Source organism: Acomys russatus, chromosome 5 (genome assembly GCF_903995435.1).
Source record: "Acomys russatus chromosome 5, mAcoRus1.1, whole genome shotgun sequence".
In the NCBI taxonomy this organism is placed as follows: Eukaryota; Metazoa; Chordata; class Mammalia; order Rodentia; family Muridae; genus Acomys; species Acomys russatus.
Genome location: NC_067141.1, coordinates 20208724 through 20280623, shown reverse-complemented (window position 1 = coordinate 20280623; position 71900 = coordinate 20208724). Strand labels below are relative to the sequence as shown.

Sequence of the window (71900 nt, the reverse complement as noted above, 5' to 3'; positions counted from 1 at the left end):
AAGACTCAACCAACCAGCAGTTCCTCAGAGCAGAAGTGGACATGACATTCCATAAAGACTTCCCTCAGGTCCACATCCATAAGACAACACAACCTCAGCTCTGTGCTGGCCCATTTAGATGCACCCCAAAGCTGGTCCCTGTCCTTCACAAGCCAGGCCAGGCAATAATCATCTACACTTTGGTCATGGTGCAGCCATAGAAAGATTGACTTCCCAATGGAGGCAGCCAAAAATCCAGACAAACACACAAAGTTTACAGTTCTTAATGTCAGCTGAGGAGAGCAGGATTTCTGAGAGATAGGCAGAATGAGCGTGGCCCGATGACCACCCAAACCCATAGCCACATGCAGGGCTGACAAGGCACAAGCTGCCAAGGAGGAAAGCAGGAGAGTCATGAGAACAGGCAGAGGTCCTCCAAAGTGCCTCTGAAGCTGGTCAGCACAGGCATAGGAGAAAACCATGGACCACAGTAAATACCTGCTGTTTCTTGGGACTGCCCCACTAGCTGGAAGAAGAAGGCAATTCGAAGTTGTTGGGGAATGCACCCAAGGTCTTGCCTACATCAAGAGGATGAACAGATAGAAATAGTACTCCGCTCATCATGATGGGGTCACAGAACCATGCAGCCACCAGCAGGGTGAGTTACTAAGTGTTTACCATCTAATCAAAGGTGACCAGGTCCACAAAGGGGCAGGAGAATGGGACCCGGGATATCAAAGAGTCCATAAAAGTTGATGGGAGCGATATTCACAGAGATGGCAGTGTGAAGCTTTGAAGGTGCTCTTTATCATAAAAGGAACAGGAAAGGCTGTCAAAATAGCCTTTTCAGAACTCTGAGACTAACCAAAGATTGTTGCTAACAAGGGAGTGTTTATGCAAGAAAAGCAGCTGCATCTCAGAAGAATGATGAGTATTTTAAGGGGGTTAATGTGTCCCTTTCTTATTCTCTGTCTCCCCAGCTTCTCCACTCATTTTGAAAACCAACAGTTCCTGTCTCTGGTGGAGATCAGGAGCCACTGGATGAGATAGGGCCGAACTGGTGCTGGCGCGTTCACCTGACCCACCAATTGGGAGTTGCCTGAAGATGCTTTTTTTTTTTTTATTACAATTCACCCAGAACTAGCACCCTTTCCTGGGTTGGCAATTGTTATCAGAGGCAGTTGTTTAACACACCAGCTGCCCAGGATGACAACAACAGAGGAAGCAAACACAGAGCTGATCAAGGCACTTAGAAAGAGAGGAAGGGAATAGAACATCCACAGGGGACTTTGAAAACTTCCAACATACTCCTGGGAAACAGCAAGGCTGGCCATGTGTGCAGGATGACACCCAGGACAGGCAGGGAACTGAGAAGGTCCTGAAGTCCCACCCTCCCCCGACATTTGTGCTTCTGACATTTGTGCTTCCAACATTCGGAAGCAGCAAGTGAAAACTAAGGCGAGATTTAAACTCCTGGTTGAGTGTTGAAAGCATGCCTAGCACATGTCAACAGCTTCTTACCAGAGACCGGGAAACTTCTCCATTCCAAGACTTAGGGAAAATGGCTGTCCAGTGATCATCTGAACAGAGGCTCAGCAAGCAGAGCCTTCAGTGGGCACACGTGATACACACAATGCACAAAGAATGTAGACTTCTCAGTGCTGAGTCAAGGAAGCCCCTAAACAAACAAGAAGCAGTGGCCACAAGCAGACAAGGCAAAGAGTTTGACTCCCATTTATATGACTTGATGCAACCTTACACTACTTGAAATGTCATAATTTCAGCAAAAGTTATGAACTATGCAAAGGAGAAAAAAGTTGGCCTACACATGGGCAAGGAAGGCCCTGAAGAGGCCTAGGTGTTGGGATTGCTAGATACCATCAAAAGCAGCCAGCTTCAGTAAGCCATAAAATAAAGAACTAAGAAAGCCCAGCAATGTCCTCTCAGTGAGAGCATTCCAGTAAAAACACAGAAATCAAAAGAAAGGATGAGGTAGGAATTATGGAAGCGAGCAATAGAGTAACTAATGCAAGGTTTGTGGAGTTGTTGTTGTTGTTGTTTTTAAACTGGCAGAATAAAGAATCCAAAATCTTGATTATCAGAGAGCTGTGGAGGGAGCGCTGAGCAAGCAGTACAGGCTTCACAAGAGTCCTGGGAGAAGGCAGCAGGGAGGAGGCAGGAGCACAGGGGTGGTAGGAGGAGCTCAAGTTAGAAAAGGAGACTCTCACCACAGCAAGCTCAGCTTTCCCTATTAGAAAGTAGAAGGGGCAAACTAAATCCAGCATAAACAGATGAGAGCAACCAGAGAAAGGACGAACAAAGAAAAACCCGGGGAAAGGGTAGAGAGGAGCGAGGGAGCAAAGCCTGGAGAATGTCAGTAACACCGACAGGCTTCCAGCTAGAATAAGGTGACAGAAAAAGAGAACACAAGAATGAGGAAATTGTTTTTTTTTTTTTTTTTTAAAGAAAATATTGGTCATCTAGAATTTTCTACAAGTAAATGTTTTTGGTTTGAAAGACACTGTTAAGAGAATGGAAAAACAATGATAACAACAACAACAACAAACAAGTTTATAGACATCTGAGCAGGTGGCAAGGTCTCCAGTGTACACACCTGGCAAAAGACTGGTCTCTAGAATATGAAAGAACATGTCACTCAAAAGTAAGAAGACGTGCAACCCACAAGGTACAAAAGTCAATAGTCAGCTCCTTCACGGAGTGTGTGAACATGAGGTCAGTAGGTACACGAACATACTTGGTGGCATTTACCCATAGGAGAACAGCACATTAAGCCACTTTGAACCTAACAAAATGACTAAATTAAGAATAAAACATGGTCCCCGCCAGAGCTGAGGATGCAGAGAAACTGGAGTCTTTCTTCTCACTGGCAGGCACCCAGAATGGTAGCTACTTGGGAAAATAACTTACTAATTTGTTTAAAAAGTCAAATATACACATGATGTTTGCCCAAGACAAACAAGACTGCATTTCTACAGATCCATACAAGGATGCTTAGGAGAGTTTTAGTACACAGGTGAAACTTGGCACAATCCTGTTAGCAGGTGCGTGGGTAAGCTAGTTGTAGGACTTGGGTACCAAGGAAGATGACACAGCTACAGAAGCGACCAACTGCTGACACACAGAGCCAAGTGAGGAATCTTGAGAAGCTAAGTAGAAGAAGCCAGACCAAGAGACCACAGCTCTAAGAACCAGATGGGGAAAGTACTTTACCTAGTCTATGCTAGAGTAGACCAGGGTCTCTTGGGGCTGAGAGAGAAGATTTTCCATGAAGGGCAAGAGCAAGCTTTGTAGGGTGAAAACAGCATTCTATGCCTGCTGGGGAAATAAGCTGCTAAAACAAACTAACAAATGCTCAGAATGTGTGCAGTCCCCTATTTACATTGTACCACAGTAAAGTCAGTGACTGCATGAGTGCTTGCAGTCTTCAAAGCAACCCCATCATCGCACGCTGCTCCCCCCCCACCACACCCTGCCTTTCTGCCCAGGCTGAGAACCTCATTCTTTGGCTCCATGTTCCTTCTTAGCACAACATTGAAAATAGCTGCACCTTGACTCTAGAGACCTCACTGTGAGATGGCACATGGTGCTGAAGAGAGCCCCTCCCCCAACACACACACACACACACCACCACCACCACCATAGGATGCCCTGTATCCTTTATTCACAGCCGACAGAATCAGCAGACCTCCCCTACACACACACACACACACACACACACACACACACACACACACACACACACACACACAATTGTGCCCATGGCCAGGGATGCGGGGAGATGAGGCTGGAGCTCTGGTTGCTTGGCCTCCTGCTGATGGTGTCTCCGCAGCATCCTGTGATGACGCCCAGGCGCTCTCATCTCCCTCAATGAACGGTAATTACTCCACTTGTTTCTTTCTGCATCGCACAATGCCAGCATCGGTCTGTTTCCAAATCTGTTCTTGTGTTCAGTTTCATCTGGTTCTAGTTAAATGTGCGTTTTGTTTACTGCATATAATTTGACTAAATCGTTAAAATATATCTTGATGAAAAATAACCTCTACAGTTGGGTTTGAATTGCTGAATGACGGGCACAGCAGCATCTATCCATATTTTTGAAAACTCTTTTCTGAATTGTTATTTGAGTAGAATGCTGGGAAGAGGAATTCAGCCCAGGCTTCCTGCAGATGACTCAGTGGCCCATGAAGATGAATGACACATACATTCAGATCTTGAGTGCAACGCTCAGTCTCGGCCTTGAACTTCAAGATAATTGTCCCCCAGAAACTTTGCAGGGGGGCTGCACTTTCTCTTACCACTGAGGTCAACCTTTACTCTTCCCTCTCCAGATGACATGAGCTGTGTTCCTGGGACATATGTCTTTGTGTGCTGAGATTCATGTACGCGCTGGAGCTTAGGGGTCACTACACTGCCTTCTGAGATACTGGAGGAAGTGTCGCCTTAAAGCCCTTAGGAGATAAAAAGAGAGAGGCCTACCAGTATGTAGACTTATCTTTGCAGGGTTGGCAGTGAAGGGTCTGCAACAATCCGTGTAATTTGTCACGGCATCGGCTGTTAACATGCGTACGCGAAAATCATGGAAGCCCAGCAACGGCCCTCGAGGAAACCAGACCAGGGAGAGGGTCTCAGATAAAGACTTCAGTAAGGGCAGCCCAGGCCCAGCAGTCCAACCTAACAGGTGCCAATGCCTCTGAGAATAAGACTCTGGAGTGTTGAAGGACTTCAGGGACTATGGTGTCTGTGGTCCAGGATCCTCCAGCAGATGAACCTCTTCACGCTGTACCCTGCCCTTTACCACCTAGGGTACCCAAGCCAGATCATTCTCCACTTAAGAAGAGGACCGCTTGAGATGTTTCCTTCTGTCATTACACCCTGCTGTAGCACCACCTCATCACCTTTCTTCCTTTAACTGCAATACTGTCTATGTTGCATTCAACTTTCCTGGGTACATTGGGCTAGTGACCTGTCCTTCAGGCTACACTTGGGCCCTGGGAGTCCATAGCTTATATCCCCAGTATCATAGGGTAATGAGGTTTGGGATTGGGTCCGCTGCTGAGGTGCCCTGGGGCAGTAATGCCTCAGTGTTACCCACAGGAGTCCAGGGAGTCTACATCTTGCTTGGAGAGTTCACAAGTGGGAGGTAGGGCCCGGTGGATCTCGACACTATCAGGGTTCTGAGGTGCCCATGACAGATGAGAACTCTGTCCCTACCCACAGGTGGCTTTATCACACCCTGAGAACAGAGGCATTACAGTGAGCTTCATGGCCAGGTCTTCAGTAGCTCCTAGCCTGCCTGCGGCCTAGATATCTCATAGTGAACTAGAGGTGCCCTTCTAGCAGCTAACCCTGCCCCTATCAGAAGACTCCAGGACAAACGGAGAACGAAGGTTTAAGGACCTCTGAGCCCACCCACGTAACTCAGCCTCAGATGAGTCAGTGTTTTTCTAGGGACCCTATAGCCAGCCACATAGGGAGGAGCTATTGCCAGGTAGGTGAGAGCCAGGTGTGGGTCAGCCCTGCTTGTCTCTCTGCATCCCCAGTGCTTTCTCCTTTCCAACCCCCCCCCCCAGGCCCCAAATCCTACTAAATAGTGTCTATCATCTCGGCCACCAGTCTCTCTCTAGGCAAGAGCCATCCCACACGACTGATTGCTCAAAGCAAGGCCACAGGGTCATCTCAACCTAGAGATGGCTTCTCTTTAGGTCTCGTCGACGCAACATGCTCTTACAATGCCAAGCCTTCACACGTCCATTACCTGCCTTGAGCCAATAGCATCAGAATAAAGGAGGAATTGCTTTCCTCGCCCTGAGACCAACAAGTGGTGCCAGCAGAGCAACTTCCAAACAGCCTTCATTTTTGGACAAAGGGTTCCTCAGGTTATTGGGTTGTTTTTGTTTTATTTCTTTGATTTCTTTTTCTAACAGCTGGTCAGGATGACCATGGCCTCCGTTTGTCCCGCTCAGCACAGCTGGCCACTATTTGAAGTCCATTTTCCAAAATTGACCAAAGTCACAAATCAGAGGCCTAAGGAGCTCATGGGAAGTAACAGGTAGGCAAAGGCCAGATTCCTGCCTAGTACTGAGTTCACTGTCCGAGTTCTGAGCCAGTCTTAGTGTAGATTTAACCTGTCTCTGGCCAGGACCAAGGTGATCACCAACCTGCAACCATGACCACCAGTCCATGCCTTCCACAGGTCCCACCAGGTCCCCTTGTCAGGTGAATTGCCATTGTGCAAAATAACAGGCCCTTCTGTTATCTGAGTTCCATTCGGTATCAAGGTTGGAGGGAAGAGATCCTCCTGAAATCATCAGCACCCCAAATTCTCCCAGACCTTCGTGTGTGTGTGTGTGTGTGTGTGTGTGTGTGTGTGTGTGTGTGTGAGTGTGCATGTGTGCAAGCGTGCATGAAACAGAGGCAGAGACAGAGAGACAGAGACAGAGACAGAGAGCAAGTGAAGAAGGGGATATGATTCTGTTCAGGGATTTATGAGATTAGCCCTGAATTACAGATAAGTGCTATGCCATAAGAAAGTCTACAACCATAATCCAGGCAAAGCACCCCCACCAGCAGCCTGGGGCTTTATTTCTTTGTTCCTTAGAGTTAGGACAGAAAAGGCTTGCCCAGCCCAAGAGACTGAGGATGGGTTGAGTAGACAGGCTTGAGCCTAAACACTGCGTTTACAGTGTGGAATCAGAGCCTAAACCAAGCTCAGAGGGGACCAGACCCACTGCTTCCTACTGGGACCTGCCAGTATCCTCTGGGACTGTCTGCATTCTGTGACACACACTTGAACACCATGCCTGCAAGTGCCCGAGGCAGGCGTTTTATTTTGAAGATCCCACCTGTTCCTCTCAGGGCTAACATTTGCTAAGGTTTTACTTTTTAAAAATGCAAGTCATTGACTTTATAAATACAAAACCACTCAAGCTCAGGAAGTATTTCATTAAAAAAGAAGCAGCCTCCTTGATCAGCCGCACAAGCAGCACAGCCAAGAACTTTCTCAGATGGTGTGAATTCGCACATGAAAGGACAGTTAAGGAACAGATGCCACCGGCTGCTGCAGGGCTGAGCATTAACTATAAACAGTGCTGGAAGGCAGCATGTCAGCATCCAGGGCTCCTCAAGCAAAGAGGACCCACATACACCTGAGAACAGGCCATCACTGTAGCCGCTGGATCAGAGAGGCTGCCCACAAGGTGAGCGAGCTGCTGTGTGCCTGGCAGCTTGGCTTCAGGCCACACACCAAAGAGCTCTGCTTAGGTGCTCTAAGAAAAGCCTGCACCCTGCAGGCAGACATTCAAGACAGGAGAGGAAGGGACCACCCCTATGTCTATCAATCAGAAAGAATGGGTCCAGGCTGGGGGTGCTGGTCTACAAACAAAGGGAATAGCCATAAACAGGGATCATGCATGGGGGACCTTGAAACCGGAAGATCTTGAAATTGTCCCTATTAGAGAGTACTGGTCACAGAGTCACATGACATCTGATTCCAGGTATGTCCAGTGTTCAGAATGGGAAGGGCCAGATGACAGTGAGTGGAGAGGGGCCTTGAGGTGCTAGGAGCAAGGACAGAAAGTTACTGTTAATGGGTAAGAGGTTGCATGCGTGCCTGCGTGTGTGCGTGCGTGTGACTTGTTTTGGATCTAGACAGTAGTGACAGTGCACAGGATCATACCTGTGCCAAACTCCCAGGACACTTTAGATACCTATAACAAACTTTACCTGAATAAAAATGCTATCAGCTTGCCCCAAAACCAACCCAATTTACTATTAGACAAGATGCCCATTGTGTGTACAGCCAGTTAAAGAATGGCTGGACCATCAAGGCCAGATCTGCATGAGGTCCACAGGAGTGTTGGCAAGCCTCAGTGCTCAGAAGACACAGGCTGGAAGATGAAGTGGGAGGCTGGGGTAGGTCACATCCTTAGTAAGTCCGTGATAAGACACAGCAGTCTGGAAGCCAGCCATAAGCTTGGATGTAGCCTCTTTTCTGATGATAATCAGGGTTAGTCCACTAGACAACGAAATGGCAGCTTTCTGTACATCTTGGATCTCAAGCCCTTCAGCTCAGCTTCCTGCCTCAGTCCAGCTGCATGCTGCATTCTCCAGGGAACCACAAGACAGCGAAGGAAGAATGAAAATACCAGAAGAGTGCAGGGCGAAAAGTCCTACCCCTCCCGCCGCAGCTTTCTGGTTTGCTCAGAAACTCCTTCTGAAAAGCTCTGAAGGAGGGAAGTGCTGGCCTCGAGAGCTTCTCTCTGGCCCTCTGGGAACAAAACGCAACTCAAGAGTAAGGAAAGACAAGGGTTCGCTATAGTAGACTCACAGAACCTCTCCTTCCTATGGGATTCTGGAAATTTCCACCCTCTACCCATTGGCATCCTTTTGTTTACAGAACGACCTTACTGAAAAGATGGGGACTCACAGGGCTAATTCAGAGAAATGCATCACTTTGAAAGGCCAAACGCAGCAAACCGGAAATAAAAATCAGCTTTTAATGAAAAAAAATAACAACAACAAAAACTTCCCAGGGCAAAGAGGACCGTCATGGAGGTCTAATCTTTGATGTACAAACATGGCTATGGGGCACTGAGCTGAGGCCTGCCATCACTCTTGTGTCCAGTGAAGTTGAGAATATAGCCTGAAGAAATTAAGAGTGACCTCTGTAGCTATGAGGACAAGACTGATGGTCACCCACTGTCTCCTTGTCCTCTTCAGAGTGGCCACAGGGGATAGTTTGTGAGGGACTTTGAGGACTTGTGAGGAGGGGGTAAGTGTCACATAGACCAATCGAAGAGAGACATCGGCTCCTTGTGTACGGAACACTGAGGAAAAGCTCCTGCCTGCACAGAGACCCAGGGCTAAGGATGACTCAAAGGGTGTGGTTAAATGGGGAGAGGGCTGGGTGAACACAGCACTCACTCTGCAAGTGAGAATCTGAGCTCAGGTTCTCAGAACTCATGGAAAAACTCAGCAGGCAGGGAGCTGCACCCTGGGTTCAGCAAGAGACCCTGCCTCAGTAAATAAAAAGTTGAGAGCAATCAAGGAAGACGTTGATGTTTTCAGATCTATTTGCTAATATGCAAACATATACACACACACATACACAAGTGAAATGAGAGAGAGAGGTGGGGGGGGGGGAGGGAGAGAATGAATGAATGAGGAGAGGTCTCAGAAACTCCCTTAAAATTGATAAGAAGGCCTTGGCAGAGGTGACTAAGGAAGGCATCAGCTAAATGCCTCCACGAGGAAGCTTTGGATGCAAGTGCTGGTGTGACTGTGGGTGAGACATGAGACGACTCGCAGCCTGTGCATGTGCTGATCTGACTCCTGGCGGAGAAGAGGCTGCCAAGGGTGGACCAAACTGTCTCACCAGCAGCCTCTGGAGCAGAACCATCTGAGGAAGAGGCAGTGGCTCAGAGCCCCCTGGTGGGCAAGGCCTGCAGAAGGAATGTTCTAATCAGTCATTGGCACAAAGAAAATGTCAGTCTTCCATTAGGCCATATGGAAGGGTGTGATTAACATGCCACATCTAAACCTCGCTCAGATCAGACAAACTACAGACTTGCCAGTTCCTTGGTTATGAGCTCCCCCAAATCATCTCCCTGTAATTGCAAAGCCCAAACATTTAATGCCAGGGGGTGTGTTCTAAATGAATTCAGCATCCGAATCTCCAAGATGCAAAAGGCCAGATGTAAGAAATGAGATCAGCGTGACGCTGGAAGGGGGGGGGGTGTCAGAGTCACTTCACAGCCCCAGATATCCCCTCTCCACCTGCACCCTGGGCTCTCACCTTCTGAACAATGCAGCATCTGCCTGTGATCTGACCCAGAGGCAACTAGCTCATCTTCTACGCAAGCGACTCGGATCAGATGGGGCCAGGAAGAGAGTCACTGTAAGGTTACAGCATACGTCAGCACAAGCTGGGCCCAAGGACCCTGTCACCCCGAGTGAGGAAAGGCCTCGGGCTGCACTGATGGTTCCAGGCAGATGCTGTTCTCTTCAGTGTTCTTCTCCACTCTGGAGAGAGCTTCTATCTACACAAACTCTATTTGAAGAGAGTAATTTTAAAATCCCATTGCTGGCTGTGAGGCATAGATTTTTGTCTGAGCTGAGAGGAAATGTGGTTGGTGCAAAGCTTATGGGATGGTGGCACACAGACCTGGGGTGGAATGGCATAAGAAACTGGAAAGCAGGAAAGAAAAGAAAAACAAAAATGAAGAGGCTTGACCAAGGTGGATACAGGTCACTACCAGGATCTTACACAGTGCCTTTTTCCTTTTGGGGTGTTGGGTGTGGGATTCTCTGAGGCTGGCGTAGAGATGTCTGAAACTCAATAGGAAGAGAAGTGGGATGCAGAGAGATCAGGCTCGCCTGCTATACGGTTAGAAATGGGGACCTTGAGGCTAACCCACCTTCAAGGCTCACTGGAAGAGGCCCGGGGTGTGTACATGCACACACAGACTTGCGTCTATGATCAGGGTCTCATCAGGGCACAGAGCTATGCTGAACACAGTTGTGAAATCCATCCGAGGCAAGGGAGCTCTTGCCCTCTGTATAAGGAAGACTTCAGGCAGGATGGAGACAAAGGACTGGGAAGTGTGGCCAATGCTTTTCAGAGGGAGAAAAGAGAACATGGTAACTATGCTAAGAGTGAGGAGACCTGGCTTCAACCTGGTTAGCCAGCTGTGGCCTCTCCAAACCAGCAGAAGATAGCCTTGTCCCTCCCTGTCCGTATGGGATGTGATGATTCCATATACAGCCCTTCCCTGGGCTGGCCTGGCTGGCTTTGCTTCATGGGCTGGGGACCTGTGAACTACCACTGGCACCCTCTGCCAGTTTTCACATTGAAAATCCCCTTACACCATTGTAGGAGGTGAAGGCCTTCACATTGGCCCTAGCAGTCCACCTCCAAAACTAAGTAGACAAGGCCACATTATGTCTCTTAGTGTTTGCCAGTGTCAGATGGATGCCAAAGTAGAAACCCATTGATGAGCTGAGTGAAGCTGGGCCAGGAGCCTGCAGCTGGGTCCATGCTTCAGGAAGCTCCCTGGGGTGGAGATGGGGGTGGATTGTCACCAGCAGCAGATGACTGACACAGCTCCCCCACCCCACTAGCTTTCCTCAGACACCAGACACTGCAGCTTTGCACCAGGAGAAGCAGTCCCTGAGGGAGAAAGCATATCTCCAAGTCTCATTCCTCTTCATACAAACAAGACAGAATGAGGGAGGCCCCTTCTTGTCTTATTTCTGCTTGACTACTCTTTGGCTTCCATCTGAAGAGCTAAGTACATTGCCTCTCAGCACCCCATGGCCAGGGCACGTTCCACAATCCTCCTCTCTTTCCCCATCTGGCTCATTTCAGCATGGCTGTTCCTTCTAGGCCATAAAAGCAGGCAGGCCAATAGAACCCAGCCCCCTCCCTCCTCTCTGCCACTCACCTACCTTATACCTAGCCTAGACAGATTGATTCACCTAGCCAATGGATTCGGACCAGGATCTGAGGCAAGTGTACAGAACTGAGAGCTGCCATTATGCTGAGCATGGCCCATGCCGGGATGTGAGACCCAGGAAGACTCAGACCATAAGAGGGACAGCCATGTTCCCAGTGGGAAGATCCACTAACATGGTGTCCCTTTTCTTTCCTGCTGTTCTATAACCCCAAGTGACACTCATTCCACCCAAGGCTTCCCTGCTTGTCTGTCTGCTCCTATGTCCCTGCTCAGCCTGGAGATGCTGCATGGTGAAGGATGTTAGGATGTCCATGGGATAGATCAACTAGGGAGACAGTAGAACTCAGGAACACCTATTTCTTCTTTGGGTACTGTGGATGAAAAGAAGAAGAAGGAGGAGGAGGAGAAGAAGAAGAAGAAGAAGAAGAAGAAGAAGAAGAAGAAGAAGAAGAAGAAGAAGAACAACAACAACAACAACAACAACAACAACAACAACAACAACAACAACAACACAACAGATCCAAATGGAAACTGCCAGCCCGAGGAAGATCAGAGCCTGCAGGGTCCCCATTCCCCCACAGGAGCTGCAGTAGAGGGTGAAAGACAATGCCAGACTCAGGAGAGATGTGCAAGGGTGACTGTCCAGGTCAGATGCTGCTGATAGCTTCTGTGCGCCCTGGTGATCTTGCAGTGTAAGAATCCACACATGTGCTAAAATCCACAGAGCCAAAGAAGACAGCAGTTGATTTTGCTGAATGATAATAAAAAGACACATAAAGTTTTTTTTTTTAAAGACTCCAGACCACAAAGGCCCTACAACTGTCATAAAAGCAAAGGTCCAATGGCCCCTGGAGATGTTGGTTCCTGCTAACCAAATAACCAAAGGCACAGTTAGGAGACAATGGGGAGGAGACCCCAACTTGAACAGCATCGCATGGAAAAAGGGCCAAACTCTGGATCAGAGAGGATTCTGTGATCCCATCCCAAGTGGCCACATCTGGAAGGCCAAGATGTGGACCAAGTCACTAGGATGCACATGTGGTTAGCAGTCTTGCCATGGCTGTAACCCTGCCTTCAGATGTCCAAAGCCTTTTCCCTTCTTCAAGGACAGGAAAGGAAATTGAAGGGCAGAGTGAGCCAAGACAGGTGAGAGCACTAGTCTGTTGATGCCATGGATGTGGGCTCCTCTGAGACCCCAAGGACACTTTAACATGAGCTTTGACCTCATCCTGAAGCACAGCAGGGCACTTAAAACTGTCTGATTGTCTAGCCCTGGTGCTGCAGGCCCTGATATTGGGATCTTGACAATCTTGGCCTCTTTGGCCAAAGAAGGTGTGCCCTCAGGCTCTGGTCTCCCAGTGGCTCCAGTGGTCTTCTGGTGCTGTGGCCAGTTACTAAGCTGCTCATGGAAAAGGCATGGGAGAGATGTCTCTAGTCACTGTGTGACTCAGAGTAGCCTCAGCACAAAGGCTGTTTTTGACCTGTTGGAGAGCCTCTGCTTGTAGAAGCTCTTGCTAACCAGTGGTCCCTTTTGGGGATGGTCACTGATGCTCTGGGACACTCAGCTGGAGATGCAACAGGGCCATGTGTTGAATGGTGACATCCTCAAAGCAAGTGACTGCAGAACCAAGGATGCTGCCCTCAGTTCACCCTGCAACAACAGCCTCTGACATCACTGTTACAGCTTCTCTGAGGAGATTCATCCCTGGGACTTTGAATCAAGTAGACCTTCCACAGGTGTATCTCCTCTCCAGGACATGTCCCTTCAAGGCCACACAAAGTTAGATGGACTCAACATCTCTGATGGAACTTTTTTGATGGCTGAATTATGGTAGAGATGAGGACAGTGTGGGGGAGCTGGGCAGGACAGTGACCAATCCAGGCCATAGACACAGGTAGAATAGGCCCAGAACCATAGGCACCATTGTCAGAATGAAGCTGCTTCTGAGAAAATACCTTAACAGCAGGGATTTAGGACCATCTGGGGACAGATAGTACCACTGTTCAGGATCCAGTGGGCAGCAGGGAAAGTTGGGGATCACAGCATTCTCCATTTTTGGGTGGAGGGTGGGCTGCCCAAGAGAAGTGACCTCTGTGGGGAGGATACAGATGGGTATCAAGGACCTGGCAGTAGTCACACAGTGCACACCTGAGTACAAGGTAGCAGTGCACAGTGCCTTCTAAGGGCACATATGTTGGCATGCGGCCACTCCTAGGTGGTATGCAACAATTATACAAAGCTGAGTAGATGGGGCAGATCTTATGTGGCCCAGGAATCCTGATGTTCTCACCATTGAGCCCTTGAAGCAGAATATATGCCAACTTTTGTTAAGGAGGCAGAGTTGTAAGTGACACTGTGCATACCCGTGTCCTGTATCCTCATTCATTGCTATGGTAATCATGTAAATGCACTCTTTCAATTAGATGTGCTCACTCTGTGAAGTGGCTCATCTTCCACTCATGGGAACGCACTTGTGACCTGTTCCCCTGGGGACTCAGTCTCCAGGATGCTTGCCCACAAGAGAGGCCACACCCTGTAGGCTCACCATACCCTCCCTGCCCAACCGTGAAGACACCAGCTCCCTCCTGTCTCTTGGCACCAATTGCAATAAAATATGCCAGGAAGTAACAGTTGCTTGAAGGTTAGGAGAGAACATACTTTATCAGTGCACAGTCATGGTGTAATGAAATGATTTCAGAATTTGCAATGAAAATTGATAAGCCTGTAATAACTTAAAGCCATCTATATAAGGCACAGTTAATCCTAAAGAACTCATCCTTACACAGGACAGCCAGGCAGAAGCCAATAGCAAAGCTAACACACAACTCTGGCCACTAGCTACGTAAGTCCATCTTTCTCTATAACTCAATTGGCCAGTGACTACAATGTGCCTTGTGTTGTCCAGTACCTACGCATTACGTTAGACCCAAGAGATTTCAGAGCTACAAACATGGTCGTGAGCAAACCTGTGGGCAGGTCAGTCACCTGAGACTGTGTTTCTCAGTGCATGAATTCTAGCACAACATGGTGTACTTCTAGCTGTAAAGACAGGTGCCATTCAAAGCTGTTCCTGAGCCCAGACTGGCCAGAAACACTGACTGAGTGAGGCCTGTGTGGAAGGCCGAGGTCCAGGAATACATATATGCCTATGCACATTCTAAGTCACACCTGAGGTTTGCATTGCCCAAGGAATATGCTAATGGATTTTCAACTGCAACCGCCAGTGTCCTTCCCATGTCCTGCTGAACCCAGCATTCCAGAGGTTAACACTAGACAGTAGCTTTGAGATATTGGTGAACACTTCAAAGTTTTGCATAGTCCAACTTTAGCATTATCATCAGATGGAATGAGTGGCGGCAGCATGCAAAGGTGATGAAAGACCCTAGGGAATCCTGGTGCTCCAACTGCCTGCCCAGCCTCCTCCATCCCAAGCCACCCTGAGCTGAGATGTAAGGTCTTGCACGCAACCCTCCTGGTTGCTTCCAAAGACATGCTTGTCTGGTTGATCCCCCTGGCTGCATCCAAAGACATGCTTGTCTAGCTGAGCCCCCTGACAGCATCTGGAGACACACCTGTCTATCTGGAGCTCTTGGCTGCATCCGAAGATGTGCTTGTCTGGTTGAGCCCGCTGATTGCATCTGGAGACATGTCTGTCTAGCTCAGCTGGCCTTCATACAAGCAATGTAGGCAGAATAGCTCTTCTCACCCCACTCTTCCAGTTCACCCAGCTCTCACTCTCACCCATTTTTGACTTTGTTTCTCCCTGTGTAGCTTCAAGGCTGGAGGCTGCCTTTACTTTAAGTACTGTCTCCAGGAGCTACCTCCTCTGCTGTGATACTTCTCTGGAGATTTCATACAGAAAATCCCTGTGGCTTGAAGTAGGCATGGTTTCTGAGAATCCGATTCTTCCAGGTCTGAGAACATTGGAGCCCTTGGGCAGTGTGTTCCGCTGGCCAGGGTTATTGTCAGGGCAGAAAACATGTTTGTTTTCATATCATGTACAATACAGTCACAAGTGGCCCTGGACTGGCTTGGCCATAACCATGCTGGTCTTAGCTGTGGAGTTTCAGAGGTACATCTACAACGTCTAGGAACTGAACGGAGGAGAATGAAGGCCACGTCTAGGCATTGACAGCTACTAGGGCTTGTTAGCACAATCTGACATGCAGGAATTTTTGAATAAGCACCGAGCGCTGTGGTCTCTACTGCCACTGTTGTCACTGCCACTGTCCTGATAAATAGGAATGATTGCTATAATCATCACGGCCCATCACCATTTTCAACACCACCATCACCATTATGAACACATCACCGCCGTTATCAACACCACCATCACCATTATGAACACCATCACCATTATGAACACCATCACCATTATTACCACCGCCACCATCATCACCATCAACACTACCACCACCATTGTCACTGTTGGAAATAGGATAAGGGTTGCAAATCAAGAGGCCACCACTTAAGAAATCGCAACAAAGCACAGAAGGATGCTTAGCTGATCCTCATTGGTTGACAGTCTTATGTATATTCAATTAGATAGCTTCTATGGGGAAGAAGTGGCCTTGAGAAAGCATGTTTGGTAACTAAGGTGTGAGACAGCTTGGCATGTATACCAGGGAATTGTGGAGAAAGAAAGAATGTCAGGGTACTGGGGAGATGTTATAGTTAGGATTTCTATTTCTGTGATAAAACACCATGCTCAAAAGCATGGAGAGGAGAGTTTGTTACAGATTACAACGTTCAGGTCATAGCTCATCATTGAAGAAAGTCATGGCAGAAACTCAAACAGGGCAGGAACCTGGAGGCAGGAGCTGATGCAGAGGCCACGGAGGAGTGCTGTTTACTGGCTTTTTCCTTCTTGGCTTGCTCAGTCTACTTTCTTATAGGACCCAGGACCACCAGCCTAGGGGTGGCACCATACACAATATGTGGGCCTCCCACATCAACCACTAATTTTAAAATGCCTTACAGACTTGCCGACAGACAAATCTTATGGAGGCACTTTTTTCATTCTCTCTTTTCAAATGACTCTAGATTGTGTCAAGTCAATATAAAATTAGTCAGCATAGGAGAAAACAGGGACATACCTGCATTCATTTGACAGAAAAGACATTTTCCCCACATCACCATAACCACTACTATATGTCACTATTACCACCACCACCAATGCCACAATTACTGTCATCATTACAACAGTCACCACTACCACCATCGTCACCACCATCAACATCACAAGTCACCACCACCATTACTATCTATCATCCTTATAACCACCACAATTACTAGCATCATTACAACCATCCTAATCACCACTACTACCATCATCACCACCATCAACGTCACTGTCACCACCATCACTATCATCATTGCCACCATCATAACCATCACCATGCCACCATCACCATCATCATCGCTATTGCTAAATGAATAACTGTGAACTGAGAAATGCCGTGGTCAATAAGAGGTGGGTCAGAAACACGGGACGTATTTTGTGAAGGAAGAATAGAAAGATATTCTCTAAGACTTGGTTTGTGGCTTCAAACATACGGCTTTTCCAAACATTTCCTCCCTTGTCTATTAGCGTGTTTAGAAGGGAGAAGCCACACATGAGGGCACAGAGGGGGCCCTGCAAAGTCCCTTCTATGTGGATCTTTCTGACAACTAAAGAGGAGAGTGCACTTTGAACCGATGAGCTCCATCAGATCTTCGAAGCAGATACGCCTCTGTACTCCTGAGTACTTAGATCCCAGGACACACAATGTCACAATTGAGCCCCCCTGGCTCTGCAAGGCCTGAGGTGAAAACCCCAAAGCTTCTGTCTCCTCTGCCTAGGTAGGGACCAGCCCCCCCCCCCTCTCTCTCTCTGTCCACCAAGAGACAAGTCCCTGAGCACCTCAGTTATGTTAATGCAAGAGAAACTTGAAGCAATAACATTGATGATATAGAGGATTTACTACTAAGCTCACTTAGAAATATGAGATCACACAAAATAGAATTTAGCTAAAGGAGCACTGCCTCCAATATGACTGGAAGATAGTAGTTTACTGACCAGGCTTCTTAGAAACCATAGGAAAGAACATTCTGTGCCATAGTTAAAGTTTAGGGTTGCTGGGAAGGTTTCTGCTAATGTTTGTTCACCAAGACTGACCTCCAATTAGGCTCCAGACCCATAGAAAGGAGACAGCTCTGACTCACAGGCAGCCATTAGCCCATCCTCTTATCTAAGAACACGCCTCTGAGGGGCAGCCTAGGGTCACAACCACCATTAAGTCCTGGTTTGTCATTAAGTCTCCAGAGCTCTTATCAGGAAATCATAATCCTGCTAGGTGGGCAGAATGGACCTGGGTAACAACTACTGGAAAAGTACACTAAAGGTGTACTTAAAAATAATTCTGAGGGCTGGAGAGGTGACTCAGAGATTAAGAACAGTGGCTGTTCTTCCAAAGGTCCTGAGTTTAATTCCCAGCAACCACATGGTGGCTCATAACCATCTGTAATGAAATCTGGTGCCCTCTTCTGATGTGCGGGTGTTACATGCAGTCAGAACATTATATACATAATAAGTAAGGAAGTAAGTAAATAAATAAATGAATAAATAAGTAAATCTTTAAAGAAAGAATTCTGAAGGCCCCCTCCCCCGCTGCCATGATGGCAGATGGGGTAGAAGACACCCGGAAGGCTGCCTGCCTCTGGTGTGGTGTGGGCGGGCCAAAGACACTACAGTGACCAAGTATGTGCTGGAGAGAGGGAAGAGAAAGCAAAGGGGAACTGTTTGTGCACAATGAAGACAGGCAGAACTGGAGACTCAGGGTTAGAGAAGAATAGCTTGATGTGAGTAGCCTGCCCTGCCACCGGGGCCATGGTTGTAGTCCCAGCCCATGCTGCCAGTGAGGGCCATGTCTGTGTCTGTGACCATGCAGCAGCAGAGGCCTGGCTCAATGTCTGTGGCTCATATCACTACCGAAGGCCATGCAGATGTCCCTGACTGGGCTGCTGCCTCGGGACAATGTTGATGACCAAAGGCTTTGCAAAGCTGGTCCTTCTCCTCACCAGCTGTCACACTTGCGAGAAAGCTGGCCTCGCCCCTTGCCTGGACAGCACAGTAGAACTGACCCTATTAGCATGGGTGTGGGCGAGCCAGCCCACCTCTTGCACCTCTTCCTGCAGCACCCAGGAGAGCAGGTCCTGGTGGTCCAGGCAGAGGAGACCTGGCAAGCTAACCAACTCAGATACCACCAGGCCCAGAGTCAGGACTTTGAGTTGGTTCACCCCAATATCTACTCCGTCTATAAATTGCTGGAGCTTGAGAAGAGGCCAGTCCTACAGAACCAAAGCTGTGGAATCTCCCTGACAACAGGCTATCCGAGAGGAATCCTAGTGAGGATCCAGTATTGATGGTGTAGCAGAAGCCAGAGGCATTGACTCATTGCAATGAACATTGCAAGTAAAGCTTTTGGGACAAAGGCTGTGCTGTGTGACACACCATAGTTTCCATGGTGAAATATTTTCCTTTTTAAAAAAATTTCTTATTTTTTGTTTTCTTTTTGAGGGGAGGTTGCAAGGGTAGAGGGTGGATATGGAAGGCCAGTGGCATGGGGATTGGGGTACATGATGTGAAATTCACAAAGAATCAATAAAAAGTTTTTTTAAATGTGAAGACAATAAATACAAAATTTAGTCAGCAAATTAATAACAACAACAACAATAATAATCTTTGCTATGCAAATGTCCTATCTGCCCAAGTGTCCAGACTTGAAGTATCCTGTCTCTGTTTAAATTGGTCACAGTGTGACCTCGAGCCTGGTCTTAAGAGAGATTTAAGGATGATAGCTTAATAGGAATGCATATACCTAAAGGTGCATATAAGTTAGTAAAATCCTCTATTAAGGCTGGATCCTCTTTGGACATTAGCCAGAGCCAGACAGGCACTGTTAAAGAGCTTTTCCTTCATTAATCTCTAAGTGTGATGAGTGATTTCTCACTGGGAAGGCAAGTTAATTCTAGAACAATGAAGCACTGGGCCTCTAGAAAGGAAAACGTCTGCTAACCTTTGTTAAGTCCTTCAAAGAGAACACTGAAAAGAGATCTCAAGGCTGAGCCTATCCTGAATCCATCCTCCCAAACCCTTCATTATGATCAGACACTCTGCCCCAAGGTAACAGCAAAGGGCCCATCAGCATCTGCGATGCCTTTATGTCTTCATGACTTGAGAGTGAGCACCTGGGGCCCAGGACCAGTCAGAGGCCTTGAGGACGAGGGCTGCTCTGAGGCCAGCACAGCAAGATGCCTACATGTGACAAAAGAGTGGACAGGATTTAAAAGGGTGCTTGGGGCCAGAGGATATGCAATTTCATGGGTCTGTGGGTCTCAAATTCTTGCAAAAATGAAGTGCTTCTTTTTTTTTTTTTTTTAACAGTAAAAATGTAACCTTTCTTTTTATTTCCCGTATGTTTTCAGCATCAAATTGGCATGCTATTCTTAGGAAACACTTCCATTCTTCGGCATTATGGAGAGAGAGTGCAAAGAGTCCTGGCCACAAGCAGTGTGTGTCTGCAGGGAAGGGGCAGGATTCCTATCAGCCCCCTGGGTTGTTTATGGTTTCCTAGATCTCGGCTCCATATAGGAGGTGAGGAATCCTCTGTGAACCCCATGGAAGCTAAGAGACAGCTGAGGTTGCCACCAGAGGCCACATGACCTTTGCGTCTCTTCTCTTGAAGAAAACATTGGTCCTAAGACCAGGAGCTGTTGGACACATGCCATTCTGTGTCGCAACACCCAACTGGCTTGAAGCGATTTTCAGTGACTGCTTTGCCTTGCTTTACCATCTTTGTTTGCACACAAGGTGTCGATTCCCACCAGCAATTAGTGAGGGAGAGAGTGGGATAGGGTCTGTTTGGTGTGAATAGCATACGCCTTACCAAAGGAAAGGGAGCTCTCTAGACAGTCGTCTCCACAGTGCATTCTGGGGTCCTGTCCAGCTGTATGGTGATTGTTTCTTGCTGTTCTACCTGCCTCTCTCTTCCACTCACTCTCTTTCCACAACCACTGACTATGGGAGAACTCCACAGACCTCCAAGTCCTAAGCAGTGAGCCCCAAGACTCAGGCAGAGGGAAACCAGGGCGCGTTCTCTTCCATTCTGCAGATGGCCAAGAAGCAGCCAGCACCTTCTGGAGGCAGCGAAGAGACTGGCTTCTACCATGAGGCCTATGAGCCCATGGGTGCTGCCTCTTTGTGGAGCAAATAGACCAGCTCATGGTCACTGGCCACCCCGCCTGGTCCCAGCCAGCCAGTACCCTGTCAGCCTGCGACCAAAGCTATCCTCAGAGCTCTGGCCTGTCCAGTGCCTCCAACACCATGAGCTACCTACAATCAGAGATATAGATCTACCACACCTTTCCCTTCCTTTCAGGATGAAGGTGGGTGCTCCCTAGGGAGCAGAGGTGTGGGTCCATCCCTCCTTCAGCAGCTCACCCTAGGGTTTGTCCATAATTAGCAAACAGCACTCGCTGGGCAGTGGTGGTGCATGTCTTTAATCTCAGTACTCGGGAGGCAGCACTCAGGAGACTTCTTGTAATCAACGTAGAAAAGTTCTGTCTTAATAAGGAAAGAGAGAGAGAGAGAGAGAGAGAGAGAGAGAGAGAGAGAGAGAGAGAGAGAGAGAGAGAGAGAGGGACTTTTGGCTCCATCAGCAGAGGCACCTAAGCCATCATGCAAGGAGTGGTTGATGCCTGCAAAGCTGTGCGATCACAACTTGGGGACTTGGCAGGTCCCGTGAGCTCTTATGGAGAGGTGGGCTCAAATCCATCACAAAGAGAAGTCAGGCTGGACACAGGCACCCTCCATGACAGCTGTTTGAGCTTTAAGGGCTTATGGTATTGGTCTTTCTTGGTGTAGTGCAGGGCATACGTTACAGTAGACGTGCAGGAGATAGTACTGAAAACAAACCCTGTTCTCTTTATGGTACACTGTGTCTCCAAGGGGCCCCCTACAAGAAGGACACACCTCACAGCTGCCTCCATGGCGGGGACGTGCAAATTGGACAGAAAAGAGGCCATGCTTGCCTCTTGCCAGCCTTGTGTCCACTTGCACCTGCCAAGGATATATTTGGCACCCACCAGGACGTGAAGAGCTGAGATCTCACCAGTGCTCCGAGGGCATTCCTCTGACCCTGCACTGTGGGCCCTCATCATGTCAAACCCCTACCTCAGAGCTGCTGCTGGCAGAGGTGAGAGGAAGTGGCAGCCACAGGGTAGGAACCATCCTAACAGGAAAGGCCGACTGAAATTTCCAGATCACCAGAAGGTGTGCCTGGCTATTCTTACCTAAATCATTGGTACTTTTATAGGAGGGACAGGCTGTTTCTTTTCTTCCTGTCAGACAGCTGCTGCCACTAATGGCAAAATCTGTCTTCAAAAATCTAGAGAAAGGCTCAATAAAAAAACGGCCATAAACTGTGCCAAATTAATATTTATACCTTTCTGCGCCTGATGCTCATCAGTGGGTAGGCAGGCTGGCTTCTTTCCCTGGTCTGTAGAGAAGCTTTTGTCGAGACATCTTTATCACAGGGTGAGATGGAGATGAAACTTGTATCCCTGGCCAGCGCAGAACAGAGAGCCTCAGGCATGGGGAGATGAGTGTGAGGAGGGGCTGGCCGAGGGATCTGCCTGCCTTTCTCTGTGTGTGTGTGTGTGTGTGTGTGTGTGTGTGTGTGTCTGTAGGTGCCAGAGTATGGATCTCTGCACCCGAGGGAGTCACTGCAATTTAGGATCTAAGACACATCTCCCTGGTTACTTAATCTCATCTCCCTTGACCTGCCTGGGATGAGGGAGCAGGGCTCAAAGCTTTTAGGTGTAGCTGAGTCTAAAGAGAAAAAGGTTCATTTCTATTTCTCTCCCGCTTTCCCTCCCTTTCTCTTCCTTCTTTGCTCAAAGCCTGTTTACCAAGACTTTGCAGATAGCTGCTGTTCTCTGGGGGTGCTCTGTGTGGTGACTGAAGATCACCACTTACCTCATGGCCCCTCTCATGGGCCTTCCCAGAGCATGGGGGTCTGGCCTGTGCCTTTGTGGAAGCAGGTACAGCATTCCATCCTTGGTAATGATCAGGCTCCTCCGAGCCTCTATCCTGCTGACTCAGTCACAGGACACAGTGGTGGTGAGGCTGTGCCCCTGACCCGCTCAACTCTGACTGTCAAAGCCAAGCCTTACTTACAAGCCTCAGATATCGTGAAAAGGAAGGATTCAAGGGGCTGGATTTGATCAAAACATACATGTATAAAATTCTTAAAGAATAAAAAAACTTACAAGGTTTACAAGGCTCCTCCCCAAGGCTATGTATGTATAGCAATGGCTGGTGAGAGATTCTCTGGCTGGCAAATAGGTCCTTCAGAGTAGCCCAGGGAAGCGGCTTTCAAGAGTCATCATCATCCATGCTGAGTGGGATTTTCAGGGATGCAATAGTGTCTTTGAGCCATCCATGCCCCTGTAAGTCACCTCATTAAGTCATTGGCTCATCAAGATAGACTTGGGTTGAACTGTTCCATTGCTTTGTCATCAGTGACCTATCTCGAATGAGTAGACAATTGCTCACACCGTGCCAGGAAAACTCACACAGTACTGGACACAGAAGCGGAGAGGGAGGCAGAGGTAAAATGGTCCAGAGATATAGCCACATACGTCTGCCACATCAAGCATCACATCATATTTGGAAGTTAAAAAGACTTAGTAAAATCCAATGGGTCTCCAGGTTCGTCCTGTTAATTTCCAATCTGCAGTATCTGGATTCCATCTATACAAGGGCATGGGAGACCCGTGACCTCTCCACCAACCTTCAGGGTGACATTGACACAGCGAGTTTGCCTTTTCCTAATTTTCCTTCTTAAAGTCTGATCAGAATAAAATATTCATGTGAAGATTTTTACTAGGTCATGAACCAGTGAGTTGAAGAATAAAAATATGCCTAAGGGCAGGCAGCATGAAACACACGTCTCAGAACGTGGGATCTCAGAAACGCGCTGTCGAAAACAGTGGTGGAAGAGCCAGCAACTACGGCCTGTGGGCACCAGCTGGACAGCGGTTTCCATTGCTGCCAAGACTACCGTGTGTCCCCACAGTACAGGGATTTGAAGACCGCAATCTCACAACCCTTCCAAGGAATGGCTGGGTTGAACATCATAGAAAACCCAGAACCTTGAGAGTGGTCATTTATCTCAACTGTGAGTTGGGTCACTGGAACACAAAACTTTCATTAAAAGGTTCTAGGTCATCCCACAAATGTCTCCACTGAACTCTTATACAGCTGCCTCTAGTAGACGTCTGGACTTGGGTGAGAGCAGGGCTCCATTAGAGGGCTTTGGTAAGGGGCATCCTCCTTGCTTGGAACCAGCATCCCAGACTACAGGACAACTATATATAGCTCATCCCAGTGGACCCTGAAGTCCTGTGTGGGTTCTGTGGCTCTGACCTATGACTGGCATCCCTACAGACTGGGAGTTTCCTGTTCCTGGGGATATCTGTCTTCTCTTTCTGGGCTTCTGGATCCTGGACATTTTCCAGGAGCCACAGCCCTTCCTGTCGTCATCAATCTTGAGTTGCATCAATATGCAATTTGACTTCAACATCTCCCACATGCCGGAAACCCAACTCTCGAGACCCCATGTTTTCTGGCTTCTTGATGGACCTATTGGAGAAAGGGTGGGCCCTGGAGTGCTGCGAGCCAGGTGTGGTGGGACATTCTCAGTTTGGGAGAGGAGAGGAGAGGCTCGACAGCTCCCTGAGTCCCGCCTTTTGTGGCAGATGGGGCTGAAGGGGTGAAATTGTAACCGCATGTGCATGCCTAGCTCTGTAGAAAGCAAAGTGCTTCCAAAAGTGGCCACTCTATGTGGCACCCCAGTCACATTCACATCACTTTTCTCTTCCATTCAGCTCCTGGCACAGCCAGCCAATTGGCTGTAGTGATGACACATACGTAGAGGGCAGGTGTCACCACTCCTGGTAACCTTGATGTGGGGCACGCCTCTGTGTACCTCGGGGTTGCGTGTGCATCTTCCTTTCCATGGTGTGCTGCTCTTCCCTACTATGGAGGAAGAATGCATACTCAATGCACACCGAGGCTCTTGTTCCTTTTCATAAATTCCCTTTTTATTTTCTCAGTGGTAGCTTTTAATGAAAAGTTTTAAAGTCTTGATAAAATTGCATTTTGTCACAGCTTTCTTTTGTGTGAATGCTGTACTCCAGATAAGAATTCTTTGTATAGCCCAGGATTGCAAAGATTTTTTCTCCTGTGTATCTCTCTGGAGATTTTATTGACTTAGTATTTACATGATGGCCCATGGCCCACTGTGAGTTAGCTCTGTGTGGGTAAATAAGGGTAGATGCTTTTTTCTTCTAGTATGCTTTTTCGAGAAGATTCTTTCTCTGGGGAATAATTCCAGCATCTTTGTCAAGCAGTTCTCTCATCAGGTATGTGGGACCTGGACCACCCTGCTGTGTTCCACTGCAGTGATGAATATGTCTGACTTTTCACTGTGAACGTGGGTCACCGAAGTGTCACAGCCAGCTTTGAAATCGAGACTGCAGTCTGTTATTCTTGTCTTTAAGAACCACTGACCGGGCATGGTAGCTCACGCTTTTAATCTCAGCATACAGGAGGCAGAAGCAGGTGGATCATTGTAGGTTTGAGGCCAACCTGGTCTACCAAGTGAGTCTAGGACAGCCAAGGCTACACAGAGAAAACTTGTCTTGAAAAAACAAAACCAAACCAACCAAACAACAACAAAAATCACCTGGATATTCTGGTTTGTTTGCATTTTATACTTCCATATGCATTTCAAGCCATCCTGTCAATTTCCACCAAAAAAATTACCCTGAGATTTTTCTTTAGATGTGATTTTGTGTGTATAGACCATGACGAGAAATCTAAGAGCCTACTAGATTTACATTATTTTCATCTGAAAACTTGATATAGCTTGAAAATGACTGAGGTCAATGTTAATTGCTCGCATGTTCACAAAATGTTTTGAAGTTTCAGAAAAGAGGTTTTGTAACCACATGTTTAAATTTATTTCTACATTTTTCATGTCTTTATCTTGCATTTATCTTGTATTTTCTGTTTTCGTCTGTTTATAATACACTTATCTTATGTATTTATCATGGACTTTTTTTTTGAGATTTCAATTTCCAAATGTTTGTTGTTATTATATTAAAATACACTAATACACTATCTTAAAATACATATCCTGCACTTCTGCCAAACTTACTTATTAATATTCATGGCTATTTTTCATAAATAATATATCATGTTACATGTAAAAAGGATCAATCTTATTTCTTTCTTCCAAACTTTATATGTATCGCTTCTTGGCTTTTTGGCTAAGATCAAGTGTAGTATCTGTTCTTATCAGTTTAATATCTGACACATCCTCTATCCAAATTTTCTACATTTATTTCTTTTCTTGCCTTATTGCAATGACTAAACCTCCATGATAAAGCTGAACAGAATCAGTGAAAGCAAGCATCCCTATTTTGTTCTCAACATCAGCAGGAAGGCTGAGGACTTTTAAGATATAAGAAATCTGTTTTACTTCTAGTAAACTAGTTTACTTTGCTGAGAGTTTTTGCTTGTTTGTTTTTGCTATGAGTCATTATTACTGGTTACTGAGTTTTATCAAATGCTTTTCATCTACTAAGATTTTTCTTTTATCTTTTTATGTGGCTAAATATACCAACTTTTAAAAAGATGTTAAACAAAGTCTACATTCCTAGGGTCATGCCCACTGAACCTCATTGTGTTATTGACTATTTAAAAATATATTTCATTTTGTTTATTAATTCTGAGTACGTGTTGTGTGTGGGTGCAAAGATGCCATGGAGTGCCTCTGGAGGCCAGAAAACAGTCTTGTGGAGGTTGGTAGAACTGGCTGTCTCTTCTACCACACGGTTGCTGGAGATTAAACTCAAAACACCGGGCTTGGTGGGAAGTTTGGCTGATATTTTGTCAGGAATTTTTGCATCTATACTCATGAAAAATGATGATAGAACTTTCTTTTTATTTTTCTCTTTCTACTTTAAAAATATTTATTTTTATTTTCCTCTCACATGTTAGGAATATTTTGCCTGCATGTATATCTGGTGCCTTTGGAGGCCAGAAGAGGCAACAGAACTGGAGTTAGAGACCAGCAGGGTATTCTGGAAAGGCAACTAGTGCTGTTAACTACTGAACGATCTCTCCAGCTTCCTCCTCCTTTATAATAATGTCTTTGTGACCTTTTGGGTTTTAGGCTGTGGTGAACTCATAACTATCTGGAAGCTTTTGCCCTAGAGTACTCACCAGTCACGTCATTTAGGGATGAACATTTGGATGAAGGCTTTGATGAGAAACATCTTTGAAGAGATGAAGCTATTCATGCTTTCTATTTAATTTTGGGTCAATGTCGTGAGTCATTTGAACATTCAAAGAGTTTGTCCATTCTAGTGCTGGACAGATGGATCTGGAAACAGCAGAAATGAGAACAGTCCATATACTACAAACAAGCCAAGGATTTTTTCCTATTGGGACATCAGCTTGTGCTGGTTGAATTGAGCCCTAAGAGGTGAGCACTAACTAGAGGTGACCAGGCTCATATTCTACCCAGGGAGTAGCAAGCTTTGAGTGGTTTTATGGAGCGGGCTCAAGTTTGGTAATTGACTGTGGGTACAGTTTCAAACAATGCTTTCCTAACTGTGTGAAAACATACTAGCTCCACATTTGGAAGGCCCCTTGGCCTTGGAGAGGGCTATAGGACTTTCAGCGTTTGAGATGAGCAAAGCACATAGGTCATGCTGACAGGATTCACACATTGTTCCAACAGTCAACAGACCAAATTCACTCTGTGTGATGGTCTTAGATAAAACATCACTCACGTGATTGATCTGTTCAGTGCAGAGCTCAGGAGAGTCAGGGTCAAGGGTCAAGGCAGCGGAAAGGGGCGAGCTCAGCCTGTAGATTGAGACAAGGAGCTTCTTGCTCTGTTCGGTTACCCATCAGGGCCTAGAGGCCCTGGTAAAGAGCCAGCGGTTTTAGTAAAAGCACACTTCAAATTTCTACAGCCACCTGAGCAACAAGTCTCACAACCCACACATCAGAGTGGGCATCCTACCAGCCAATTTAGTTGGGAGCTAATTACATATTGTTCACCTGTGTGCCGTCTACAATTTGTAATTTTTAGGTTAGCAAAAGAGAACGAAAGCATGAAGACTTATTTGTTGCTGCTGTCGTCTTCTGTAAAAATCCTCTCTTGTATTTGCCATTTGTGACCCCATGGTGACACCCATTATTTTGGTTAGTCACAAGGGTCTCCTAGTCTCCTACTCTGTAGACATTCTCACTTTACACCCTGATGTGGGGATCTGGGGCTTCATAATAAAGCAACTGAGGAGGCACAGGGACAGAGGGAGAAGAAAACGCATGTTACTTTTAACAGGCAGTGGCCTAGTGCCCAGCTTCTATCGGCCATCTGTGTCTTTGCAGTGGTCCCCACCCCATGCTCACATGAACTTTTCCAAAGTACTTGTCCTCATACCTTCTGCTGTAGCCTTTTCTTGTGACTAGGCCTCACTCTGCAGCCATAGCTGGTCTAAAACCCAAAGAGATCCTACCACCTCTGCCTCTCTTCCCAACTGCTTGGATCACGAGCCTGAGTGACTACACCCAACCTGCATCTTTAGCAGTGATGGTCAATTACCAACCATAAGATCATTGTTAGTTTTAGTTAACTTGATACAAACTTAGACCTACCTGGAGGAGGGACTCTTAGTTGAAGAATTTCCTCCACTATCCTGTGGGCACATCTATGGGTAATTTCTTGATTGCCCAGTCCACAGTGGGTGGCACCATCCATAGGCAGGTAGGCCTGGGATGTGTAATCAAGGTAGCTGAGAAATCTAGAAAGCAAGCTGGTAAGCAGCATTTTCCCAGTCTCTGCTTCAATTCCTACCTTGAGCTTCTGGCCTGGCTTTCTTTAATGATAACCGTGACCAGGATGCTGAAATAAATCCTTTTCTCCTTGAGCTGCTTTCAGTGATAGTGCTTATCATAGCAACAGAAATCAAACTGGAACACCATGTTAGTGGAGTAGAGGTGAGGGTCCGGCATTTTCTACTGTATCCCTTCCTGTCCCCAGTCAATTTACTTGTTTAAAGAATTGGCGTTTTTTTTTTTTTTTTTTTTTTTTAACTTTTGCAACTATGTACAGTCCTGTATTTTGTTGAGTTTTATGTCTTTTTAACTGCTTACTTTAGGTTTAGGCTTATTTTTATTCTTTTCTTGACGCAGTTACTGATATAATAAATTTTGAATATTTTCTAATATAAACTTTCATTATACAGTGTCTTCTCAGTGTCATTTTAGCTATGCTTTATTCATGTTAGTGTTCTCAATATTATTTACTATTGAATATTTCCTAATTTTCTTTTTGATTTTATATTTAATTATTGGGTAATGTAAGCGTGCTGTTTATTGCAAATATTTGTGGTTTTCCTTGTTGATCTCTAAGTTGATTTTACTGTGTTCAGAGGGCATCTTCTGTATGATCTTAGTCCTTTTAATTTTGTTGTTGTTGTTTGGTTTTTAACAGGGTCTTGCTACATAGTCCAGGCTGGTATTCACTTCCTGAGTACTGGGTCAGTCCAGTTAAACTTTATTGAAAATTATTGAGTGGTCAAGGACAGTGAAGAAACCATGAGGGTCTGCAGGGGCTCAGGTCTGCCAGTGCTGGCTAGGGAGTTTTTAAGTGCCAGCTGGTCCAAGGCAGTTGGCTATGAAGGGCAAACCATACTGGTTGCTTTTTGTCTAGTTCTGTCAAGTGCTGAAAGAGAAGGTTTCAAATCTTACAATGCTGTAGAATAATGCTTTTCTCTTTGATTCTGTCAATTTTTGCTTCATGCATTTTGAAACTCTATTTTTATGACTATAAATATTTATAACTGTGTGTCTTTTAGACAAATTAACCAAAATTGATCATTTGGAATGTCCTTTCTTACCCCAGTAACATTCTTTGCAATGAGACATAATTTACTTTTGTGATGTTACAAAATATGGTCCTCCCCACATTCACTGCCATCTGGGTATCCATCACTTCCCTCTGATTCTACTTGAAGTTTTCCTCTATAATGGAGCTTTGTCCTCCTCCATACATGGCTGTTGCTGTCTTGAAATAAAAGCAACTCTGGTTACCAGCAGGAGATCTCACAAGAAGGAGCCTATGAAGAGTGTCTGGTGAGGTGGTGGGGGTGGCCAGAAATGCACCAGAGATTGTAGCCACTCACTCACAACCGTGTCTTCCCCACCTGTGTGTTATTCTTCCCTAGCTTAAATTCCCCAGAGGTGCCAGAGTGGAGAAGGTGTAATATAAAATGACTAAGGAATCTATCTGTATAATTTTCATGAGTTGTCATCCATTCTGGGGTGGGACTTTTCAGTGACACTGGCCCAGTCACCCATACTTTTGTAAATCACCTCAGTGAGCTCCCTGGTTCAACAAGTTGGACTTTGGTAGGGTAATTCCTTCGGTTTGTAGTCTCCCTATCTATCTGAAAAACAGGGAAAAGCTACACAGCAATCTCTCAGAGATAACATACACCTGAATTGGTTTTGTTTGTTTATCCTTTTATTTATTTTTATAATCTCTGCCTTTTTGATTGCCAGTTATTCCATTAATATTTATTATAGCTATTTATATGGTTGAATTCACTCTCCGTCATATCTGTTTTGTATTATTTAAGAATTTATTTAATTTCTATTGAATTTTTTCTTTTTACAAAATCTCTTTACCTCTTCTGTTATTTTAGCTCTTGTTTTAGGGATTTCAATATTTACTGTTCACTACCCGGTCAACCTAAAAGATGTCTTGCAACACTTTACATAAAGTGTAGAAGATTCCATAGCTGTATATGCCAGATGGTTTCACCCTTATTGTCTTTGTTTTCATGTCCTTAACTTTTTTTTAACATTGCAATTTTTTGTTTATATAATTATATGTTTTTACAATTTTAAATTACATTATTTGTATGTGCTTGCCCACACCCATGCTTGTGTGTGTGTGTGTGTGTGTGTGTGTGTGTGTGTGTGTGTGTGTGTGTATTTCTGGGTGTCAGGTTGGGCATTTGGAGGTCAAAGGACAACTTGCAGGAGTCAGTTCTTTATTTCATGTAAGTTCAGGGACTCAAACACGGGTCATCAGGTTGGGTACAAGAACTTATTCTCTCTGAGCCATCTTGCTGGCCACATTTGTTTATTTTTTAAGGAATTACACAGTAGATTGTTTGTGCAAATACCTTTTGTTTCCCAAGCACTCCATTCGGAAGCATCTGAGCCTCCAAGGCTTCATTTTGAAGCACATTTCAGTGACCTTCTACCTCACTTCTATCCGTAGAGGCTTTCATTGTGCCTTCATTGTGTCTTCATTGCTGATGGAGATTCATGTCATATACAGAATTCAGGACTCAATAGTTTTTCTCTCTAGACTATATCTCACTTTTGGGGAATCCAGTTATCCACGTTAGGCTGTCAATGTCTAGACTATATCTCACTTTTTGGGAATCCAGTCATCCATGTTAGGCTGTCAATGTTGTCACACAGTTCCCTGGAACACTGCTCTTTTCTCCTTTTCTCTGTCAGTTTTTTCTCATCTTTTCTTTGTATTAGATTTTTCTTTTTCCTTTTTCAGGTCATGGTAGTCTTAATACAAATATGATATGGCTAGTTTTGGAGCTTCTGTCTGTCAGTCTCATCAGTTTCCTGGCTGATAGTCCTCGCTGTTGCGTTCACTGTGGGCACACCTACTCCCTTTGAGCTATATCAAAGACCCTTTTCAGGTTCTGCCTTGGGGTCTTTTAGTGTCTCTCTGGTGTCTTGGAGGAATTTCATGGCTGCATACTGAGTAATCTGGATTGTGTTAGCAACACTAGGTTTTAAATCGTGCAGGCTCTAGATCCAATCACATTCCCCAAAGGGTGTTAATGTTTTCATCTGCTGCAAGTTCTCAGTGCATGCTTACACTGTGGATTCTGCCTCCCCAAGGCAGTGGCTTGGGTCAGTTCAACCCTGTTGGTCCTTCTGTTTCTGGAAAGATGAGATCAACTCAAAGGCTGCACCAGTCTAAACACTCTCTTCCCCTCCTCTGGATCTCTTTCTTCAAAGATCCCTCTCCCTCCTCTGCCTCCTCTCTTTTATGCACACTTAGGCAGCCTGAGTGTCCAAGGCCCTTTGCCTGTCACCTCTGCCAAGGCAGAGATGTCCTCACCCATGCACTGTGGCTGTAATGATGTCCCAACACTCACAGGCAGCCATTGCTAACTCAGCTTAGCTTCCCTTTGAAGTCTACCACATGCTCTGGGGCCCCTGAGTGCTGCCTCTGTGAATCACCTGGGCTTATACTGACTAGGCTCTGAGAGTTCCTTATGTTAGGCCATGCTCCTCAACACCAGAAGCAAAACCGTTGGATTTCTTTATACAACAATCTCCTGCTAGCTGTGTTCATTTCCCACCACAGATCCTGGTGTAGTGTCAGGAATATGTGAAAGGATCATAAGAAGGGCAGCAGTTAGGCCTGATGCCAGAAACCCCACATTAGGGAGGTATAGCACTAACGTTCCCCAGAATCACACTTTGGAGCTGCTGCTGAGACACTGTACACCCTTCCCTGGCCTTGTCTTGCCTCTCCAGGCCAGCATGACCCCCTGACCCGGGCCATGGCCTCCTCTGATCCTTTGTATCTGCCACTGGGAGACTGGGATCCTGAGGCTGTTGACTCACCCTACTCCTGTGATCCCAGTGGAGATGGGCAAATGGCAAGAAGTGCAGGTACAAAACAGTTGATGACCCCATGGGGACACCTTTGTCTGAGGAAAATCAAGACAGAAAAAGCAGGGCTGTAGATCACAGGGCAAGGAATTGGGGCTTTGTGAAAAATGGGATACTACAGATCACTTGTTGGGAGAGCCTGCCACAGATGCAAGGATCAGAACCTCCACCTACATGAGAGATCATGGAGGACCAGGGCTCCCAGCTGCCCCAGCTTCCCCAAGCCCGAAGTCTCTAGCTTAAAGAACCAGTACTCTGTTCAGTTGATGAAGATTAGCTGAGCATATTCTCTAAAATTGTTCCAACCTTTAGAATTAGATGTAGAGGAAAACCTTGCCAATTTCCCACCAGGTTAAATGTCAAAATATTACATTCAATTGCTGTTAACCTATACATAGTAAACTAATCAGAACAAGAAGTTAATAAGAAAAAAGAGGTCACACACCTGCTTTGGCAAAAGTAACATGAAAAAAAAAAAAACCCCAACAGCTTTCTTGGGATCTTATTAAAACAAAACAAAACCAAACCCCTGTCTTGCTTGACATTAGAAGGTGTCGGAGCAGGACAACTGTGAGATGCCCCTGGCACACTTGAGACACTCAACACTGAGAGTATGGAAAACTGACCCATCAAGCCACAGCCATAGACACCTGCAGCAGCCACATTGGCTTGATTACTCTTTCAATGAGTTTTTTAGTTAGCACCTTTACAGGAGGAGTAATACATCATCCTACTGCAGTTAATATTTCTACTACAGTCCCTATTATGATGGAAGTTAGGAGCAAAGCCGTTGTCTTAGTCACTGTGCTGTTGCTGTGAAGAGGCACCATGACCAGGGCCGCTCTTATAAAATAAAGCATTTAATTGGAGGCTTACTCACAGTTTCAGAAGGTTGGTTCATGGTCAGTAGTAGTAGGTGAGAGTTCCTGATCTTCAACAGGTGCTGGGGGGAGGAAGAGGGACAGGGACAGAGAGAGAGGGAGGAAGGGAGGGAGGGAGGGAGGGAGGGAGAGAGAGAGAGAGAGAGAGAGAGAGAGAGAGAGAGAGAGAGAGAGAGAGAGGAGAGGGAGGGAGAAGGAGGGAGGGAGCAGGAGAGAGAGAGAGAGAGAGAGAGAGAGAGGAGAGGAGGAAGAGTCAGAGACACAGAGGCACAGAGATGGAGACTAGACCTAGCATGGACTTTTGAAACCTCGAAGCCCGCTCCCTAGTGACACACCTCCAATAAGGCCACACTTCTTAATCTTTCCCCTACAGTTCCACTCACTGGAGACTATTCAAGCACATGAGCTATGGGGGTGGGGGTATTCTCATTAATACCACCAAAGAGTTTTGGAACACTCAGTCCTAAATGGAATGTCTTCCTCACACCCCCTGTCTTGAGAGCTCAGAGAGCCATGCAGAAGGGGAGGTGGAGAGATTATAGGATCCAGAGGGGATGGACGACACCAAGGAAACAGTGTCTTCCAGACACAGCGAGACCGACGCACATATGAATTCGCAGAGACTGTGGCCGCATGTCTTGAACATGCACCGGCTTAAACCAGACAGGGTCTCAGTGCTGAAATGGGGAAATGGGCACAGGCTCCCACCTTTAGATGAGAAGCTATCTGTGACAGACACCTGCTTGCAAGTTTAGTTTTCTCTGATGGCATATACTCATCGGGAATATAAACCACACTTAAGAGTAGGCCTCAAAAAAAAAAAAAAAAAAAAAAAAGAGTAGGCCTCATAGCCAACAGTAGATGGCCAACACAAAACAAACTCAATGGTATTTTTGTAGACTTTTGTTCTTATAGGTCTGTTCTTTTCTTTTTCTTTTCTTTTTTTCTTTTTGTCTTACTGATCTCCTGCTTGTATATTATAGTTTTCCATTTTCTGTTTTCATGGTTCTTGTGTGTGTGCGCGCGCATGCACGCATTTTCTTGTGTCTTTTTTTTTTTTTCTTTTTAAGAATTACGGTTTTTTGTGTGCTTATTTGCCTGTTAGTTTTTGAAGGAGAGAGAGAAAGAAAGTGTGTGGAATTGGGTGTGAAGGATCTGGGAGGAGTTGAGGGAGGGAAAACAGTGATCAGAATGTACTGAGTGGGGAAAATAAAGGATGCTCGAAGCTATACTGGAGCTTGCCTTCTTTTATCAGCATCAAGTCATCAGGCAGTGACTATGAGCTACAAACTCTAAAGGTTTGAATAGGCTGCCATGGGTATACTAGCTTGCAGACAGGGAAGGTAAGGCCCCTCTTCCACCTTGAGCATGTGTGGTCCCCTTCTGCACACATAGGTCATGCAGCATCCTCTTGGTGGAGGCAGTTCTGAAGATGTATCCTGTGGCATCAGAGTATCTGCCAGAGGCAAGGAGACATGGATGGTCACTTGTGGGTGAATATAGTGCTAAAATAAATCTCCCAAGCCCCATGGGTTGAGGCCCCCTGGGTGATCGCACTGTCTTGGGTGTCCCTCTGCTTTCTCTCTCATATATTCAAGGGAATCCCAGACATAGAGCAAATCTGCTTGTGTGATAAACTATCGAACCCCAAGAATTCCTCATCACCTGTGGAGGTCATCCGGTGTTATCCCAACTGCTCGTTCTTAAGCAAATCTCAACAGTAGAATTTCATGTATTAATATTTCAGTGTATTTCACACAGGGCATAAACTCTTATTAGATCAATAACTTCAACACCATTTCACACTTAAAATGAGTGGCAGCCAGCCTTCCACACCATCACATGCCCAGTAGGGATCTGTCACTGTCACACTGTTAGGTCTTTTCTGCTCCTCAGGTCCTCCATCACTGACTTTTCTTAATGCTCGTTCCCTGAGCTGCACCCCACACTCTGCCTTTCTGATTAACGTAATCATACACAGGTTCTTTGGTTTTAGTCAGAGCAATCTTCATGAGGACGTAGGTGACATCTGCTTGGATGGAAAAGTGGGTAGACAGAGGGATGGATGGATGAAAGGATGGGAGGATGGATTAATGAATGGATGGGTGGGTGGATGGGAAGATGGAAGGATGGATTGATGGATGGATGGATTGATGGATGGATGGGTGGGTGGATGGGAAGATGGAAGGATGGATTGATGGATGGATGGATTGATGGGTGGATGGATGGATTGATGGATGGATGGATTGATGGGTGGGTGGATGATGGTGGGTGGGTGATTGGGATGGCTGGATGCGTTGGGGTGGTGGTAGATGGATGGATGGATGGATTGATGGGTGGGTGGGTAGATGGATGGATGGATGGATTGATGGGTGGGTGGGTAGATGGATGGGTGGATGGATTGATGGGTGGGTGGGTAGATGAATGGATGGTAGCTTGCATGGGTGGTGGGTAGATGGGATGTGGTGGGGATTGAAGGGGTTGGGGGTAGATGACTGGATGGATGGTGCGAAGCTCTGCCCAAGGCCGGCATCACACACCTTTCCCTCGGCCTCTGATTCCCCCATGCATAGCATCTTCAGCTTTTTATTTAAATTAATAAAATGTATGTGAAAGCTACAGAAATAACAGACCCCATCTATTCCCTGGAGACCATCATCACTCGCTGAAAACACTTAGTTCCCACTATGCTTGACATCCCAGTGTGTTCTCCAAGAGCAGGCAATGTCACAGTGCTGCAGCCCTGCCCTAGCACGACCCTGCCCCCACCCCCGAAGGGCCCATTCAGCCAAGGACTCCTTTCAAAGTCTGGGGCTGAGTTAGAACTTGAGTCACCAGGGTCCAGGGCTGAAGCAATTCCTTGAGTGCCCTTGAATTTAGAGCTCCTGTTGACCAGCTGTCTTGAGCTATGTCCTTCTGTTTTGTACAACAGAATGGCTTCTTTTTCCAGAACACAGATGCTATCCTTGGTTGTTTTCAGAGAAGCATATCGGTGCCATTCATTTGTCCCCTGCTGATCACCTGGATAACACGATATCCTCTGGGTTTCTCTGCCGTTACAGCAACTTAGCAAGCATGATGTGGCTGGCAAGGCAGCAGTCCCCAGCGATGTCCATGTCCTGAAACCCAGAATATGGAATCTATAGACCAAAAGGGTCCAACACTACAGATAAAGAACAGCTGGCAGACAGCTGTCCTGGAGGCAGGAGTCACTCCGGACTCCTCCTGTGGGTTCCACAGACAGAGTCCAGAGGAGACAGAGACTATAGAGAGAAAGCTGAAAACATATCAGCTTTGAAGGTGGACATGGTTCTCGATCCAGGGATGCCATCACCCAGACATCTAACAATGTGGGTCACCAGAAGGCCTGGATGGGCCAATGACCTCTGAACATTGGAAAAGTATGTTTAGGTTGTCAAAAGCCACCAAGTTTGTGTTAAAATTTTTTTGTTTGTCTTTGCAGCCACTGAAAAGGAATACATGTGGCACACATTAATTAAAAAGCAATTAATTCTTATTTTCTGGAGAGATGCTTGGAGACCAGTTTAGTTTCTGTACATCAGAAATCTGCCTGCCAAGCTGGCATCCTTGGAGGGCTCCTGCCTAAATTAATGGCTGCTGACATGCTGCTTGTGGCAATTGCTTGGGCCATGCTCAGCAGAGGCTTTTTTTTGTAAGGTAGAACACTTGAACAGTCCGGCAGCCATGCCTCTGCCAGGTGTCCGTAGTGCTCTGGGGCAGCACCATCACTGGGTAGAGATTCCATCTGCCCCTTGAAAGCAACCCTCCCTTACTGTAGCACATTCTCACAAGCAGACAAGAAGACGTCCCACGTTCACCTTGTGTTTTCACCACCATCGTCAGAGTTGTTTGCAGTGTGTATATGCATGCCTGTTGTGTGTACATACAGACATGTGCATGAAGGTATATATGAGGCTGCATTACCTATGTATACACACAAGTATGCTTGTGCATGCACATATATGTACATTGGTATGTACGTATGCTATGCTTATGTGTGCATATGAGTGTATATGCATGCGTCCCTGTGTGTGTGTGTGTGCGCGCGTGTGTACTAGCATGTCTGCACATCCCTTTGCTTGGTCATCCTGGTCACCTGATCACTTTCTTTCCTAGCCCAGGTGAGTTTAGTGGCGAGAGCCCCTGGACAGTCTATGTTGAAGAGCTTAGATTGCCTATTCTTGGGATTCCTCTTTGGAGTTCTTCTGCTTCTCCGCAGAGGGAATGGCTGCTCTGAGATGGTCCCAGAGTCCTGGTAGTCCAAGAATTCTGTCCTCATCTAGGAACAGTTTGGAAAGCAGCTTCTTATGGTTCCAGGATGCACAAGTCCGCTGTCTGAGAACATGAGATAAGAGTCAGGAGGCCCAATAACTGACTCCAGGGATGCTGATGCAGGCACAGTCTCCCCCACCCGAGAGCAAACAGCTGAGGTGAATGGACAGATGGCCTTGGCCTTGCCTGTGTGTGGAAGAAGCCTAAAAGGGCAGCTTTCCCATGACCTCTGATCTCAACACAGGAGGTCTTTGAGGGGAGGGGGGCAAGTTGTGGGTCTTCAAGGAGGAGGAGAGCCAGGAAGCAGAGTCTGGGGTCTGGGAAAAGCCCTGATGCTGTGGGTGAGAAGGGTGTTGCGGGCCACTGCTCTGTAAGAACCTGAGCAAAAGTGGGCCAGTAAAATATGAAATGATCTGCAAGCCACAACTCAGACGTCCCACCAGGCTGGACACGGAAGAGGCCACTCCCAGGTAGACCACAGCTTCTGTGCCACAATCTCTTTCTTCCTGAGCCCAGTCTTGCCCCTAGCTGGAGTGCCAGCTAACTCCTCCCTTCCTTTGAAAGGCAGAGTCTAAGGTCATAGGTCAGGGACTACAGGAAGCAGGGGGCGCCCTCTGGACTCCTCTTAACTCGTGGGCTGCTATCCTGGAATGTCTCAATGTGAGCAAGGGGCTTGTGGACAAGCATTCTGCCATCCCCCTCAGGCACTGCAGAATCTCACCTGGCTCTGCAGTTTGCTTTAGGGTCTTGCCTAGGGCATTTGTGCTCTTCCCATGACAGTAAGCAGGCCTCAGGCTGCAGGGGACAGGCCGGGGATGTGCCCCTGTGCTGGTCTGCCTTTAGGTCTGCTCATTTTTGTTTGAGTGTCCAGATCTTTACAATAGCACAGAGGTGCCTTTGCCATGGTCTTGTGCCTCTAACACTTGGCAGACATATACCTGCACCCAGTGCTCATCCCCACCCCCAGTACATCCACCGGCCTGGCTCTCCTTGTCTCCCAGACTCATTGGCATCGAGAGCATTCAAACCTCATTGTGTCTTGTCCTGACTGAATCTAAACCCTCCCTTTCTTCCCAAGGCCTTCCTCCTGCATGACAGCCATAGTTAGGTGGCCAGGTGATGGTGTCCCTGTGCCCTCCCCCCCCCCCCCCCGCCCAAAACCTTCTATAGGCCCAAAGCCTGTGGGTGAAGGGCTGCCTCTTGCCTGGCTTTAAATAGCTCTGCAGGGAGGTGAGGCAACTCAGCTCAGAGGACAGGAAGGTAATCACGCCTGACAAGTGTTATTTTTACACAGATCTGTCCAGCTGCTGGGGGCCGGGGGGGGGTTATGTAACTAAAAGCAGGATATTTGCTAAGTCTAAGTAAACCCTCAAAAATAGGAAGGGAGAAAAGGAGGGAGAGAGGAAGGGAGGGAAGGAAAAGGGAAGGAGGGAAGGAGGAGGGAGGGAGAGAGGGAGGGAGGGAGGAAAGGAGGAGGGAAGAAGGGAATAGATAGACAGAAACAGATAAACAGAGGTGAAGGGAGGATGGACATAGGGAAGAAAAGAAACATCGAGAAAAGAAAGAAAGAAGAGGAAGGGAGGAGATCTGCAGACACCAGGTCAGCTCGGACCAGGACCAGCTGCTGCTTTCCTTTGCTGCCACCTGGTGGTCATCAGTATCCAATATAGGTACGGGGGTGGGGGTGGTCACCCACAACACCAGAACCCCGGAGTCACCCAGGACAAGTCCGGCTAAGTTAAGGGGAGCTCCAGGGAGAGGCCTGGTCAACCTGGCCTGAGATTTGAGCCTGCAGGTCTCAGAGGTCAGCACACCTAGTGGTGGTGACCACAAAGCTTTGCGTGTATATGATCGAACGGAGCCTCTCCATTTGAGGATGGGGAAGCTGTCAGGAAGTAGTGAGCATCAAGCATCATGGCACCACCCTGTCCTAAGGAGGCCACAGAGCATGCTCTCAGTTGTTAACCAGGGTCCTGATCTGAAGATTCCTAGACCCTGTCTCATAGGCTGGTGATCGGGGTGTCCAACATCTTGGGCTGAAGCCGGAGATAGTATGTGTCCTTGAAGACCCACACAGCATGTGGAATGGTCCAAGGCTCCTGCCCCTGCCCCTTGGGATTCTGAGAGAGCTGACAGGCCACAGTCTTTGCTTCTGCAGCTGAGAGACCTGGCTTCAAGGGGAAGAAGGGTAAATAGCTTTCCCATGGTCCCCATGAGTATGCCTGTCTAGAATGGGGCTCTGTCACCCCCATAAGCACAGAACCCCAACTCCAGCTCAGCCCGACCCATGCCAGCAGCCCCAGTGACTCATCGGCAGGCCCAAGTCTCTGCACCGCTAGAAATTGTCCACTCTAAGGAAGAGAGAAAGTGTTCTGAAAGTAGTGGGGAACAGTGAGTGGCCTGACGCAATGCACAAATGGAGTCCCAGAAGGGCATGCGAGACGATAGGGGGAAAAACTTCAGGAAATATGGCCAAGATGAAAAACACGCTTCCAGACTCAAGAAGTCCATCAAGCCAGATGCTGGCTGACTTATGGGAAACTGACAGTAGAAAGAACACTTATAGTCCAGAATTCTGTGTCTACCACATATGTGATATGGCAAAATAAATGCATCTCTGAATAAGAAAATATTTTTAAAAATAGGAAGTGGATCTACAAAGGCAACCAGAAGCTTTCTAAAGGCAACACGTATGTAAGTTAGTGTGAAGGACTATATTCCTTTACTGTCCGGTTATTTAAAAATTATGCAAACTTACTAGCCCAAGGGGCATGTCCCACAAAAGCCTTCACTTACCAGGAAACTGGGACAGAGGGGAGGATATCCTATTGGGACTCTGAATGAGAGAAGCGTGGGAGAATAGCAAAGTAGAAGGATCCAGAGGGTCCTAGAAACCTACAAGTAGAACATTATGATAGGCAGATTTGGGCCCAGGTTTCCCGCTCAAATTAAGGCACCAGCCAAGGACAATACAGGCGGCAAACTTTAAACCCCTACCCAGATCTAGCCAGTGGTCAGAACATTCTCCACAGTTGAGTGAAGAGTGGAATATGACTTTCTCACGTACTCTGGTGCCTCACATTTGACCATGTCCCCTGGAGGGGGAGACCTGGTGGCACTCAGAGGAAGGACAGCAGGTTGCCAAGAAGAGACTTGATACCCTATGAGCATATACAGGGGGAGGTAATCCCCCTCAGGGACAGTCATAGGGGAGGGGAATAAGGGGAAAATGGGAGGGAGGGAAGAATGGGAGGGTACAAGGGATGGGATAACCATTGAGATGTAACAAGAATAAATTAATAAAAAAATTTTTTTAATTATGCAAACTATTTAATACAAAGAGGATGGCCTTCATACAGATTTAAAGTGTGAGACAGTGTGTGTGAGGAGAAGGCAGTGCATGGGGCTGCACTGTGTTAGGGGAAGGGGATCAGTGCTTACACGATGTTGAGTAGGAAATGTCGAAGATATTTTTCTTAGCTCTAAGAGGAGACATTATAATAACTGTGCAAAGAGGCAGAGGAAGAGTGTCACCGGGAGAGTTAAAATATATTAACCGGCCTTTAAAGAGACAGAGAAAAAGGAGCAGAAAAGCAAAAGAGGCAAAGACAAAGAAGCCAGGTGGCAGGAACAACAGTGTAGCCAGGGCAGCAGCTACGGTAGCTGGAGAGGGTCAGACTCCCGTACTAAAAGGCTGGGCTTGCCAGGCCACAGGGCTCATGTGGCTGAGGGCACGGGGCTGGCCTGGCATGCAGGAGGGTCAGAAATCAATCCCCAGATTGCCAAAACAATAAACAAGCAGGAAAAAGTTAAAAGGCAAATGCTGTTTTATAGTACAAGAGGCTATATTTTAAAGATTTCTTCCTTTCTTTTTGTTTTTTTGTTTGTTTGTTTGTTTGTCTGTTTGTTGTTGTTGTTGTTTTGTTTTGTTTTTCAAGACAGGGTTTCTCTGTGTAGCCTTGGCTGTCCTGGACTCACTTTGTAGACCAGGTTGGCCTCGAACTTGCAGCGATCAACCTGCCTCTGCCTCCCGAGTGCTGGGATTAAAGGTGTGCACCACCAGGCCTGGCTAAAGATTTCTTTTTATTATTTTTATTTATGTGGGGGCCCATGCTTTGTCACCATGCAGTGTCTGTAGGTGTCCTCAAGGACCAGAAGAGGGCGTTAGATCCCCTCTTCTGGAATTGGAACTCCTTGTTAGCCTCCCAGCGTGGGTGCTGGGAACAAACTCAGGCCCTCTATAAGAGTGGTCCAGGTTCTTTTCAGCCCTTGGGCTATATTTTAGATAGATACAGTTTGGGGAAAAGTGACAAAAAAAAAAAAAAAAAAAAAAGACAAAAATGTCAATAATGAGCAAAAAGTAATCTATAGTCAATTAATATTAATTACTCAATATCAGGCAAAATAGACTTAAGACAATATTACAGAAAAAACAGTTTATCAATAAGACATACAAAATTTTAAAAACCATTTCTTAACTATTAAAGTGCTCTCTCCACTCTTTTACTCTCTCTACCCCCCTTCTTCTTTCTCTGTCTCTCTGGGGGTACCCCCCCTTTTCTTCTCCCCCCCCCATGCTCATTTAATAAACTCCATATAACATAATTTAAAAATTAAAGCAACAAGAGAGTAAAAAAGAAATATATGAATTTGCAATCATAGTGGGATACTCTAACAAGACTTTTTACTGATTGATGGAACAAACAGCTGAAACCAGAGCAGTGAGTTAACACTCCCATCCATGTTGGCTTCACGGCTCCCGCAGGACTCTCATGATTACTTCAGACTTAGGTGCACATTGAACATTTGCCCACTTAGTTGGTATGTTCAGCCAAAATAAAATTTAATAAACTTCAAGACATTTAAATTATGTTGAATGTTCTCTAATAGTAAAATTAAATTAAAATTTGGTGCCAGGAAGCTATCTAGGAAAACCTTCAGCCTGCCAGACATTTGACAATTAGATGACACACTTCTGAATAGCCTGTGGGTCAAATATGATAAAAATAAAAGTTATAAATATTTCAAATTGATAGTGAACATTCAAAATCTCTCTGTGTTTCATCTTACGTGGGTGGTTTTAAAGAGTAAAAAGTCAAAACCAATTATTTTAGGCAAGTTGCTCCAGAGAAACCTGACCACTGCACAGATAGATGGATAGGTAGGTAGGCTGATAGAAGATCGATACACAGATGCATAGAAAACTGATAGATAATAGATAGATAGAGGTCACAGATAGATAGATAGATAGATAGATAGATAGATAGAGATCATAGATGATAGATGGATAGATAGACAGATAGTTGATAGAGATGAGATAGACCAACATGTAAATAGTAAGTATAAGTGATAGACCAAAAAAAAAAAAAAAAAAAAAGTAAAGCAGATGGCAACTCAGTTCAAGTCCAAAGGGCTGAGAAGCACAAAGGTCGACGTCTGAGGAAATGAGTTCTCCAGCTCCAAGAAGAATGTATGCTCCTCCGCCTTTTTGTGCTATTCAGGTGAGAGTGTATCAGCGCTCAGCTCACTCAGTCAACGGCTAGTCTCTTCCCCAAGCACACTCACAGACACCCAAGGATCCTGGTTGCTCTGGCTGTCTGCGCAGCCTGTAGCCCTAACTGTTGCTTTGGTAACCAAAACTCCACAGCCAAGGTTGTAATGTCCTAGGGATACATTTAGACAAATGAGTAGAATTAAGGAATCACTGAAAATAAGAATAAAACTCAACAATGTAGGAAAGAGAGAAGAAAGGAAAGGTAGATCCATTCAAGTTTCTGTTACCTTTTAATTTTTATTTTGTTTTCACATGTGCGCATACACATGCATAGAGGTTAGGGACCACCTGGGAGTTGGCTTTCTCTTTCCACATGTGGTTTCCAGAGATAAACTTAGATGGCCAGGCTTGACAAGTGCCCTTGCCGACTGAGCCCCCAGATTTATATGCTTGTTTGCTTATTATTTTTATGTGTACGGGTATTTTGTCTGTATGTATGCCTGTGCACCATGTGCATGCCTGATTTCTGTGGAGGCCAGAAAAAGATCATTAGATCATTAGTAGAGAGCGCCTTGTGGGTTCTAGGAATCGAACTCAGGTCCTCTGGAAAAAAGCAGCCAGTTATCTTAAGTGCTGAGCCATCTCTCCAGTCCCCAAGTTCAATTATTTAAAAATATGAGTATAACCAAGGAAGTAATAGAATATGATAAGTCATTTTATAGCAAATTTTTAAATTTTCATACCATAAAATGAAATTGAAAGATTTTTTTAAAGAAGCACAACTTATCCCAAACTATGATGAAGTGAAATGCAAACTCTGAATGTCAGCTTACATTAAGGACATAAAAATAAAATAGGTCACATGATCCTAGGTTAGACCCAGAGTGCAGAGAAGATGCAAAGGACATTCTGACAGCTGGTTGCATCTGAATGCCTTTGCATTAGTTGTTTTCTCTGGTTTTAATTTCCCTGATTTTGATAACTGTGGTTTGGTTATGAAAAATTATGTCCTTGTTAGGGAATGCAACAATAAAGCACTTAGCAGCAAATTAGCACAGTGTATTCTGTTACCAGCCTGCATATTCTCTCTCTCTCTCTCTCTCTCTCTCTCTCTCTCTCTCTCTCTCTCTCTCTCTCTCTCACACACACACACACACACAAACACACACACACACACACACACGCGCGCGCGCGCGCGCACACACACACATGGTGCAAGGAAGGCAAGCCAGCAAATTACAAGAAGCCATCTCAGGAGCTCTTCCTGAGCAGGAGCCTTGGGTGGTCTTTGAAATCCTTTGTGAGGGGCTCTGTGGTTCTGGGGTTCCAGTCTCTGCACTGTGTGAGCAGCAACTGCCTTACCCCAAGTCACTGCAGAACAGGGCAGGTAGACTACAACATCTGAGCCTTTGGCTACACTGGGTCTCATGCCCGGGCAGCCTCAGGCTCTTTAGGGGTAGTCTCACAATTCAATCACAATTAGCAACTGCTTTTATTGTTTCGTGCCCCTTTCCTACTTCTTGGCAAATGGTCTCTCTACAATCGTAGAAACTATGACTAACTGGTCTAGTCCTGGTGCCATGTTTGTGGAGTCGAGTTATAGGTCAGAGTGGGAGAAGAGGAGAGGACAGGAAAAGTATTATAAATCCGGTGTAGAGGCGTTGCTTGCAGAATGTGAAGCTAGGACTCTTTCTGACTCTGTTGCGAGGAGTATCTTCCATATGGACTCAGAAGGCAGAGCAGTCATGGAGGGTTGGTTCCTGATGGCCCTTTAAAGGCTGGGACAGGTGGACAGGTGGCTCCCTTGTCTTCTCTTATCTGTAGCTGAGGGTCTAAATGTTTTTCACCACTGGGGACTTGCTCACAGCAGCATCTTATGTTTCTGTCCTCTTGCAGTCAGGTCTCCTTTTTATCAAAATCTTCAAATGAAACCCAGGTTAAGCCCTTGGCAATTCAAAGCCCACTTTTCCAAGAGTCTGATCACGGCAATGGCAGAGTGTACTACGCTGCAGGAGGTAGATTTGAAGTCCTGGTTTCTGCCCTGTGCTGTGACCTATTCAGAAAGGACTCAGGCAAGAGCATCTTACATTTAGGGTTAGCCCTAGGTGGAATGGCTGGTGAGGGGCATGTGAAACCCAGACAGCCACTCTGGAGGATGGAGCAAAGACTGAGGCCTCCAGGGAGGAGATGCCTTTCCTGGAGCATTCTGCAGATCTGCTGACCTATCAGGTTAGGCTTTAGGTACCTGGACTAGGTGCTTAACTATGTGCTGCTTTCAGCCCCCCAACTCTGCTATTGCTGCTGCAGCCCAGGGAGCCGGAGCCCATAGGTTCCCATGCCCTTCTTCTATATAAGGAGTCCTGTCCTCATGGAAGCTCTCCAGAGCTGCTTGTTCAGTTGGTGCAGTGAGCTCTTTGGTCAGCAGCCTTGGGGCCATATCCACCCATCTTTGAGAGGCTGCCTTGGGTCCTCTGAGGGTGGCAGAGCTGTCTCTCCCTGCAGGCATCCCACCAGACCAGCAGGAAGGGATGAGCAATTAGTAGGCTTTGGGTGTCCCCCTGGGAATCGAGGATACAATCCCAGGTGCAAATCAGCCCTAGGCTCAACCCTGTGAGTTGTGGGGGTGAAATTTACATTCCTGAAATGAGGAACCAGGGGCTCTGCCACTTTCCGCTTCCAAGCGGTCTGCATTTGTAAACATCTTTATTATTTCGTTTTCACTTTGTACAGGAAAATCAATTTAAGTTTTAATTTCACTGGCTGGAGATCCCAGGGCTGTTTTTCTTGCCCATTGTTTCCTTGGAAAAGATCAGGAGCTACTTGCCAAAAGAAAAAATAAGCTTAATAAATAATGAATACAGAACAAATTACTAATGTTTAAATTTTAATACTTCTATGAATATTTCAGCAAATAGTGAAAGGTTCTCCCAGATTGTGATAATAAGGCTGCTAGGGAGACACCTTTTCCCCCAAGACCCTCTTGATGTCATTGTTTAAAATTAATACGGGAGCCACTTCCATTCTCCAGTTCCCTGGAGAGAGATTCATATTCACGGCATACTCCCAGTACCGCCCAGGGTACTTTCCTGAGGACCAGCACTAGCTCATCAGTAGGCCCTTGACAACACACTCTGTTCTCACCTGGCTTTGAGGTGATGTGCCAGGAGACTGTCTGTGACAGGACCAACTCAAGTCGCAGACATGCCTTTAAGCCAACTTAACTTAGGCTGTCCTTCACTGAGATTCATTTCCCTAGAATTCTAGATTGTATTACGATGACAACTGAAAGTGACTGTCACATTGACACATACAATCGCATACACTCACACAGGCCCAACACCCACACATCCACAAGCTTGCCCAGTCACACTCGTGCATACGTGCTCACACATATACACATACACCACATCAAAACACAATCACATACCTACAGTTGCGTGGGCGTGCTTGCACATACTCTCTCACATACGTCCCGTCGTACTCAGAAGAAGGACTCTCAAACCAAGGCCAAGGATTAAGGAACTTTGCCTGGAGCCATCACTAAGACCTCTGTTTTGATTCTGCAGAAAGTGTGACTTTTCTGGCATGCTGTCATTTGAGCCTTTCATCCTTGTTAGAGCCCTTAGAAATGTACCTAAAGCCAACCTCAGTCAAAACATTTCCAATTTTTCCAAAACACTTGCTGATATCACTAACTAGCAAGGTCATCTTTCCTACCCTTTTAAAGGCTTAAACATTAAAGTCCTAGATCCAAGCTGTGGGCTGACACTTCCTCCCCATCTTCTGGGCAGCACAGGGTTCTGGCTGATTTTGTAGGCACAGACAATGCCACCTGTAGACCCAAGTCTGAACTCATGAGGCCGTTACTGTAAGGGGAACTTATGGTGTCTCAAGGAGTGTGGCTCAGGCCCAGGGCTTGCAGATCTGTACAAGGAAGCATCAGTGGCTCACACCTGACTCTTCCCTACAGCAGGGGCCAGCAATGCTAACACTAGTTATATGAGAGTTGCAGGAAACAGAACTCCAGTGAGCTCTTGGAGGCTTTGCTGCCTATGAGAAAACACTGGAGACCCAGGCTGGAAGATTGGATGGGAATTCCTATCATGGATTAGGGCATCCATGTGATTGTGTGGGAACTGTGTGCCAAGAGCTCTGTCGCCATCCCCTGACCTGACGTCCATCGTTGACCTCCAGGCACATTCCTCCCATGCCCTCCTCATCCCATACAGCAGCCCTGTGGAAGACATAGATGCTATGTGACTAAACCCTCAAGGCACACAATGAGCACAGAGTTCTACAGTCAGAATGTACATTACCTGGTCCCTCCTGGGTTTGGGTCAGGACATGGCTTTACTTGACCAAGTGATCACTGAGCAGGGAGGTTCTGACTCAGACACTGTGACATTAGAAATAGCTACTTCACTTGGCCTGGCCCTGAGGAAACACAATGGTGATACTCCGGATGGAGGGACAGCACCTCCACCAGAGGGACAAATTCTCCTGCCCTTCAAGAAACAGACCTCCTTGATTTACACTTCTTCCTAGAATCTGACTGATCAGGGCCTTGCTGAGATGAGAGGCTGGGGGCACTGATGGGATGGTTCATCAGCTGGCATGGGAACCTGTGTCTTCAGTCTACTGAGAAAGCAAGTCTCACAGAGAGCTGGCTGGGCAACAAAAGCATACTGCATGACCACTGTGGGCATGTTGTCAAGGAGACCCAGGCCACGGCCACAGTATCCACACATCAGGATATCTTCAGGGAATCTGGGTGAAAGAGGCTCAAAGGAGTTGGGTTGGGAAGGCAGCACCAAGGCCCTCAGAGACTAGGTTGGCTTAACCAGGAGACCCAGTGTTCACAAAGATGTCCTTACCACCACCTCCTGAGGCCTCCTGGAGATCAGTGCTGTGGTCCTTGCCTCTTGCCCCCTCAATGCCCATCCTGGTGTGACTGCTCCTAAGGCTGCACATCCCTTTCCAGTACCACCCTGCAGGGGATCCAGCTGCAGCTCTGAGGCCATCCCAGGAGTCACATATCCACCCTGCCACACCCAGGTTCACCCTCCACACCCCAGGGTCCCCAGGGAGGCATGGTCTGTCCCCACAGGGTGTTACAAGTCATCATAGTTGCCACCGCACACTTGATCAGGATTCCTTGGAGGAATATCCTTAGCTTCATAGAAATCTCCCTCTCCACCAGGCAGGTGACTTCTGATCTCACCATCTAAGCTTGGGTAGACCTTGGAGATAATATGACAGCCAGATACTTGTGCATGGAGGGGTGGGCGGTGCTAACATACTTGGCCAGATAATTAGAAGATTTGGAGGCTTAAGTTGTCACTGGGGGTTGAGGATCCAGGGCACACAAGGAAGTGCCTGTCCTCTAAAGAAACAAGCGAGCAAGAGGGTGCAGATAAGTCCAAGTTGCACAGAGTTCTTCCTTGAAGGGCTTAACTGCCCACTGCTGTTGGAACAGTTCTATATTTCCAGTCCTAGTTCCATGATGTCAGAGGTACAGCCAGGGCAGCCCCTAGCCTAGGGCACATAAGCTCTAGTGTCAGCCTGTCCCCTTCTCCAGGCTGTGTATTCAAGTAGCACCCTGGGCCAGTTCTACAGGGACAGCTCGGCACCTTGCCCTCCTCCCCCTGTGCCCAGTTGAAGTTATCTCCCAGAAGGCACACAAAAGAAGCCCCTAAAATCCTCCTCCATATTCCCTGAGTGTCAGGTGTTGTGAGCTCCACAGGGTCCTCTCCATCACTCTCCAAGTGGCCCTGCTGAGGCTAATGGCAGCTAAGTGTCCAAGAGTCCCTCCCTCAAGCACAAAAGCAGAGCATGGCCAGACAGTGAGGTTATCACCCACGCTCCACTTTAGTCTCCTCCATCTTGGGGAATTGAATTATGGCATCGTCTTCTCAAATTAGCATGTCCAGTCACAGCCAACTGAGTCTGCTTTTAACCAGCTACCTGAATTTGCGGACACTAAGAGAATAGGAAATACCCTCAGTTTCCAGGCTGCGAGTGGCATGGAGAGGTCCTAAGCTGGGTGCCCAAGAATAACATAAGGCTCATGCCTCGCTGAATGATTGGCAGAGGTTGATGTTGGTGGTCCAGAGTTTTTTCCTCCTGAAGCTTGATCACCAAGAACACCATGATTATGGAGGTAAGCCAGTGGAGTCTTTGTGGTCAAAAGGCAAGAGGCAAGGCCAGATAGCCTCCCAAAATATCCTGTCACTGGGGTCCATTTCCTGAGTATCCATTAGACATCAGTCCCCTTCTCCCACTTGTTAAGACCCTGCATGTTCTTCATATACCCAACCACAGTGTTTCCCAGGGTAGAGACCCTGAAGGGATGACCCTCTCCACACTAATGGAAGCAATCCTGCCCCCCATTCTTGCTATTATCTTTTGGCCCCAATCCGATGCAACTTTGTCCCTGTAGCTTTCATATGGTAACTTTTGATAGTGGAACCAAACTGGCAGGCAACGATGAGTACATTTATATATGTTCCTTACAGGAAACAGGCTACAGCAAGAGGCCAGTAGCCAGAGGGAAGCACAGGGAAGGCAGAACAGCATTCCACTGGCACCATCCAGTGGGTGCTGCCTCAAGTGACCTGCACAGACACTCACTCGCTGTCATGCCTGGCTGCTTCCCCAGGGCGAAATGATTACTTTGATCTACAGATCTGCACACACAACTACAGATATGCACACTGGTCCTTACACACATAGATGTGCATGCTTCCGTATATGCACAAACTCAAGCACACACGCAAACACACACCTTTGCCACGTAAAGCCACAATCCCATCTATTAAAATCCAGGAAATTTCTCGGAACACAGTCATGACCTCTGAACCCAGCGCTACAGCACAGAGAGAAACAGCACATTTTAATAGTGGTACAACTTCAGAAGATGAGAAACAATGGAATGATCCTATGTATCCAGTCAAGCCTCGGGTTCCATGTGCAGTCTTAACCAACCGCATGGAAGAAGGACAAATGGAACCCCACACTGGGTCCCCACCTAAGGGTGTCAGTCAGCCTGTGCTGGAGTCATCCTAAATGAAATGTCACCGAGTGTTTTCAGTTTTTTTGTTTTCTATAGATATGTTTTAAGTAGACCAGATGACTCAGCATTTACATAAACATGCAAATACAGGCTTGAAGGATGCTAAGAACAGAGACAGGACAGGCTCAGCCTGGCGCAGCAGATGCAGAAACATATTGGAGATGGGAACAACAAAACAGTGTGTGTGAGCCCCACACAGAGATTCAGGAAGAAACCAAAAGGGAATACACAGGACAGCATGTGTGAGCCCTGCACAGAGGCCTGAGAAGAAACCAGAGCACTCTACAACATGGTAGGGTGCATAAGCCTTACAGAGCAGAACTCTGTAAGGACAGCATGCGTGTAAGAGGGGCTCTTGGCTTCCTCTGCACCCCCGAATCAGCTGGCATGTCAGAGACCTAACAATCCCTGGGCTATGGAAGGGCAGCAAGAGTTTGCTTGGAGGGCTGAAATCAGGCAAGTCTGTCTTTCTGGGGAGATAGAAACAGCCAGATTAATTCAGCTCCGTTTAATTTTGAAATTTCTGGCTGACAAAAATCAAAGTAAGCCGACTCAAAGAAAACAGCAGCAAAGCATGAGACATGCTTTGAGTTAATATCACAAGGTGGCGATTTCCTTAGCATCTAATGTTCCTGACACTTGCCTGAACTTGCCAGGAGCCTAATGGAAATAACCCACAGACTACAGAGACCAGCTGACAGCCGACGATGACTCGGAAAGATGTTGCGATTACTTTAAGCAAATGTTAAAACTCTGGGAGAAAACACTGCTGATGCTCAGCAAACTTGACAGCAACCATGTAAACTGGGGATAAGGAAGCAGCCATGTTGTTCCTTGTCAGAGGAAACAGAAATAAATATATCAAGGGGGAGGAGGGCAGGTAAGCAATATTAACAACGTTTTAGATGCACAGGGGTCTGTGACGCTGCCACTCTAGCGCAAACTCCTTGACAGACCCGGCAGATAGACAAGATCAAAGTGTGCCACTTTGACTAGAGGATTAAGGTACACAAAAGTAAACTGAGGAATGGATACAGGGAAAGCCCATCCATTCCTGTCTCATTCCAATGCACAGCTGATTGGAGACAACAACTTATCTGAAATAACCTCCTCCTTGTCCTCCCATGTACTAATTCCCAGGACCACTTTGCTTAGTCTTCTGTTTCTATACTTTACACCTCTGCTGAGAGGCCTGCAGGCACTAGGGCCTCCCCAGCTGCTGTCTTGTGTTTCCTTTCCTACTCTAGAGACCCGTACATACACACAAAAATTAAAGTATTAACATCAAATAAAATTTGTATCCTGTTACTGTGTTGTTTGCTGGTTTCATTTCTAGGGCCATGGACACTAATCATATGAGGGAAGAGGAAACGTTTTACTCTCTTAAAATAGATGGGAGACCAGAGGTGGAAAGTAGGTCCCTGTTGCTGAAGACACTGTGCATGTCTAACACAGGGCCTGGACGCCCCTGAGCTAGAACTGAAACTCAATGCCTCCTCCCTGAGGACCGGCTCTCATGACACCAGAAGTGCCATGCCTTAGTTAGGGATTCTGTTGCTGAGAAGAGACACCATGACCACGGAAACTCTTATAAAGGATATTTAATTAGGACTGGTTTTATTTTGCCATGACAATATTTGTTATTGTCGTGGTGAGAGGCACGGCAGCACGCAGGCAGACATGGTGCTGGAGAAGGAGCTGGGAGTCCTACGTCTTGACCCACAAACAGCAGAAGGAGACTGTGTGCCACACTAGGCCTAGCTTGAGCATATGAGAGCTCAAAGCCCACCTCCACAGTGACATTCTTTCTCCAACAAGGCCACACCTCTTGATGGCGCCACTCGCTGGGGGCCGTTTCTATTCAAACCACCACAACACACACTGTGCAAGCTTCCAAAAGATGGAAGCGACAATAGTCCTACCCAGCTATGATGTCCATGAGTCACAACGACCAGCATGTCACGATAACCCTAAGGGTGCAGTAGTGGCACATATGCCTCAGTGGTTGCCAGCAGCTCTTTAATTGGACTTAAGACCTGCTGAACAGGAGGGAAATCATGCCTAGCACTGGAAACCTAGCTAACTACCCAGGGGTGATAGAGTCACAGATCTTAGACGGGAACCTGTGACCACCACTTTACTAAGTCTGCATAATCCCTAACTACGTTCTAAATGTGTGTCGTTCGTTATACCACAGGCAAGTGGTTCTTAGCCCTCATCAAGGAGATTTCTCTTTGCAACAGAGACCACTACAGAAAAACACAGCCAGTTAAAATGCAGAGTTGTGGAGCCCAGTCGCGACTGATATAGCTAGAGATTAACTCCCACACGTAAAGCTCGGGGGACATTGTGGAAGAGGGGCCAGATCAGGGGGTTTTCTGTGAGGCTGTGTCTCCTCATAATGTCAGAAGCTATACCATGTGACTGCCTTACCAGGAGCTGAACAAGGACAGTTTCAATAGACAAGGTAAGCCAGAAGAAGGTGGAGTGGGGTAGCTCAGAAGGCCTCAACTCTACACAAAAAACTACACGCAATCGAGGAATGCCTAGTAAGAAAGAAATGGTCTTCCCCAGGGAAGAACACATCAATTGATTATCCAATATCAAATGACCAGCCCGGAAAACATACCACTAACATTATACAAGCTGAGCAGGTTGTGTTTCTTTATTTATGAGTATATTTGTATATACATATATACATCAAACAACAATTAATGAAAAAAAAAAGAATCTGAAAGGAGAGCAAGAAAGAGTAAATGGCAAGTTTTGAAGAGAAAGAAGGGAAGGAGAGAATGATGTAACTATGTTATAAGTTTTAAAAATAAAAGACGTTAAAAATGGTTTCAAACAAACAAAAAATAGATGAGAGCTATGCAGGCAAGAGATATGAGGGTCTCTATTGTAATTCTGCCCCAAGAGATGCATGCTTGCAAACATTTTGGGTTTCTATAACCCAGGTGGGACAGACAGTGCTCCTGATAGCTAATCTCATTCAACATCCTGTTACACCCATGGAAGTTCCCCCCAAGAGCTACATGGCCCTGAGTGTCTCTATACTGAGGCTTAGGAGGCCTGATCTGCAGTGGACATAGCTACAGTAGCCATAGCTACAGTAGCCATAGCTGCAGTGGCCATAGCTGCAGTGGCCATTGCTATAGTGGCCATAGCTGCAGTGGCCATAGCTGCAGTGACCATGGCTGCAGTGACCATAGCTGCAGTGGCCATAGCTACAGTGGCCATAGCTGCAGTGACTATAGCTACAGTAGCCATAGCTGCAGTGGCCATAGCTGCAGTGGGCCATTGCTACAGTGGCCATAGCTGCAGTGGCCATTGCTACAGTGGCCATAGCTGCAGTGGCCATTGCTACAGTGGCCATAGCTGCAGTGGCCATAGCTACAGCGGCCATAGCTGCAGTGACTATAGCTGCAGTGACTATAGCTGCAGTGGCCATAACTATAGTGGCCATAGCCACAGTAGCCATAGATGCAGTGGCCATTGCTATAGTGGCCATAGCTGCAGTGGCCATAGCTGCAGTGACCATAGCTACAGTGACCATAGCTGCAGTGGCCATAGCTATAGTGGCCATAGCTGCAGTGGCCATAGCTATAGTGGCCATAGCCACAGTGGCCATAGCTGCAGTGGCTGGTCATAGCTGCAGGGGTCATAGCTGGCACTTAGATAGATGAATAGATGGCACTTAGATAGAAGAAAGGGGGGAAACCGGTTTTGATGCACTGCCACTTCTGTGAACAAGAGCAGAATAGATGTGCACACGTTACCTGAGCCATATTGCAATTGTAGGAAGGAGAGATGAGGCGAGAAGCACTGAATAACAGTGGCACACTATCAAATGAAAACACAGGAAGCCAAGTAAAATCTAAATGTCAGCTAAATAATGAATAAGCTTTTTAGCATTTCCATAAAATCTTTATATATGCTTTCACGGTACTAAAAATTATTCATTATGTGATACCATGTGTGACTGTTGTCTTACGCATCAACTGGCTGACCCAGGAGGGTGGTGGGCCCCACTGAAATGGAAGAGCACTAGAAGGTTTCTGTGGCCCATTTGAGCATATTCCTTTATGAAAGGGTGCTAACAAATCAGGGATGAAAGGGACAAGTTTAATCAATGGAGAAAGATCCAGGTTGAAATGCAAGAGGTGACAGAATCTATAGGACCATTTCCTGGAGATTTGGAGAAGTGGTAGAGGCACCCCAGGTACTCAAGATGCTGTGATGCCAGGTGTTCAGGTACTGGGTATATTGGATGTCAGGGATGCTATGTGCTGGGATAGTGGGTGCTAGGGATGCTGGAGACATTGAGATGCTGGGGTTGTTGAACATTAGAAAAGGATGCTGAGAGCCTGGGTGTACTGGAATTCTGGGGACATTGGCATTTGAATAAGTTTGAGTGTTAGGGGTTTTGAGTAACTGGGGTGTTGAGTTGCTAGGATATTGTGATGCCTCACTCTGTTTGCAGATCGGGGTACTGAGCCCTCCCATGGCCCACAGGGAAGTGCAGAAATCCATCTGTCCAGGGAGGCAATGTCCTCTCTGTTCTGGGTTGCTCCTCGAGAAAGGTGAAAATGAAAGATAAGTGAGCATTTCTTCGTGCTCCATGCTCCCCTTGCACCTCCTAAAGGGATGAGGCTCCTCCTCTTGAGGAGGGACCAGGCAGCATAGGTTTGGTTTAGGAGAACAGAGCTTTCTGCGCCTCTACTTTGCCCACCATCCAGAGCCTAGTCCTACGCAGATGCACTGGTGACATTTGAGGGTAAAGAGACAGTACCCATGCGTCCTAGTCCAGCAGAAAGTTATATGCATGTGTGCCCACCAGCTGGCATCTCATCTCATAATCACACTCATGAACACTTATATTGCACACTGTATACATTCACATTTTATGTTCATACACATCACTTGCTCAACATTCATACGCTTATACAATTCACACATCTATAGTCACACACATTAACATAATCATGTACATACACATGCATAACTCAGTCATGTTCCCACACTCTCACACACACCTTCAATTCACACATGCATATAAACATGTGTACACACTCAGGAGAAGATTTGAAGATCCCACTGACTGCCTGGGCATCCCCTCCATGTCCATTATGACCTCCATAGGACCTCCTCTGATGGAGGCCACGGGTCCTGCCTCCACACCTCCTGATGAATCTGATCAGGCTGACCCCACTTGTGGTCATTCAGCCCAATGTGCTGCCCATACTCCATATTTGAATTCTCACATCATCATCAAAGCAGACTCAATGGTTCTCAAAGTGAATCCATAGCCATGAAAAACTAGAGCAGGCTGCTGACTGTGGTATGAATAGAAGGCACACTCCCCACTTTGCAGCTGTTCCTTCCTGGTGTAAGAGGAGACAGGCCAACAGCCAACTGATTTCTCCCAGGGACAGCCAGCCGGAGATACACTCCAGCACACCAACAGTGATGTGTACAAGAGGTGGTGAGCTGGGTTAGGCAGTTTGGATGGGCTGTGTGAAGAGGAAAAGAGCCAATGCTTTAGATCGGGGTGCCATCTTTGTGCCCCCCCTAGGGGAGCAACTTGTTAATGTAGATCCATCCTCTCCAACTTTGGAAACCCCTTAGGTGACAGTGGCACCACATTCTTTTGAGAGTGGCCAGTGTCCCTTCTGCCCTTTCTTATATAGGCAGGACTCCAGGTGCATTTTGGGTGTCCACCTTTTAGAGTTGTGCCCACCGGCTGGCATGTGAAGGGGAGTCTTTGTATCTGTTTCCTTGAACTTATTGAGCTCTGGCAAAATACTGAGCCTCTAAGGAGTCAGGGAGCAATAACCACATTGGATGGATGTACAGAAACTCTCGGGTCCCACATCTTGTAACTGGTGCTTAAAGCGCAGCACCTTGGGGGACTGCCATGGTCTGCGGGCCCCCTGCTGACACAATACTGCCCAAAGTGAGTTAGTTTATGGGACCCCCAGCTGTGTCCCGAGAGAGTGGGAATGTCCTCTTGGTAGAGGAAAACTCACATTTCACATCAGAAAGGCTGGTGACTATCTTCCTGTTAGATACTGAGCTCAGTGCTGCCTGGAAGGATGCTAAGGACTTCCTGCTGTGGGTAGGTACCAGTAGCATCTGGGCATCTGAGAGCCAGAGAGGAGTACGAGGAGCAACTTGAACAAAAGCCAGCAAGCTCCAGTCTCAGGTGGCTCCACCTCACAAGAGCTGGGTACCAGGATCTCTGCCATTAGTGTCAGCCAGGGAGCCCCTGTGCTGTCTCCAGCACTTCTGCAGACAAAGGACAATGGGCAGCATCATCAAGAATGGGAAGTGAGTTTCAAGGATGACATAAAGAGCCACACAATCTCACACTCTTGGAGTCAGGGGCTGATGGGAGTGGTCTTGGTGAAATGAAACGTATCTAGCAAGAAAAAATATTTCGTGTCACGTTCTTCATATTTATAGCTACTATGTAACCAGAAAAAAAAATGAGTTTTAATATTTAATGTGTTTGTATTTGGAAACCGAGGCCTTACTACATAATGTTTGAGTGATGCTTCCTTGGTGGAAGTAAATATCTTATATTTACTGATGTATACACACTACAGAGAATCTTTACGAATAAACAAAGACCCACATCAGCGTGGTTTTCAGAACGGAGAGCTGCATAACTCAGAGAGATTTAAGGCTTCTACTTCCAGGGTGGAATACGGCTCTGGGACCTTTGGAAAAAAATATGACATTTAGGTTCCAAAATTAAATCAGGTATACCCAACTTTTTTATATACCCACACACAGGTGGTCCATGGGATTTTCCAATCTCATGGAGTTGTGAAGGAGACCCCGTGGTCAATAGAACCCACACCGCGGTATCGAATTCTGATCTCTTCTCTGGATGGCCATACGAAAAACAAAATCCCATGATACAAGGCAGTAGCTGGACCCGTGACCCCTGGTAAGCCCCCATGTGTGTGTCCCCCACTCTTCCATGGCCACCCCCAACAGTTCTCACCCTCAGCACCCTTACGTTCTGGAAAATAAGGAAGTACCTCAAAGATGCCTCAGCTGCCCAGTGCAAAACCCCTGTGGTAGAATCTCAGCCCTTGACCTGCCCAGGGCCCAGGGCGAGCCCCAGCCCCACTGCACCTCCTTCCAGATGGGGGTTCCTTACTGGAACTCTGGGATTTTGTGGGGTTTTTTCATCGTGGAAGGATGGCCAAGGCTACACAGAGAAACCCTGTCTCGAAAAAACCAAAAAAAAAAAAAAAAAAAAAAAAACCAAAAAAAAAAAAAAAAAAGAAGAAGAAGAAGAAAGAAAGAAAAAGAAAAAAAAAAAAGAAAGAAAAATGGATATAAACCTAGATACCCCCAGCTAAAAGGCCTGGTGAGATGTTCTACCTGTGTCCACTACCCAAGCCAAAGACAGAGCCGACAGTAGGTCTGAATGTAACACCCAGCCTCTCAGTGGGAAACCTTCATGGCTCACCTACACACACCTACACACACACATTCGCCAGAATTCATTATGGGCTGTTGTCTGCCAAGCTTCGTTCTCCATTGCTCACCAACAGCCCATTGTACGACTGACCATCTTTATCAAGGTCTTTGTTGGCTATCTGGGTCATTTCTAGCCTTGGGCCATGATGAACAAAGCAGCCACGAACACTCTCTGCAGGACTTCAAAGGGTAGCTCATTCAATCCTTGGAGTAAGCACCTAGGTAGGAGGAGAATTTCTGGGGCATGGGACAATTACATGCCTCAGTTTACTTAGAGCTTCCGGCTTTCCAGTGATTGTCAGTTTACATCCCCACCAGCTGTGTGTCATCATGTGCAGCTGTTTGTCCTTAATAGGCTTCCCTATCATCAGGCTTCTTGACTTTAGCTGCACTGTGGGTGTGAACGTGGGAGGCATTTCTTGGCGTTATTTCTCTGATTGCTGACAACGTCAGCACTCAGTCTGTGCTCCGTGTCTCACGTTAACTGTCCATCCAAGTCTTTGGCGTCTTCTAAACTTGTCTGTGATTTATCTGTTGAACTATTATATAATCTGGACACAGGTCTCGTATCAGATATTTTATTGGGAAGCTTTCTGTCTAACTTTTCATATTCCTAATAGCCTCTTTCAAAGATCAGAAGGCTTTACTTCTGAGGAAAGATTTTTTTCTGTTTCTCCTTTTGTGGTTTTTCTGTTTGTGCCTGCTAAGGTCTCAAACGCTCGGGCGCTGACTCATCGCCCCAGCAGGTGGCACTATTTTGAGCTGTTCTGTATTCTTTAGGAGGTGGTGTCTGGCTAGAAGTAGGTCGCTGGGGGCGTGGCCTTGGGGACTGCGGCTTCTTTTTTTCCTTCGCTCTTGTGTACAGTTGTTTTGATCTCCTCTTTAAACGCTCGTTCAGGTTTCTAGAGCCAGCCTTGTCTTTGTCTGTGCGCCTGGTCACCTGCTGCTCCAGAGGTCTCCATTGCAGCCCACTCACCATTGTTTCCCGGCTTCTGCCTCGCATCTGCAGCCCGGAGCTCTGCCTCAGCTCGGACCTCCAAGACTACTGTGTCTTAGTGGGAGTCCTCTGCGAGAGTGGTCCTCGCCCAAGGGCCCTATAGCATGGAAGGCATCTCTCCCCCCCCCCACCCCCCCGCCCCATCCTCCTGACCCCAAGATTGCTCCAATTCAACACTTCCGATCCAGACAGTGGCCAACAGGCGGATCTGCCCAGTCTTCACTCCACAGATCCTTTAGATAATGTCACATGTACACCTGCGTCAGGTGGCACCTGAAGATAGAAAGGGGAACTCTTTCCCAGGCTGGTAACCTCCCTATCCAGCCCTCCTTCCTGCTCCTCTGGACATCCTCTGTTAGATCTTTGCGGGTATCCATCCAACCCGCGTTCACCAGGAGCAGGGTGGTTTTTGTGGAGCTCTCTGGTCTTTTCTCTGACGCAGCAGAGCAAAACACTGGAGGATGGGTGGATGAATGGGAGGTGAGCGTAGCCTGGCAAGGAAAGTTCGGTGTGGATGCCAATTCAACACCCTTGACCTGGCTCACCTGGTGCCCGCCATTCCCGCCCCGCCCCCCTCTTGCCTACTTCCCCCCCCCCTTCCCCTTCCTCCTCCTGGCGTCACGGACTCCTCAAGTGTGCCCGCCCCGAGCTCCCGCGTCCTTGGTCTGGGTTCGTCTCTAGGCAACCGCTACTGGTCCAGCAGCTGAGCGGCTTGTCAGGCTATCGGCCTCAGCGCCATGGACCTGGTCATCACGCAGGAACTGGCCCGTGCCCAGAACCAACAAGGTGGGTGTCTCACCCTAGCTCTGCTGATGGGAATTTCTTGACCCCAGTAGAGTGGCACAGAGGGCCTCCCGTGATGTGACACGGTATTTACAGTTGTTGACCCTAGCTAATTGTTGAGTGCAGAGTGTAGGCAGCCCAGGCCAGGAATTCAGACCCTTGTTCCCGAGCTGGAGCCAGAGGGAGACTCTCCCCGGGACTCTTTTCTCTCTAACACTCCTGTGCTGGGCCCCCTCTGCTTATCTTCTGCCCGATAGATGGCGCTGCCCTGCGACGAGCTTATGAACTGATCAAGTCAGCAAACCTCGGAAAGTCGGAGCTCGACCCCACAGAGAGCTTCAGCCCGGACCTGTTCGTGCTGTGTGCAGAGGAAGCACTCAAGGTGGGGGGCCCGGCCTGGCTGTTTACTGGCACCTTCACATCTTTGGGTGTAAACGGCAAAATGGAGGGTGGGTGAAACACTGATGAGTGTCGTGGGTATGGAAATGACCGAGCTGAAGCTTCTTCTTCCTGGGCGTCTTCCTTATTTTTTCCTGCCTTCAATCTCCTACAGATGGGAGAGCCTGAGATGAGTGAGGATTGCATCCAGATGTACTTCAAAGTGAAGGGGCCAATCACTCAGTTTCTGGGCCGAGCACACTTGTGCAGGGCCCAGCTTTGTGCACCACGTTCACATGAAAACCTGGTGAGAACACCCCTCCTCCCTATCACCCCACCTCCAGAAGCCGCCTCAAGGCAGTTCTCAAACGGAGTGAAGGAGTCAGACTCTCATTCACAGAGACGCAAAAACAGTTACAGTGATTGATTTCACTTCTCTATCCACTCAAGTCTTGTCAGGTGCCTGACTTGAGTCCCTCTGACTTTCCGCCTCTGCAGCAGTGCAGTGGCCTTTCTCCTTTCTCTGCCACCCCACCCCACACCCCCAGCCTTCCCTGACCTGGGCAGAGCCCTGGGGGGCTGGGAGAGTCTGGAACCCATGGACACAGCCAGCTGTGGTTTCTCAAGTCTCTGCTGTACCCCGACTGTGTATAAGTTGGGGTGCCAACCAATTTGCATTGGGTAACAGGAGTGGTGATGGATGTTCGGGTGGTAAATGTTTGGCTTACCTGCGCATTCTGTGTGCTGTTTTAGGAGGAATTTGAAAATTGTGTGACTCAGTACATGAAGGCTATAAACTTCGCAAAAGGAGAGCCGAGGTGGGCATGCTGAACTGTCTGCTCCTACTTGATTGCATAAGTCTCAGGAGCCCAAAACACCAAGTGATGCTGTTCGTTTATGCTGTCACCCATCCCTTCTCCTTTCTGTTTTGTGGAGTTACGACATAGGCTTGTCTTACTACTTGGGAGAATCAGCCATGCACATGCAGACTTCCCAGGAGCAGCATCCTCTCTTGTGCTCAGGGGCCGTTGCGGATTTGTAGATGGCTGTTGGAGTGCTTTCTCTGTGGCCTCCTTCCCAACCTGTCCCCCAGAACTCCTTGTTCCTGGATTTTGGGGTATCTCCAAAGGGTGAAGGGTATACTCTCTGATTCCTTTGTGGTCCTCCTCTGCCCCTGTACCAAGGCTTCCTGTCTGCAGCTGTGACTCAGTGAAACTCTAGCACAGCTTTCCAGTTGGTGGCTGCCTTTTTTTTTTTTTTTTTTTTTTTTCCTTACTCAAACCTAAATTCAATTACTGGAACAGTTAAATTGGCATACACTGGCATTGGCACACATTCAGTGAGACACAACATAAGGGGGGGCATTGGTTTGTCCTGTCCACTGCTCATCTGTTGATGGCCTTTTCAGTTCACACAATGCATAGGTGCAAGAGTCCAGGGTCCAGCCCCATAGACCTTACTTCCAGGGGTCAGGAGTCAGTATTGCACCAGAGATCTTAGCACTGTGAATGTTTCCAAATAGAACCTTCTAGTTCCTGGCCAGGCTCCACAGCAAAGTTCTGGGAGATAATTAAAGACAAGACAAGCAAGCGACTCAGACTAGGTGATGTGGCTGTTAGCCACTTGGTTTCCCTTCCCCCTTCCTGGATAACGAGTAGCAATGGCCTGTCCAATGGCCAACCAACCAGTGATAGGATGTTAGGTCTTCCCACTCCAGAAAGTGGCTTTACAGTAAGAAAGTCCCCTATATGACTCCCTCAGGTGATGCCCTGCCACTCAGAGGGAGATGCCTGGGAGGTACCTCTTCCTATACTTTCAGCACCCTCCTCAGGAGTTTGTGATCAGACATAGAGTTGGTCCTACCAGCTTTCCCCACTTCCACCTGCAACACACTCACCTGACAAACCATCTTTTGTCCACTCAGCTCCTGGCTGATTCTTGGACTTCTTCCAGGTCCCAGTAGAATGCTGCCTCTTCCAGTAAGCCTTCTGTGTTCTTGCCTTCCTTTCTTAGGACTGTATTTTCATAGGGGGTGGTTACTTTGTGGAGTGACTAAACCTAGTCCAGACAGGTACCCTGCCGCCACCACTGTGAGCGAGACAGCCGCTGCTCATGTGGAAAAGGGCCATCAGGGGTGGCTCTGCATTCTTGGTGCTGATGCAGGCCGAAGGGAAGTACTTCAAGTGAGGTGCCTGCATCTGACGGTGATGGGACCCACATGCACTTCCCCCCTGAATGGGCCCTGGATCCCCCAGCCCTGAGCTTCTAACATCCTGTCTTCCACTCCATTTCCAGGTACTACTTCTTGGTGTTCAATGCTTCTGTCCTGTACTGGAACATGGTGCGGCCATTCCTCAAGCCTGGCTATCATCACCTCGTGATCCCTAGCCTCTCCCAAATCGTCAGTGTGTTAAACCAGACAGAAGAGGAGGACAAGGAGTGGCAGGCAGAGCTGATGATGTGAGTGGGGGTGGTGGCCCTGACATCCCTGAGTGAGTCCCTTATTATGACTCAGGCCACACAGACTTCTCTTTGTCTCTGAAGGTAGGGGATGGGTTTCTTACTTCTTAGAAAGTTCTTTCTAGAAATCTATGGACATTGCAACAGGCCTTAGAGACACATCAAGACTCAAAGCAAATACATACACGCACATATACACACACAATCACTAGTCCTTAGTCCAGGCCCATGCTTTTAAAACCTTAGTGCAGTGGGTTTTGTTGTTGCAGTTTTTGTTTTGGTTTTGGTTTTAGTAGGCACTTTGGTGAATAGCTATGAGCATCACATCTGGGTTCCCAGGTGCCTGTGCACGGGAGCTCCGAGGTTACTCCTCCTCTACAGTGCCTCGTCGCTGTACCAGCTAGACCAAGAGATGGTCTTCTACAGGTTTTGTGAAGATCTTGCTACAAGCAAGGAACCAGGTGGATTTTGACAACATGGATCCTAGCACCAAAGATGTCAGTCAGCTCAAGCCCAGACCACAGTCTGCAAGCCTGGGGTACTTGCCTGTGGCCATTTGGGGAACCACTAAGAGAAAGTGGATGCAAATGAGATGTCTACTTCAAAGTGTCATCTGAAAATGTTCTTTTTTTTTTTTTTTTTTTTTTATTAATTCTTGTTACATCTCAATGTTTATCCTATCCCTTGTATCCTCCCATTCTTCCCTCCCTCCCATTTTCCCATTATTCCCCTACCCTATGACTGTTCCTGAGGGGGATTACCTCCCCCTGTATATGCTCATAGGGTACTGAAAATGTTCTTGATAATTAAAAATCCAATTGTTTGTGTGCTGTCGGCAGGAGTCGCTTCCACACCCGCTGGCTTTGCATTGAGCCTTTGATCCTGGGGAGGGTCAAGATCTTCCCCAGGAAGCATTTGAAAGTCTGTAAAAACACATCTGTGCAAAAGCCTGAGGGCCCATTACTAGAGATTTGCAACAGAAGTCAGCTGTAAGAAGGCTAATGTCTGCCATTTTCTGTTGTCCAGGGAACTTCTTGAATGTTACCTGCAAGCCGGAAAAAAGGAGGAGGCTGCCAAGTTCTGCTTGACAGCAGCACCGTTCATCAAAACCCACGTGCCGCACAAGTACCGGCAAATGTTCTCTGTCATGGTAAGTGGACCCTTTAAAAGGAGAGGCAATAGCTAGCATTAAAAGCCATTGCCCAGCTGGACGTGGTGGCGCATGTCTTTTATCCCAGCACTTGAGAGGAGGATCACTGTGAGTTCGAGGCCAGCTTGGTCTACAAAGTGAGTCCAGAACAGCCAAGGATCCACAGAGAAACGCTGTGTCGGAAAAACAAAAACAAAAACAAAAACAAAAACAAAAAAAAAACAACTGGGCACAAAACCTCAATAAGCCCACTTATTGAGGAATATAGAAACATACACATATGTGAACAAAAGAAACAAATAATGAAAAAAACGAGCAGTTCATCCTATGTGAAAAAGCAAAGTCCTTTCATTACTGCTGCTTAAATATTTCTTGTAGAAGCATCAACTTTTAAAAGATTAACAGAAAATTTGTAAAGCTACAAGTAATTATTACAGCATTGTGTCCCAAGTGTCTACAACCTGTTAATTTTGACGTATAAGAATCAGCTTGTTGTATACAAAAACGTATAAAACTTAATTAGTGAGAATTTGTCTTCGTTACAAATATTAGCTTTACAGGAGCAATAAAATAATATCTAGACACAAAATCTGAGTGAGTCTCTAAGTTCTTGTTTGAATGCAAAATAACATTCTATTGCATTTCCTGTCAGGTTCGTAATGAACTAATGGATGATCACCAGCTGAGAGAAGAAAAGAAACACTCTACCAACCTCTCCATCACTTACCACATCAATTTGCTGAAAGCGTAAGTGGTTTCCAGAAGGCTGCCTTCTCAGGCTGGGATCAGGATGCTGGCCCCTCCCCCTGGGATGCCCTCAGTCAGGGAGGGAAGTTCTAGGGCTAATGGCTGTGGGAGCTTCCCCAGAGAAGGTCGTACTAGGGTTTTGTGGAGAGGAACTGAAGTAACCCCCACTTGGCACACCCCACTCCTGAGAAGCAGGGTGCAGGTAAGCCACCAGCAGAATAGTCAAGAGTCCCAGCAAGTAAAGGAAGTCATGCCTGATGAGTCTTGAGGTAGACCATGAGGAGACCATAGAGTAATCAAGGCCAAGGTGACGATTACAGTGTGTTTGGTCCTGAGGTAAGCAAGGTTGAGGCTGAGGGGGACTGCTTGTTTCAAAGGGGTTTTTTGTTTTTGTTTTTGTTTTTTGTTTGTTTGTTTTTTTAACCTCCTGACAATAATGCGGAGACACTGAGAGACTTCTGGTCTCAGAGCCTAGAGGGTTATAGGGATAAGGGCCAAAGTGTGCCAGGCAAGGGATCCTAGGTACAGCCCCGGCTCCGCACACGCCCCCGCACACTTTCCTGGAGTTTCCCTGCAGTGATATGAAAGAAGGAATACTGCCTGTGAAGAGAAGACATAAGGAGGTATGAGTAAAGGCATAAAGAGAAGAGAGGGGATGTTCTAAGACCTCCCTACTCTTAGAAGTATGGGTTCATTGATTTAAGCGTTTCCTCAAGAATAATCCTTAACAAATATGACAGGATGACTTGGTAATTTAGCGTTTACATCAATTCTAGGAAACTAGATAAAGGAAATTTGCCAGAAGACATCGACCAAATTCTGAAGAAAGCCTATAAACATTTAAGCCATTACAATCACATCCGCTTCCCTTCCATCAAAGAAGAAAAGTAAGTGCGAGTGCCCTTTCTCTGTACGCACATGGGTACCTGCATGGCCACCCCACAATGTTCGGAAAGGGTCAGACAATGCGAAAAGATATGGAAATCAAGCAACCAGGACCCAGCAAGCACCAGCCCCACGCCACGCCAGGGGAGAACTCGTTACAGCCTCCCTGGTAATTCTGGCCTGGGGTTCATTACCATCTATGGATGTGGACCTTCATATCCTACCTTAGAAAATCAAATTTAACTTCTAAGCACAACCATTTTCAGTTGGCCGCTGTGCCTCACATACCTTCCTAGTGGCCACATGGAAGAAAGCGTTGACGTGAGTTCTTCCCAGGAGGTCACGCTAATTCTGAGATTTCTGGCATTATCTGAATGCTGGGGAAGTTGGGAGGCATTCTGGGCTGGCTCCTGAGTGAAGAGCAAGTGGTGCTGAAGCAGAGGTGTGGTTCTGGAATGTTCTCTCACAGATGAAGCAGGGGTTTGTTTCTCACCCCAGTGGGTGTCTAGCACACCCCTGTGAGAACTCTGTATTTATTTTCAATGATGATTTAATTGCCTCCATGTGTCAGCTTTGAGTCTGTGGTCACCAGCGAGGTTCAACACTCACCTATGTTTGGGGCTTGTGAACTACCTCTTCTGAGCATTTATCTTCGGAATTCTCGGTAATTTTCTCATGAACTTCTGTTCACTTCTAATGCGTGAAACCTGTTGATCCCTTGCCCATGATAATTGTTTTAGCCACAGGGCCCCTCAATATGATAGCCATCACTACCAGAGACCGCCAGAAAGAGCGCATGCTGTCCTCCTCAGTGGTCATCGGTCTATTGACTTGGGCTGTAGTATGCAGAATTTTGTATACAAGAGGTTGTACCGCTGATGGGAGTGGTGTCTGCATCAGTCTGCAAATGAGAATTGGACGTAGGGACTTTGCAGTGATAAGTTCAGATTTGTTGTACTGAAGAAAGGTGGACTCCAACCCCCAGAACAGGCACAGAGACACACACAGCCATGTAGCAATGGAAACAGAAGTTACCAACAATCACTGGCCACAACCTGGTGGAGCGGGGATAGAATCCTCTGCTGTCTTCAAATGGATGTAGCTTGGAGGAACGCCTCAATTCGAGGTCTGGCATAAGAACTGTGAAACAACCATGCCTGTTGTTTTATGCTGCTTAGTCTATAGTACTTGCTTGTGAAAGCCCAGTGTCTGTGACTGTATGACAAATGGCAACAAACTGAAGGTTCAAACATGCCACAGTTGCATCTACATGGTCGTGTCTTCAGGTGGGACTCCCATTCATCTACTAGTAAGATGTTAACTGCCTCCCTCGAGTCTCTCTGTCAGCTAAGCTGGGGAGAGAGCTTCCCAGATCACATGGCTGGGAGTACAGTTAGTTCCTTACAGCCTATGGACCATGGGATGTCTCCATGGGAGAGCCTGCCTTATCAGGTACAGCCAGGGAGAGAATCAGGTACTTATTGGCAGGACTTTGTGGAGCTCAGGGCTGGGGTAGACTCTGCTTACAGAAGGTGGATGAGTAATGCTTGACACATACTCAGGGAAAGGAGCTTGCAGGGGGGCCACACTTGGGCCCTCAAGGACCCTAAAGCCTGAGTAAGAGCCAGAGGGGAGGGATCAAGTCTCTGTGTGCAGTAGGCTCACCCCCACACTAGTTTCCAGATCTTCTGTTAGGTTAATAAGAGCTAAGAGGAGGGCTGGAGAGATGGCTCAGAGGTTAAGAGCACTGGCTGCTCTTCCAGAGGTCCTGAGTTCAATTCCCAGCAACCACATGGTGGCTCACAACCATCTATAATGAGATCTGGTGCCCTCTTCTGACCTGTAGGTGTATATGCAGGCAGAACACTATATATAATAAATAAAAATAATCTTTTTTTTTAAAAGTTAAGAGGAATGAGCACTCCTGCGCATTTGAGCGTGCATGTGTGCTTGTTCCTGGAGAGAAGGCTGCATCTGTCATTAGATTCTCCAAGCTACTTTAACTGAAGTCAGACCCCAGCAGTCCTCTCCATGGCAAGGTATCCTACCAGGGGGTTGGGGATGCTGAGAATCCCTTATGAGGACACGCTCGTTCCTCTCTGAGGTGAGATTCCTAGTGTTCTGGGGTGCTGCATGGGGCATGCACACAGGGAGCTTGTTTCCTACCCTCTTGATGACTTCTCTGAGCCTGTAAGGTGGAAGTTTCATTACTTGATCATAACAAAGCCAAGCATTTACTCACACATGCGTGAGCACTGTTTTTGTTGTTGTTGGTGGTTCCCCATTCCTTTCTTGGACTTGACTTTTAAAAATAGGATATGCGTACCCATTGTGCAGTTGACCACAAGAGCTTTCCTGTATTGAGATCTGAGCCCTAGCACTCATCGCCACCAACCCTGGGCCAGGTGTTTACACGTGTGAACTCAGCTACTCAGTGGAACCTGGAAGTGGATGTGGGGCTGCGCAGGGGAACTCGCCCTCCTGGCTGATGTGTCCTCTATCTTCAGACCTCAGGCAGAATCCCCTACAGTGAGTTGATGAGGAGCTAATCTCCAAAGTTCCACTTCTGTGTGAACTTCTAGTTGAAGTACACAGGGAACCCCCCCCCCCACACACACAAGAACCCATTGTGTATAGAAGGACCACAGAACTGTTTCCGCCTTTCGCACAGTCCACACTCTATTACTGCACAGCATAATCAGCCCGAATGCCTTCTAATGGATATAGGACCTTTCCCCACAAGAGAAGCCTTTCCCTAGAGAGTCTTAGTGCTTCCTAGCATGACAGGATCGTATTACAATATCTTTATTTGGTCTTCTGTGTCTGGGATTCTGACTAGTGGAGGGTGGAGGGAGAGGGTGGGGTTAACATTTGTTTAAGACCAAAATGGTTGCAGGAACCGAACCAGCTATTTACTCTTTCCCAAGTTTTTTCTCCTTGACTGGCAGCCCCCAGAGCTCAGGTGAAGCAGGGAGGCAGAAGTCCTGAGGCCACACAGAGCCTGAGGAGAGAAGGGTGGGCAACAAAAAGATCCTCTCTTTTTAAAGCTGCCTCCCACCTGGAGCAGCCAAGGAGCAAAGAAAGGGGAGATAAGATGGTGCCACCACACACAGTCCCCGTGACTCTGTCCAGATGTGTCTCTAACGTTACAGCAGAAGAGAGAGGCTGCACCTGTCTCCTCAGAATGGCTGCCAGGATCTGGAGACACTTATGGTCACTGCTGGGGATGCTGCTGGAGTCCAGTGGGAGGAGAGCAGGGATGCAGAAGGATGAGAGGGTGATGGGATGTCAAAGGCACAGGATTGACGCCAGGAAGCTCTGGCAGCCTCTAGAAGGACCATAGCCTAAGCATACATCTTAAAATTGGGCGTTTTCCTTTATCAATTCATTCTCTTTCAAATTTGTTCATCTATCTCAGGTCCCTGAACTTTAATACACGTTTAGCGTCACCCATGAGACTCAGACGGTGAACGTACCGATGACATCCCGTACACCTCTCACAGCGAGGAAGAACCTGTGCTGGGTCTCTGCCCTCATGGTCTTTTTCAAAACTGTGTTCACAGAGCCTCACTGGGCAACTGTGCATGGAGTTTGGGATGACCCAGTGTTGCCATGCCTTCATGACGTCTGGGCCCGTGACCTGAAGACCTGGGTGGGGACAGTGTGTCCAGTAGCATCAGAGAGAGGCAGCACTGTGGAGAGCTCTGGGTCCTGCAATAGCTAGCGGGCAGGGTCAGCACAGCAGGTCTGTAGCTTGATGTGTCATACTTTACCCTTAGCTCCTGGCCCTGTCACAGTCGAGCAAGACCAGCATTGCCTCCACCAAACATGTGAGCTGTTGCCCCGTGCTGAGCCAGGGCCCGTTTGTTTCTTTCCTTCCAGAATGCTTTTGCTTTTTGAATTGGCCCGCCTGTCTGTGACACTGAAAAACGATGTAATAACCTCTGACTGCCTGTCAGACCTGAAGAAAATTGAAACTAAAGTAAGTGACTTAAGGTTAGCTCTGGGTGGTAATACAGGGCATTAGCTCACAGGACTATGGCTCCAGGGACCGGAAAAAAAAAGTATTGATGGGAAAGGCCTTCCATCCTCAGCCTGTGCCTCCTGCAAAAGTGTGTTGGCAATTTCAGCTAATCTGCTCCACGTCTTTTCTTTCACCTTTGTCACTAGATCTGGGTTGCTACCACTGCTCCTCCAGTTCAGGGAAGAGCTGTGTAAAACTCATAGCTGCAGTGATATAACCCATGATCCCCTGACCCCAGACGTTTAAATCATACTTGATTTTTCTTAGTTCACAAAGAACTACCATAGAATTCTGTGCCTAAACCAATCCTTTAACAACTAGGGACTCTTCAGTGACACAGATTGCCAAGGGACTTTCACTGTAGGTTTTTTTTTTCAATGCCTGTAACAATGTTGGCATCCAAGGGGAAGTTCCGGAGTACACACAGTGATAGGGGCAAGCTTTGGGGTGGTCTCCCTCTTAACTCCCGAAGCAGCACAAGATGTATCCAGAGTGGAAAGGGATTTCCCACTAGCACTGCTGCACTCACCGATGAGGGTAGACGGCGGCACTGTGCTGGGTGACCTGCTTCTTGTCTTGGCCACCTCTCCTTGCTGCCTTGATTGAGTGCTTGCTGTCTGCTCAGTCCCAGTTCCCTATGAGGGTGACCCTATGTAGCCTTTAGGATGTTTGTCACTAAAGAAGCCACAGGGCTAGAGCAGGCAAGCGGAAGTAATTTGCACAGCCAAAGGGAACTCAGGGGTGCTTGTGGGGTGGCGACACAGGAATGTTTTAAATGGAAATAAAACTCCATCTGGACCTTAACCATCAGGTGACACTTGGACAAGCCAATGGGAGCGAGGGGAAAGCAGTTGAGGTTGGGGATACATAGAGGGTGGTTGAGATCAAAACTGCAAGTGACAGCTCATGATGGTAAGGATGTGGAACAAGGAGAGCGCTCCTCTACTGTCGGTGAGAATGCAAACTTATACAGCCACTTTGGAACTCGATACGGTGGGGTTTTTTTTTTGTTTGTTTGTTTTTGTTTGTTTTTTGTTTTTGTTTTGTTTTGTTAGAAAACTGGGGCTCTATCTACCTCAAAAGCCAGCTATACTACTCCTGGGCATATGCCCAAAGGACACCTCATCCTACCACAGTGACACTTGCTCAACTAGGTTTCTATCAGCTTTATTTGCGCTAGCCAGAAACTGGAAACAACTTAGATGTCATCCAAGGAATGGATAAAGACAGTGTGGTACATATACACACTGGAGCATTACTTAGCTGTTAAAAAAATAACATCATGAAATGTTGAGGCAGATGGATGAAGCTAGAAAAGATCATCTTGGGCGAAGCAGCCCAGACCCTGAAAGACACATATGGTATGTACTCACTTCTAAGTGGATATTAGCCGGAAAGTACAGGATCCAATCCACAGACCCAGAGAGGCTAAGTAACAAGGAGGGGATCAAGTGGGAAGGGAGAATAGAATAGATATCTCAGCTGAACTGTGGGCGAGTGGGAGTAGGAACAGGAGGTATCAGGTTGGGGCAGGATGGAGGAAGAGAGTACTGGAAGACAAGTGGAATTGGAGGCATTTCCGGGGGCAATGGAAACTCCCAGGAATTTGTAAGGGTGACTACTAGCTAAGATTTCTTGTAATGGGGATAAAGATCCTGAACCGGCTTTCAGTTAAAAGACTTGGATACCAACCCAACCACAAAGCCTTCGGCCTACAAGATGTCTTACCTGCAAGATGTGCTGGGTTAATGGCGGTGCAGAAATTGTGGGAGTGGCCAATCGATGACTGGTCCAGCTTGAAACCCATGCCATGAGGGGGCCAGGAATCAGAGGCTGGATAGCCCAGAGAGACACCAGAGAGAACTAAACATGACTGGGGGGAAAAAGAGCCAACGAAATGATTCCTAATGTTATTCTGCTGTGCTCGTAGACTAGAGCCTAGCCTAATTGTCACCAGAGAAGCTTCATCCAGCCGCTGATGGGAGCAGATGCAGGGACCCACAGCCAAGCATTAGGTGGAGCTTGGGGACTCCTGCAGAAGAGTGGGAGGAAGAATTGCAAGCACCAGAGGGACCAAGGACACCATAAGAAAACCCACAGAATCAACTAACCTGGGCTCACAGGGGTTCACAGAGACTGAACCAACAATCAGAGAGACTGCAGGGGCCTGACCTAGGCCCTCTGCATATAAGCTTATGGCTGTGTAGCTTGGTCTTCTTATGGAATTCCTAACAGTGGGGGCAGGGGCTGTCTCTGACTCTTTGGACTGCTTTTGAGACCCTTTACCTCATAGTGGATTACCTCGTCCAGCCTTAGTATGAGGGGAGATGCCTAGTCTTAACTGCAACTTGATATGTCATATTTGGTTGATAGCCCTAGGAGTAGGAGGCCTGCCCTCTTCTGAAAGAAAATGGAGGGAGGATGGGAGGGGGAAACTGCAGTTGGGATGTAGCACATGAGAGAAGAATTTTTAAAAAGGCAACACATGAAATTTGAAGGGAATGGAAGTAGGGGAGATAGGAGAGGAGTTAGAGGAGATGGGTTTGATTAAAATAAAATAAAATAAAAACAGGAATGTAAACCAGAGGCCAGTGAGATGACTCAGTGTGCAAAGGTGCTTGCCACCAAACCTAATGATCTGAGTGTGAGCCCTAGAATCCACACTGTGAAAGGAGAGAACTGACTCTTGCAAGCTGCCCACTGATTTACACACACACACACACACACACACACACAGACATGCACACAATATTGGGTTTTTATTTTTTTGTTTTGTTTTGTTTTGTTTTTACTTAGGCTAAGTGTGGTGGCTTACTTCTGTAATCCCAACACTCAGGAAACTGAGACAGGAGACATGAGTTCAAGGCCCTCCTGAGCTAAAGAGTGAGTCCCAAGGGAGTTGTAGCTATGACAGCCTACATTTTAAAAAGACAGAGGAAA

General features: G+C 47.0%; 1 protein-coding gene and 1 pseudogene across 1 annotated transcript in view; both read left to right on the top strand.

Moving 5' to 3' along the window:
- The first annotated feature begins 25810 nt into the window (after nucleotides 1-25810).
- Nucleotides 25811-26017, top strand: LOC127190203 (uncharacterized; annotated as a pseudogene).
- Nucleotides 26018-59189: 33172 nt separating this feature from the next.
- The window catches only part of Cfap46 (cilia and flagella associated protein 46), an 84886-nt gene continuing 72175 nt past the window's right edge, over nucleotides 59190-71900 (top strand). The window contains exons 1-9 of the mRNA XM_051145550.1: nucleotides 59190-59319; nucleotides 59574-59698; nucleotides 59870-60001; nucleotides 60448-60512; nucleotides 61990-62154; nucleotides 63181-63304; nucleotides 63957-64051; nucleotides 64828-64938; nucleotides 68819-68918. Coding sequence (XP_051001507.1) covers nucleotides 59271-59319; nucleotides 59574-59698; nucleotides 59870-60001; nucleotides 60448-60512; nucleotides 61990-62154; nucleotides 63181-63304; nucleotides 63957-64051; nucleotides 64828-64938; nucleotides 68819-68918 — 966 coding nt within the window. The 5' untranslated portion in view covers nucleotides 59190-59270. The remainder of the gene's footprint in view (nucleotides 59320-59573; nucleotides 59699-59869; nucleotides 60002-60447; nucleotides 60513-61989; nucleotides 62155-63180; nucleotides 63305-63956; nucleotides 64052-64827; nucleotides 64939-68818; nucleotides 68919-71900) is intronic.